Source organism: Gobio gobio, assembly GCF_949357685.1.
Source record: "Gobio gobio genome assembly, chromosome: 19".
NCBI lineage: Eukaryota > Metazoa > Chordata > Actinopteri > Cypriniformes > Gobionidae > Gobio > Gobio gobio.
In genome coordinates this window covers 48444094-48516182 of record NC_137112.1, presented here as the reverse complement: position 1 = coordinate 48516182, position 72089 = coordinate 48444094, and the positions used below count along the sequence as shown (strand labels likewise).

The 72089-nt window shown below is 40.1% G+C and overlaps 2 protein-coding genes across 3 annotated transcripts in view; both read left to right on the top strand.

The window, feature by feature from the left end:
• Nucleotides 1-7737, top strand: part of klhl26 (kelch-like family member 26) — a 48189-nt gene extending 40452 nt beyond the window's left edge. Inside the window, exons 4-5 of one of the 2 annotated variants that reach the window (XM_079844508.1) lie at nucleotides 3378-4800; nucleotides 7317-7737. In XM_079844508.1, the coding sequence (XP_079700634.1) occupies nucleotides 3378-4800; nucleotides 7317-7328 (1435 nt within the window). In that variant the 3' untranslated portion in view covers nucleotides 7329-7737. Of the gene's footprint in view, nucleotides 1-3377; nucleotides 5071-7316 lie in introns of those variants that run through there. The other variant, XM_079844507.1, reaches the window with a different exon arrangement.
• A 6813-nt stretch (nucleotides 7738-14550) lies between these two features.
• On the top strand, nucleotides 14551-65867 carry crtc1b (CREB regulated transcription coactivator 1b). The gene is made up of 12 exons (XM_079844888.1): nucleotides 14551-14706; nucleotides 20883-20999; nucleotides 28197-28345; nucleotides 28457-28510; nucleotides 31517-31620; nucleotides 31986-32091; nucleotides 43996-44332; nucleotides 51043-51255; nucleotides 51339-51425; nucleotides 54974-55054; nucleotides 58444-58618; nucleotides 65553-65867. The coding sequence occupies exons 1-12, from the start codon at nucleotides 14581-14583 to the stop codon at nucleotides 65762-65764; spliced, it is 1761 nt and encodes a 586-aa protein (XP_079701014.1). The 5' UTR covers nucleotides 14551-14580; the 3' UTR covers nucleotides 65765-65867.
• The last annotated feature ends 6222 nt before the right edge of the window (nucleotides 65868-72089 follow it).

Below are 72089 nucleotides of genomic sequence, written 5' to 3'. Positions count from 1 at the left end.
ATATAAATAATAATTAATATATGTGTGTGTACTCTGTTATGTAAACACAAACTTTTATTTTGGATGCGATTAATCGCGATTAATCTTTTGACAGCCCTAAAAAAAAAAATAACAATAGTTCACCCAAAAATGAAAATGTGATGTTTATCTGCTTACCCCAAGGGAATCCAAGATGTAGGTGTCTTTGTTTCTTCAGTAGAACACAAATGAAGATTTTTAACTCCAACCATTGCTGTGCCAGTCGTATAATTGATGTCAATGGTAGCAGATTCTATGAGAGTAAACAAAAACATGCACAGAGAACCTCAAATGAAACCCTGCGGCTCGTGGCGATACATGGATGTCTTAAGACACAAAACAATCAGTTTGTGTGAGAAACCGAACCGTATTTATATATTTTTTTCGCTCAAATACAACACTATGTACATCAGCTGTCCCTGCTCCATCACTTCCTGTAAGTGAGGTCAAATTACACGATATGGCATAATCGCGAGAGATCACTTCCGCCGCTTGTATTCCATTGAGATGGGTCGTATTGTGTACATTTGACTTCAGTGACGGCGCGTTCAAGACTGGTGGACATAGTGTTGTATTTGAGGTAAAAAAATTATATAAATACTGTTCGATTTCACGCACAAAACGATCGTTTCTCAAGATATCCATGTATCGTCACGAGCCGCAGGGTTTAATTTGAAATTCTCTGTGCATGTTTTTTTTTACTCTAATAGAATCTGCTAGCATTTACCATTTTACCATCTTTGATTCCTTTGGGGTAAGCAGATAAACATCAAATGTTCATTTTTGGGTGAACTATTCCTTTAAGGCCGGTTCACACCGGGACGATTTTCGCTTGCGTTTATCGCTGACGTTTAATGCCTTTTGACCAAACGAAGGGTGCCAATGTGAGCGTGCACACCACCAGGCGTAAAAGCGAAATAAAATAAAAAAACGCCTTGGGTTGTTTTTTTTTTGTTTTGACGCGACGTGTTAAAAACTGTCCGACCAATGAGATCGGCGCTTTTAGTTTACGTGCCTGGAGCTGCTGAAGTTACAGTAAAACACCACTTGGTGGCGCTCAAGCACAAAACGCTCTTGCCGAGCACACACTGATACGACGAAGAGGAAGTGAGTAGACAAAGAAGAAGATGAGCTGCTAATGCTGCTTGCCAGTTAGCAAATGTGTGTGAATGGTTTTGGCCATAGATATACGTAAAATAAAGGCTAGATGTCTCGTCCGCGCTGCTGGCCAATGGAGGTCGACGTCCGCACCTGGCGGCCATCTTGCCACAGTCAGCTCACTCACTCCTAACATTTGTGTTTTAATGGTGCTTAAACTTATACGATAATAACGTTTGTAAGAAACCAAACCATTTGTAAATCCGTCCAGATTTCAGTGAGATAAGAGTATTTGTGTTCAGATCACTCGCCTTACATCAGGAGTCCGCCAGAAAGCTTGCCTGTGACAAGATGGCCGCCGCTGATGACGTTAGAGACTCCGCCGTAAGACATCTAGGCTTTATTATGGATATCTATGAGCTAGGGATGAAACGATTCGTGGTTTCACGATTAACCACGATAAAATTTAGTGACGGTTAGTAATATCGTATAAAATTTAATTATCATTAAAACCGCGTGTGATTATCACGATTGTGAAAACTCGTGGTAAATCATGTCCAGTCAGCGTCAGTCTGGCGCAGCGCACTGCTGTCTTTTGAATGGGAATAAATGTCAGAAAGCAGTGACAGCGCCGGGAGATTTTTCAGATTTCTAAAAGGACCAAATCTGAGGTGTGGTCATATTTTGGCTTTTACAAAAGTCCTGAGGGAAACTTAATCGAAGTCACCCTGTCTGAAGAACATGCCAGACGAAAGTCGCTGTAATAGGGTAAACACTTCAAAACTACGAACGCAAGGCAAGTGGACTTTGACCTCAATACCAAAACTACGTCTGGGAAATAATAACGTGACGCAAACGAACACATTCAGACAAGACTAGGGGGACATTTAAGGGATAATCAGGGCTTGACATTAACAACCGCCATTTGCGGGTGTAACGTTATTTTGGCTGCACACTATTGCCACTCTGACTGTTGAACTTATTATAGTCTTCTCAAAAGCCATCTGTTATAATCGCGTTGCGCATTATAACCACTTAGCCTACACGTGTTTCTATTGAGTTTATGAAAGCGACGTCGTCTCATAATCAGAGGCGTTCAGATCAGCCGGAGTTTTTGTTAAGAGCGCGCGCAGCTCTCACTCGCTGAAATCTACTCAAAGCAGAGATAAACGTGCGATGTACGCAGGAGATTCATTCATCATACCGTGGTCGACTGTTTTTGTTCTATTTCAGCAGCGAAAATGGTTTAAAACAAACAGCAGAACCACAGCGCATCTGATGTGACTGGCATAACGCTGGTGAATTTAGGGACCGTCTCTAAAGTTACACACAACATTGGTAACGTTATACACGTTTCAAACTTCAATAGCATTTGAAGGGAATGACAGTCATAAAACTGACTGTAAGGTGTTCATCTAGGTGTCAGGTATGATACATACCTTTTGATATTTAATCAAATAAACTGTCAAATCATATGGAAATATGGATATGCATTATTTCACTAGGATACTGTTTGGGCTCTTACACAAAAATATGCTAGATTAAAATGCATCATTGCTGAACACTGATGAGAATATTGCTTGAATATATTTACAGAGATAATATTAGAGATTATATTTACGACAAATTATTATTATTTATGCGTTATGCGTTGCTATTGACGACGGCCATTATAAGGAAGGAAATCGTACAGAATAGAATCTAGCTTAAAAAAGTGCATAGAGCTGCTTGATTTATTTGTTGTTTGTTGATTTCAAATATAAAACTTGAAATGTTTTAAGTGTGTGCATCTGTTCTTTTTGAACACTTTCATCTCATTTGAACAAAACCGTGATAATATTGATAACCGTGATAATTTGGGTCACTATAATCGTGATGTTAAATTTCCATACCGTTTCATCCCTACTATGAGCACATAAATACTGTGTCTCTTCTTCTTCTGCGTGACAAGCGAGTGTCAGAAGCGTAAAGTGGCGCCACCTTGTGTACCAGGAGCGCCATCATCTACTGAATGTTGACTCGGCAAATCACCAGTGGAAATCACTTGGGTGTGAACACAAAGACACGCCGAAAAACGCTGGCGATAAGCGCGCGATAATCGTCCCGGTGTGCAAAGGCCTTAAATCAAGTTTAAAATGTTTTGATTCCAATTTTATCATCATTATTTTAATGCTTACATAGAAATTAATTGGAAAATATTTCCAGATTCCTCCTTCACATTTGAAGCGAGGTGTAAAATTTTTTCTTCTTGATCCACACAGAGCCATGTTTACTGGAGGAATGAAGGAGTCAAACCAAAACACCATAGAGCTCAAAGGCCTTTCAGCCAGAGGACTGAAGCACATTATTGATTTTGCCTACAGTTCTGAGGTCACTTTGGACTTGGACTGCATTCAGGATGTTCTCGGTGCCGCCGTCTTCCTGCAGATGGTGCCTGTGGTGGAGCTTTGCGAGGAGTTTCTGAAATCGGCCATGAGTGTTGAGACTTGTCTAAACATCGGCCAGATGGCCACCACGTTTAGCCTCGCGTCCCTCAAACAATCGGTCGACGCGTACACGTTTCGGCACTTCCTGCAGATCGCTCAGGAGGAGGACTTCCTTCACATCCCAATGGAGCGACTGGTTTTCTTCCTTCAGAGCAACAAGTTGAAGAACTGCAGTGAGATCGACTTGTTCCACGCGGCGATTCGGTGGCTTCAGCATGACCCGTCAAGACGAGCTTTTGCCTGCCAAGTGCTGTGCCATGTGCGATTCCCGCTAATGCGATCGACTGAGCTTGTGGACAATGTCCAAACTGTGGACATCATGGTGGAGGACGTGCAATGTCGACACTTTCTCCTAGAGGCCTTCAATTATCAGATCCTTCCATTCCGACAACACGAAATGCAATCGCCTCGAACTATCATTCGCTCGGACGTCACATCGCTAATCACTTTCGGTGGGACGCCCTACACCGACAACGATCGCACCGTAAGCGGGAAAGTTTACCATCTGCCCGACGTCACAATGCGGCATTTCAAAGAGTTGACCGAAATGGAGATGGGATGTAGCCATGCGTGCGTTTCTGTTCTCGATAATTTTGTGTATGTCGTGGGTGGGCAACATTTGCAGTATCGTAGTGGCGAGGGCGCGGTTGACATCTGCTTTCGCTACGACCCCCATCTAAACCAGTGGCTTCGAATCCAACCCATGCAGGAGAGCCGGATTCAGTTTCAACTCGACGTACTCCATGGACAACTTTACGCTACAGGGGGACGCAACCGATCCGGAAGCTTGTCCTCTGTGGAGTGCTATTGTCCGAAGAAAAATGAGTGGACTTACGTGGATTCCCTGAAGAGGAGAATCTGGGGTCACGCCGGAGCCGCGTGTGGAGAGAAACTCTACATCTCCGGAGGTTATGGAGTGTCTGTGGAGGATAAGAAGACTCTTCATTGCTACGATCCCGCCTCGGATCAGTGGGATTTTAAGTGTCCGATGAATGAGCCAAGAGTCCTGCATGCTATGATCAGCGTAAACCGCCGTATTTATGCTCTTGGGGGCAGGATGGACCACGTTGACCGCTGCTTTGACGTCCTAGCTGTAGAATATTACACTCCAGACACCGATCAATGGACGACCGTCAGTCCAATGCGAGCGGGTCAGTCGGAGGCAGGCTGCTGCTTGCTGGATCAAAAGATCTATATAGTTGGAGGATACAACTGGCACCTCAATAACGTCACGAGTATTGTGCAAGTTTATAATACAGAGACGGATGAGTGGGAAAGAGATCTTCATTTTCCAGAGTCTTTTGCAGGAATAGCTTGTACACCTATTATACTTCCCCAAACAACCACCCAGCGCTGAGCATATGAGGGTTCGTATCCTGTGTAGTTGGTTTATGTCTTCATTTCTCGAAAAACATGAACGATTCAAGGCTTGTTCGCATTGGTGTGAGTTGATGACATAAGCACAAACTTTCCCGATGAGCCTTTTGGCGCTGCTCAAGCTGTAACTTTGTCCTAGATTGCCTCATTTCATACTACTGAGGGTTTCTTACAAGTGCCTGTGGGATTCACAACAGACTTGAATGGACCAACAACACCGGGGCAATGTCATGGCCTTTTCGTTAAAGGGTTAGTTCACCCAAAAAGGAAAATTCTGTCATTAATGACTGACCCTTATGTCGTTCGACACCCGTAAGAACACAAATGAAGATATTTTAGTGTAAATCCGATCGCTCAGAAAGGCCTCCATTGGCTCAACTTTACACTCTCAAGACCTATAAAAGGCACTAAAGACGTCGTTACAAAGTCCATCTCACTACAGCGGCTCTACAATAACTTTATGAAGCGACGAGAATAGTTTCTGTGCGCAAAAAAAACAACTAAATAACAACTTATAGTGATGACCGATTTCAAAACACGGCATCATGAAGCTTCGAAGCGTTATGAAACAGTGAGTCGATTCAGCGGTTCAGAGCGTTATGAATCAGTGAGTCGATTCAGCGGTTCAGAGCGTTATGAATCAGTGAGTCGATTCAGCGGTTTGGATCGTTATGAATCAGTGAGTCGATTCAGCGGTTCGGAGCATTACGAATCAGTGAGTCGAATCAGTGGTTCAAATCGTTATGAATCAGTGAGTCGATTCAGTGATTTGAAGCGTTATGAATCAGTGAGTCGATTCAGCGTTTCGGAGCGTTACGAATCAGTGAGACGATTCAGTGGTTCGGAGCGTTACAAATCAGTGAGTCGATTCAGCGGTTTGGATCGTTATGAATCAGTGAGTCGATTCAGCGGTTCGGAGCATTACGAATCAGTGAGTCGAATCAGTGGTTCAAATCGTTATGAATTTGTGAGTCGATTCAGCGGTTTGGATCGCCAAAGTCACGTGATTTCAGCAGTTTGGCGGTTTGACGCGCGATCTGAATCATGAATCGACTCAGTGATTCATAACGCTTCGAAGCTTCATGATGCAGTGTTTTGAAATCGGTCATCACTATATAAGTCGTTATTTAGGGTTTTTTTGCGCACAAACCATTCTCGTCTCTTCATTAAGTTATTTTAGAACCACTGTAGTGAGATGGACTTTGTAACGACGTCTTTAGTGTCTTTTAAGGGTCTTGAGAGTGTAAAGTTGAGCCAATGGAGGCCTTTCAGAGCATCAGATTTACACTAAAATATCTTCATTTGTGTCTGAAGATGAACGGAGGTCTGACGGGTGTCCAACCACATGAGGGTCAGTCATTAATGACAGAATTTACATTTTTGGGTGAACTAACCCTTTGAGACGAACGTTAAAACGATTCACAAACTATATTTACAACAAAACGAATCAATCTGATTTGAATTTCAGTCATTTACTGAAAACAATTAAATGTTTGGCATACGAAAAATGTAAAAATACTTGTTTCTGGGAAAGTGTTGGCAGAACTTTGCTGTATGATATTTTGAATTTGGTCTGAAGTTCAAGCTAGCTTGTCCTCTTTGCCACCGCTTCCTACAGAGGGTCTAGGAATACAGAACCGGATTTCTGAATTGGCATGTTGAAAACATGAAGTATCTTACTACACCAGGGGTGGGCACTTCCAGTCCTGGGGGGGCATTTCCCCAAAGCAAAAAGTCCAAAGTTTTTTGTGTTGTAACGACAGAACTTGCGACAATAGTTGGCTTCGGGAGGGCCACTGTCCTGCAGAGTTTAGCTCCAACCCTGATCAAACTCACCTGTAGCCTTCTAGCCATAGATATACATAATAAAGGCTAGATGTCTAATAAAGGAGGTTGACGTCCGCACCTGGCGGCCATCTTGTCACAGTCAGCTCGCTCACTCCTAACATTGTGTTTTAATGGTGCTTGTACTTTTTAAATAACCATAACTTTCTCAATTTTCCACCGATTTTCAAATTGTTTGGTTTGTTATAAACGTCAGAGATGTAGTTATGACACTGCACACTTGTGAATAATTATTCATAATTTGTTCAAAAATCTAGAATTATAGCCACGTTAATAACGTTTGTAAGAAACCAAACCATTTGTAAATCCAGATTTCAGCGAGATAAGAGTATTTGTGTTCAGATCAGGAGCCAGAAAGCTTGCCTGTGACAAGATGGCCGCCGCTGATGACGTTAGAGACTCCGCCGTAAGACATCTAGCCTTTATTATGTATATCTATGCTTCTAGCAGTCCTAAAGTCATTGATTAGCTGGTTCGGGTGTGTTTGATTAGGGTTGGAGCTAAACTCTGCAGGACTCTGTACTACACACTTCTCTGGTTTCTCTTGTAGATTACCTCAGTGTGTGAATCACTTGGGTACAAATCAGGTCTTTGGATGCGGATGGACCCAAGCATTTGGTTTTGAGCCTAGCCATTTGGTCTTGTAGAATAAGCCTTCCTCTTAAATTAGACATGAGTTGATTGTTATATTTCACTGGTTAATGATGTTTTTAACCTACAGATTTGCTTTCTATCACAAACTTAAGCAAGCACATTTCATTAGGCACTTTAATGTTCAATATGGAATCAGTGATTTAATGACGGTTTATACTCTGAATGTGTTTTTACAAGGTATACACAGATCATGTACATGGAACTACAGCACAATATTTTTGTCCTGATATTATATTGGCATGTTGTAATTTGAACGTGTAAAAAAAAAAAAACACTACATTCTAGCAACTACCTATGGTGTTTTTTTTTGTGCATTTATAGTATGATGTGTTTGATTTACATTTCTGTTAATGTTTTTCCGTCTAAATTCCTGTTAGAAACTGTGGGTCTCATCCACTAATAATTGTGTGGATTATTTTGTATTTGTACGCACAGGATAACTTTTCACGAAACATCTATGCCTAGTTCACAACACGTGCAGACAGACATGAATTTGTTCTTAATGCCATTTATATGTTAGTGAATTTGGAGTATTTTAAATGAGTGGCCACTCAAGGTTGCCCAAACATTGCCTTTCCGCTCAACCTTTATCATTCTCGTCAAACATGTGCCGCTTTCAGCTAGGGTTGGGTACTGAACTCTGTACTTTTAAGGGCACTGACTGAATTACGTTTGTACCAACGAGTACCGATTCACATGAAATCAATTGGTACCTGAGGACACATCTGGTGATATAGACGAGTGTGTGAATTTTGAACAGCAAAAAGACTATTTAAAAACGAGTCCTGCGTGTCTCTGTGAATGAATGGTGTGCTGAGGCGAAGTTTAATTTACCCCACACACACACACACACACACAGAATCGCGTGTTTCCATCTCATATGAGGACATGAACTTCATCTCCAGAGCCGCTCTGAGAGTCACTTCATCAGCATTTGACCGTTTAATTTGAGAAAAACTACCGTCATAAACACAGAAACTCAAGATCTTCACGGCAACACGTCAAAATAAAAGTTCGGTTTAACTTGACAAATACATTACAGTAGAATTTAGATACGCCTCAGTGTAATAATTATACAATAAATAATAATAACACATTATCAAAATATTTTTAAAGTAATAAATCACAATTTTGGTTCCATATTTTAATTTGAACTGGTTAAAGCTAGGTTTGTTTGACAAAAAAGTTTGTTTAATTAATGTTTTATGGCTTCATTTGATTACCAGAAAATGCACAACACGGAATTTGTGGGCAATCTTTTTGTAGAAATTGAATTAAAAAGAGGATTTTTATTTTTATTTGTATGTATTCAATTAATTTAGTAGCTACTAGCCTACAATTTACTGGTCAATATTACAGTAAACAGACAGAGAGCAGGGCAGCTCTTGCATAATGTCAATAACACTTCTATACATGACTTACAGTTTCTACACAGTTATAGATGTATCCATAAAGTACTGAAAAAGGTACCGGTTAAAGTGTGAATGAGCAGAACCTCAAGCAATGCCCAGTGTGTCATGCTCAAAACAGACCCAGAGTACAGACCTTTCATCAGCAGCTGAAGCTAGAACACAGCTTTTCTTACTCTTTCACTGAATATGATGAAATGTATTTAAGATTAATTCTGTTTCACCATTGAATCGTAATTTTTATCACTGTAAAGCTGTAAATTAGATTGTATTATTTATTCATTTTGTTTTATATAAAAGTGTCAAGTCACCTTTACTTGTCAGATTGTGGATCGATAGCATCTAAAATATTTCATCCAGTTCCTTCTGCTTGAAGATCGGATTCTTCACACTGGTAGGAAGACAACGTTAGGTGGTCCGAAACTTGGTGACTTTATTGGTACTTGGGATATGAACACCCCCAAAAAATTGGGGACAGGATTTGAAAAGTCTAAGTGGTCGTAAAAAAAATATTCACAATCAGGACCAATCAGGAGGGGCGTGGGTAGTGAGCTTGTGCCAGGGGCATGGTGAGGGGCGTGGGTAGTGAGCTTGTGCCAGGGGCGTGGGAAGTGAGCTTGTGCCAGGGGCGTGGGAAGTGAGCTCGTGCCAGGGGCGTGGGAAGTGAGCTTGTGCCAGGGGCGTGGGAAGTGAGCTTGTGCCAGGGGCGTGGGAAGTGAGCTTGTGCCAGGGGCGTGGGAAGTGAGCTTGTGCCAGGGGCGTGGGAAGTGAGCTTGTGCCAGGGGCGTGGGAAGTGAGCTTGTGCCAGGGGCGTGGGAAGTGAGCTTGTGCCAGGGGCGTGGGAAGTGAGCTTGTGCCAGGGGCGTGGGAAGTGAGCTTGTGCCAGGGGCGTGGGAAGTGAGCTTGTGCCAGGGGCGTGGGAAGTGAGCTTGTGCCAGGGGCGTGGGAAGTGAGCTTGTGCCAGGGGCGTGGGAAGTGAGCTTGTGCCAGGGGCGTGGGAAGTGAGCTTATGCCAGGGGCGTGGGAAGTGAGCTTGTGCCAGGGGCGTGGGAAGTGAGCTTGTGCCAGGGGCGTGGGAAGTGAGCTTGTGCCAGGGGCGTGGGAAGTGAGCTTGTGCCAGGGGCGTGGGAAGTGAGCTTGTGCCAGGGGCGTGGGAAGTGAGCTTGTGCCAGGGGCATGGGAAGTGAGCTTGTGCCAGGGGCATGGGAAGTTAGCTTGTGCCAGGGGCGTGGGAAGTGAGCTTGTGCCAGGGGCGTGGGAAGTGAGCTTGTGCCAGGGGCATGGGAAGTGAGCTTGTGCCAGGGGCATGGGAAGTGAGCTTGTGCCAGGGGCGTGGTGAGGGGCGTGGGAAGTGAGCTCGTGCCAGGGGCGTGGGAAGTGAGCTTGTGCCAGGGGCGTGGGAAGTGAGCTTGTGCCAGGGGCGTGGGAAGTGAGCTTGTGCCAGGGGCATGGGAAGTGAGCTTGTGCCAGGGGCGTGGTGAGGGGCGTGGGAAGTGAGCTCGTGCCAGGGGCGTGGGAAGTGAGCTTGTGCCAGGGGCGTGGGAAGTGAGCTTGTGCCAGGGGCGTGGGAAGTGAGCTTGTGCCAGGGGCGTGGGAAGTGAGCTCGTGCCAGGGGCGTGGGAAGTGAGCTTGTGCCAGGGGCGTGGGAAGTGAGCTTGTGCCAGGGGCGTGGTGAGGGGCGTGGGAAGTGAGCTTGTGCCAGGGGCGTGGTGAGGGGCGTGGGTAGTGAGCTCGTGCCAGGGGCGTGGGAAGTGAGCTCGTGCCAGGGGCGTGGGAAGTGAGCTTGTGCCAGGGGCGTGGGAAGTGAGCTTGTGCCAGGGGCGTGGGAAGTGAGCTTGTGCCAGGGGCGTGGTGAGGGGCCTGGGTAGTGAGCTTGTGCCAGGGGCATGGTGAGGGGCGTGGTGAGCTTGTGCCGGGTGTCCTGGTGAGGTGCGCGGTGAGCTTGTGCCCGGGGGTGTGGTGAGGGGTGTGGGTAGTGAGCTTGTGCCAGGGGCGTGGTGAGCTTGTGCCAGGGGCGTGGGTAGTGAGCTTGTGCCAGGGGCGTGGTGAGCTTGTGCCAGGGGCGTGGGTAGTGAGCTTGTGCCAGGGGCGTGGTGAGGGGTGTGGGTAGTGAGCTTGTGCCAGGGGCATGGTGAGGGGCGTGGGTAGTGAGCTTGTGCTAGGGGCGTGGTGAGGGGCGTAGGTAGTGAGCTTGTGCTAGGGGCGTGGGAAGTGAGCTTGTGCCAGGGGCGTGGTGAGGGGCGTGGGTAGTGAGCTTGTGCTAGGGGCGTGGGAAGTGAGCTTGTGCCAGGGGCGTGGTGAGGGGTGTGGTGAGGGTTGTGGGTAGTGAGCTTGTGCCAGGGGCGTGGTGAGGGGCGTAGGTAGTGAGCTTGTGCTAGGGGCGTGGGAAGTGAGCTTGTGCCAGGGGCGTGGTGAGGGGCGTGGGTAGTGAGCTTGTGCTAGGGGCGTGGTGAGGGGCGTGGGTAGTGAGCTCGTGCCAGGGGCGTGGGAAGTGAGCTTGTGCCAGGGGCGTGGGAAGTGAGCTTGTGCCAGGGGCGTGGGAAGTGAGCTTGTGCCAGGGGCGTGGGAAGTGAGCTTGTGCCAGGGGCGTGGGAAGTGAGCTTGTGCCAGGGGCGTGGGAAGTGAGCTTGTGCCAGGGGCATGGTGAGGGGCGTGGTGAGCTTGTGCCCGGGGGTGTGGTGAGGGGCGTGGGTAGTGAGCTTGTGCCAGGGGCGTGGGAAGTGAGCTTGTGCCAGGGGCGTGGTGAGCTTGTGCCAGGGGCGTGGGTAGTGAGCTTGTGCCAGGGGCGTGGTGAGCTTGTGCCAGGGGCGTGGGTAGTGAGCTTGTGCCAGGGGCGTGGGTAGTGAGCTTGTGCCAGGGGCGTGGTGAGGGGTGTGGGTAGTGAGCTTGTGCCAGGGGCATGGTGAGGGGCGTGGGTAGTGAGCTTGTGCTAGGGGCGTGGTGAGGGGCATGGTGAGGGGCGTGGGTAGTGAGCTTGTGCTAGGGGCGTGGTGAGGGGTGTGGTGAGGGTTGTGGGTAGTGAGCTTGTGCCAGGGGCGTGGTGAGGGGCGTGGGTAGTGAGCTTGTGCCAGGGGCATGGTGAGGGGCGTGGGTAGTGAGCTTGTGCCAGGGGCATGGTGAGGGGCGTGGGTAGTGAGCTTGTGCTTGGGGCATGGTGAGGGGCGTGGGTAGTGAGCTTGTGCCAGGGGCATGGTGAGGGGCGTGGGTAGTGAGCTTGTGCTAGGGGCGTGGGTAGTGAGCTTGTGCCAGGGGCATGGTGAGGGGCGTGGGTAGTGAGCTTGTGCCAGGGGCGTGGTGAGCTTGTGCCAGGGGCGTGGTGAGGGGCGTGGGTAGTGAGCTTGTGCCAGGGGCATGGTGAGGGGCGTGGGTAGTGAGCTTGTGCCAGGGGCATGGTGAGGGGCGTGGGTAGTGAGCTTGTGCCAGGGGCATGGTGAGGAGCGTGGGTAGTGAGCTTGTGCCAGGGGCATGGTGAGGGGCGTGGGTAGTGAGCTTGTGCTAGGGGCGTGGTGAGGGGCGTGGGTAGTGAGCTTGTGCTAGGGGCGTGGTGAGGGGCGTGGGTAGTGAGCTTGTGCCAGGGGCGTGGGTAGTGAGCTTGTGCCAGGGGCGTGGGAAGTGAGCTTGTGCCAGGGGCATGGTGAGGGGCGTGGGTAGTGAGCTTGTGCCAGGGGCATGGTGAGGGGCGTGGGTAGTGAGCTTGTGCCAGGGGCGTGGTGAGGGGCGTGGGTAGTGAGCTTGTGCTAGGGGCGTGGTGAGGGGCGTGGGTAGTGAGCTTGTGCCAGGGGCATGGTGAGGGGCGTGGGTAGTGAGCTTGTGCCAGGGGCATGGTGAGGAGCGTGGGTAGTGAGCTTGTGCCAGGGGCATGGTGAGGGGCGTGGGTAGTGAGCTTGTGCTAGGGGCGTGGTGAGGGGCGTGGGTAGTGAGCTTGTGCTAGGGGCGTGGTGAGGGGCGTGGGTAGTGAGCTTGTGCCAGGGGCGTGGGTAGTGAGCTTGTGCCAGGGGCGTGGGAAGTGAGCTTGTGCCAGGGGCATGGTGAGGGGCGTGGGTAGTGAGCTTGTGCCAGGGGCATGGTGAGGGGCGTGGGTAGTGAGCTTGTGCCAGGGGCATGGTGAGGGGCGTGGGTAGTGAGCTTGTGCCAGGGGCGTGGTGAGGGGCGTGGGTAGTGAGCTTGTGCTAGGGGCGTGGTGAGGGGCGTGGGTAGTGAGCTTGTGCCAGGGGCATGGTGAGGGGCGTGGGTAGTGAGCTTGTGCCAGGGGCATGGTGAGGGGCGTGGGTAGTGAGCCATTGGAAGAGCCAGCATACGTCACATTGACCAACAACGTCCAATAGAAAAATGACACTGCAGTCGCCACCGTTGAACCTTAAGAGGGCAGCACTCAGACGTTTTCACGCCATATATTGTAGAATTAAAACACTTTATACCCGAATGTTAAAACATTTACTCAAATCAATGAACAGCATTAATAAAGCCACAGTCTTGCAGATCAGTAACTAAAAAAATGTTTGAAAAAATTGTTTTAGGGTTTAGTTACCCTTTAATGAGCAGATTTCTGCTATAGCCTACCGTACACATGCTTGGTTAATGAGACCCATTGTTCTTTCCAACAACACACACCCTTCGCTCTGGACCTGCAAGATGCAATATGGACAGGATCTGGAAATACTTTTGAGGAAGTCAGCCGGGTCTTAAAACGGGAATAAATGACCTTTAATCTTGTCCTGGACGTATGCCACAGATCAGCCTTAATCAACCTGTAAACACAACCCTTTCCTGGAGCTTTTACGATCTAAAAAAACGAGTTGTTTTTTTTGTTGTTGACAAATTCCATTCTAATTTTAATTTATACTTGTAACATTTGTATTTATATATATATAGTACATAAACTGAATGTATTTATATTGGTGGCACTTTTGCATTTGTCCTTTTACACATTATCTTCCGTGTGAAATGTGTTTTTCTATCCATCTGCTGTCTAAATAAAAATACACATATGTTCTCAGTTTTTCAGTAATGTTACAAAAATTATGTTTTTCCTAGCATCACCCACATGAAAAAATACCATAGTATATTATAGTAAAATTACACTCTAAAAAATGCCTGGTTAAAAATAACCCAAGTTGGGTTGAATATGGACTAACCCAGCAATTCGGTTGTTTTGACCCAGCGGTTGGGTTAAATGTTTGCTTAAAACAACCCAATTGCTGGGTTAGTCCATTTTCAACCCAACTTGGGTTATTTTTAACCAGGCATTTTTTAGAGTGTACTCTAGTAAATACTATAGTGTTTTTGAACCGTACTATATTTAAGTGTAGTAAATACTATAATATCCTACAATTTACTCTAGTATCTTTACTATAGTATGGTTCAAAAACACTATAGTATTTTTACTGTAATATACTATAGTATTTTTTCATGTTGACTGATTATGTGCTAAACAGAAAGGCTCATATGTAAAACAAATTTATATTTTAAGACATCTCAATATAAATGCACATTATATTTCTAATGTGAAAAACACCGGACTCAGCCAGTGAAGCTCGCGGTGTGTCGGTGTGTGTGTGTGTGTGTGTTTTATCAGTCGGTGGACCGGCGCTGGACTCCAATGCCCACAACTCTTCCCGTGATGATGATGACGCCGCCGCGGCAGCGCGCAACGCGTCTCACGCAACGCTTTGTGTTTTGGAGAAGAACGGAAGATGGCGACCTCAAACAATCCGCGAAAATTTAGCGAGAAAATCGCCCTGCACAACCAGAAGCAGGCCGAGGAGACCGCGGCGTTTGAGGAGGTCATGAAAGACCTGAGCATCACGCGAGCTGCACGGGTACGTGTGTCTGAAACGGAAACGTGTGTCGCTTAGCACAGCTGCTATGTAGATATGATATAGCCTGTATATGATTTATAAACACTTCTAATGCAGTGTTTGAGCGTAACGCGAGGCCGATCGGGTGCATGAGCTCAGAGATGCTGAGGATGCAGCTGGAGACAGATGTCATGCACATCTGCACTGGACCTGTTTTGGCCTTTAATGGATTGGGATTGCTTGTGTTTCTCGTTGTGTGTATCAGGCCACAGTGTAGGCTACTTATTAAATAATTAAATATCATCTTGTGCAGTGCTATAGCTGTCACATGGGCACGTTGTCTCAACGCATGTAAGTTAAGCAGTTACTAGAGGTTTTGAGTTCAGTCTAATCACATGTGCATTCTGTGGCAGTTTTTGTATTCTTGATTAAATCCAACTAGGATTTCAATTTTATCATGTTTTTGTTAAATGCTGTAAAACCACACTGGGATGCACAAAGGCAATGATAACGAAGAAATAATCAGGGTTATTATTGTTAAATACAACTAAAACCGTAAAAAAAATCATTTCATTACTAACTAAATAAACACTCATTTTTGTTTAGTTTAACTGTAATGAATAAAAACTATAGAGATTATAGACATACAGTATGTTTCATTTTTTTTTAAACAATTTGTTTATTATAATTTGACCAAAATAATGTTTTTTTTTGTATGGCACTTTTTTCCATTTTTATTATTGTTCCGTTATGATTATTGTTATTCTATTTAAATTACCGATTCCCTTACCTGTTTAAGTTGTTGAACGTGCCGTTTTACGTTTATTACATAAAAAGCTATTCTTCTTAAATCAGTGTCAATAAACAGACAACGTGCCCTGCTATTGGTCAACATATGTTTCATAAACTGTATGTTTTGTTGTTTTTTTCCTGTGAAATGTTCTACTTTTTTATTACTCATTCTACAACTTTTTTTAAGTCATGACTTCAAGTTTGACTTTTGAAAATATTCACTGGAGGTGAAAATGTATGGCAATTAGCTCCGGCCTTAATTTAAAGGGAGAGTTCACCCAAAAATGAAAATTAGCCCATGATTTACTCTCCCTCAACTCATCCGAGGTGTGTATGACATTCTTCTTTCAGACAAATAAAATCTGAGATATATAATCTATATCTGAGACTCTTCCAAGCTTTATAATGGCATTGAATTAGTGCAGAAAAGTGCATCTATCCATCATAAAAGTGCATAAATCAGATCCATCATAAAAGTGCATCTATCCATCATAAAAGTGCATAAATCAGATCCATCATAAAAGTGCATCTGTCCATCATAAAAGTGCATAAATCAGATCCATAATAATATTGCATCTACCCATCATAAAAGTGCATCTATCCATAATAAAATTGCATCTGCCCATCATAAAAGTGCATCTATCCATCATAAAAGTGCATAAATCAGATCCATCATAAAAGTGCATCTATCCATCATAAAAGTGCATCTATCATCATAAAAGTGCATCTATCCATCATAAGTGCCATCATAAAAGTGCATCTATCCATAATAAAATTGCATCTACCCATCATAAAAGTGCATTTATCCATCATAAAAGTGCATCCATCCATCATAAAAGTGCATCTGTCCATCATAAAAGTGCATCCATCCATCATAAAAGTGCATCTGTCCATCATAAAAGTGCATCTATCCATCATAAAAGTGCATCCATCCATCATAAAAGTGCATCTGTCCATCATAAAAGTGCATCCATCCATCATAAAAGTGCATCTATCCATCATAAAAGTGCATCTATCCATCATAAAAGTGCATCTGTCCATCATAAAAGTGCATCCATCCATCATAAAAGTGCATCCATCCATCATAAAAGTGCATCTGTCCATCATAAAAGTGCATCCATCCATCATAAAAGTGCATCTATCCATCATAAAAGTGCATCTGTCCATCATAAAAGTGCATCTGTCCATCATAAAAGTGGATAAATCCATCATAAAAGTGCATCTATCCATCATAAAAGTGCATCTATCCATCATAAAAGTTCATCCATCCATCATAAAAGTGCATCCATCCATCATAAAAGTGCATCTATCCATCATAAAAGTGCATCTATCCATCATAAAAGTGCATCTCTCCATCTTAAAAGTGCATCCGTCCATCATAAAAGTGCATCTGTCCATCATAAAAGTGCATCTGTCCATCATAAAAGTGCATCCATCCATCCATCATAAAAGTGCATCTATCCATCATAAAAGTGCATAAATCAGATCCATCATAAAAGTGCATCTATCCATCATAAGTGCCATCATAAAAGTGCATCTATCCATAATAAAATTGCATCTGTCCATCATAAAAGTGCATCTATCCATCATAAAAGTGCATCTATCCATCATAAAAGTGCATCTATCCATCATAAAAGTGCATCTATCCATCATAAAAGTGCATTTATCCATCATAAAAGTGCATCCATCCATCATAAAAGTGCATCTGTCCATCATAAAAGTGCATCTATCCATCATAAAAGTGCATCCATCCATCATAAAAGTGCATCTGTCCATCATAAAAGTGCATCCATCCATCATAAAAGTGCATCTGTCCATCATAAAAGTGCATCTATCCATCATAAAAGTGCATCTATCCATCATAAAAGTGCATCTGTCCATCATAAAAGTGCATCTGTCCATCATAAAAGTGCATCCGTCCATCATAAAAGTGCATCTGTCCATCATAAAAGTGCATCCGTCCATCATAAAAGTGCATCTGTCCATCATAAAAGTGCATCTATCCATCATAAAAGTGCATCTATCCATCATAAAAGTGCATCTATCCATCATAAAAGTGCATCTGTCCATCATAAAAGTGCATCTGTCCATCATAAAAGTGCATCCGTCCATCATAAAAGTGCATCTGTCCATCATAAAAGTGCATCCGTCCATCATAAAAGTGCATTTATCCATCATAAAAGTGCATCCATCCATCATAAAAGTGCATCTGTCCATCATAAAAGTGCATCTATCCATCATAAAAGTGCATCCATCCATCATAAAAGTGCATCTGTCCATCATAAAAGTGCATCCGTCCATCATAAAAGTGCATCTGTCCATCATAAAAGTGCATCTATCCATCATAAAAGTGCATCTATCCATCATAAAAGTGCATCTATCCATCATAAAAGTGCATCTGTCCATCATAAAAGTGGATAAATCCATCATAAAAGTGCATCTATCCATCATAAAAGTGCATCTATCCATCATAAAAGTGCATCTGTCCATCATAAAAGTGGATAAATCCATCATAAAAGTGCATCTGTCCATCATAAAAGTGCATCTGTCCATCATAAAAGTGCATCTGTCCATCATAAAAGTGCATCTGTCCATCATAAAAGTGCATCTGTCCATCATAAAAGTGCATCCGTCCATCATAAAAGTGCATTTATCCATCATAAAAGTGCATCCATCCATCATAAAAGTGCATCTGTCCATCATAAAAGTGCATCTATCCATCATAAAAGTGCATCCATCCATCATAAAAGTGCATCTGTCCATCATAAAAGTGCATCCGTCCATCATAAAAGTGCATCTGTCCATCATAAAAGTGCATCTATCCATCATAAAAGTGCATCTATCCATCATAAAAGTGCATCTATCCATCATAAAAGTGCATCTGTCCATCATAAAAGTGGATAAATCCATCATAAAAGTGCATCTATCCATCATAAAAGTGCATCTGTCCATCATAAAAGTGGATAAATCCATCATAAAAGTGCATCTATCCATCATAAAAGTGCATCTATCCATCATAAAAGTGCATCTGTCCATCATAAAAGTGGATAAATCCATCATAAAAGTGCATCTGTCCATCATAAAAGTGCATCTGTCCATCATAAAAGTGCATCCGTCCATCATAAAAGTGCATCTGTCCATCATAAAAGTGCATCCGTCCATCATAAAAGTGCATCTATCCATCATAAAAGTGCATCTATCCATCATAAAAGTGCATCTGTCCATCATAAAAGTGCATCTGTCCATCATAAAAGTGCATCCGTCCATCATAAAAGTGCATCTGTCCATCATAAAAGTGCATCTATCCATCATAAAAGTGCATCTATCCATCATAAAAGTGCATCTATCCATCATAAAAGTGCATCTGTCCATCATAAAAGTGGATAAATCCATCATAAAAGTGCATCTATCCATCATAAAAGTGCATCTATCCATCATAAAAGTTCATCCATCCATCATAAAAGTGCATCCATCCATCATAAAAGTGCATCTATCCATCATAAAAGTGCATCTATCCATCATAAAAGTGCATCTATCCATCATAAAAGTGCATCTGTCCATCTTAAAAGTGCATCTCTCCATCTTAAAAGTGCATCTGTCCATCATAAAAGTGCATCTCTCCATCTTAAAAGTGCATCTCTCCATCTTAAAAGTGCATCTGTCCATCATAAAAGTGCATCTCTCCATCTTAAAAGTGCATCTCTCCATCTTAAAAGTGCATCTGTCCATCATAAAAGTGCATCTATCCATCATAAAAGTGCATCTGTCCATCATAAAAGTGGATAAATCCATCATAAAAGTGCATCTATCCATCATAAAAGTGCATCTATCCATCATAAAAGTTCATCCATCCATCATAAAAGTGCATCCATCCATCATAAAAGTGCATCTATCCATCATAAAAGTGCATCTATCCATCATAAAAGTGCATCTATCCATCATAAAAGTGCATCATAAAAGTGCAAAAGTGCATTGTAAAATGTGTACCTTGAATGCAATGTAAGTCGCTTTGGATAAATGCATAAATGTAAATGTAAATGTAAATGTAAATGCATCCATCCATCATAAAAAGGCATCTATCATAAAACTGCATCCATCCATGCACTTTTATGATGGACGGATGCACTTTTATGATGGATAGATGCACTTTTATGATGGACGGATGCACTTTTATGATGGACAGATGCACTTATGATGGATAGATGCACTTTTATGACGGACAGATGCACTTTTATGATGGACAGATGCACTTTTATGATGGATAGATGCACTTTTATGATGGATAGATGCACTTTTATGATGGATAGATGCACTTTTATGATGGATAGATGCACTTTTATGATGGACAGATGCACTTTTATGATGGACGGATGCACTTTTATGATGGATAGATGCACTTTTATGACGGACAGATGCACTTTTATGATGGATAGATGCACTTATGATGGATAGATGCACTTTTATGATGGACAGATGCACTTTTATGATGGACGGATGCACTTTTATGATGGATAGATGCACTTTTATGATGGACAGATGCACTTTTATGATGGATAGATGCACTTTTATGATGGACAGATGCACTTTTATGATGGACAGATGCACTTTTATGATGGACAGATGCACTTTTATGATGGACGGATGCACTTTTATGATGGACAGATGCACTTTTATGATGGACAGATGCACTTTTATGATGGATAGATGCACTTTTATGATGGACAGATGCACTTTTATGATGGACAGATGCACTTTTATGATGGACAGATGCACTTTTATGATGGACAGATGCACTTTTATGATGGATAGATGCACTTTTATGATGGACAGATGCACTTTTATGATGGACAGATGCACTTTTATGATGGATAGATGCACTTTTATGATGGATAGATGCACTTTTATGATGGACAGATGCACTTTTATGATGGATAGATGCACTTTTATGATGGACAGATGCACTTTTATGATGGACGGATGCACTTTTATGATGGATAGATGCACTTTTATGATGGACAGATGCACTTTTATGCACTTATTCACTGCCATTATAAAGCTTGGAAGAGTCAGGACTTTTTTGAATAACTCCGATTTTATTCGTCTGAAAGAAGAATGTCACACACACCTAGGATGACTTGAGTAAATCATGGGCTAATTTTAATTTTGGGTGAACTATCCCTTTAAATACAGCCTATTAGTATGTCCCTTGGTGTTGGACTTATGACATATGTGCATCACGTAAGTTAATACCCATATTCTGCTACTTTTTATTAACTCTCACTGGTCTGCTTTTCTCATTCTTCACTTTATGACGTGTTTTTACTCCACGGTATCTTGTTTACGTTTCATTCATGCGTTCATTTCGTCCTTCACTGCTGCTTTTCACGCACTGTTATTTTGCACAGCTGCAGTTACAGAAGACCCAGTATTTGCAACTGGGCCAGAACCGAGCTCAGTGCTATGGAGGGTCACTGCCCAATGTCAATCAGATTGGAAATAGCAACACTGACCTCCCTTTTCAGGTGAGACCTTAGAAACTTCATAAGTTTGTAAACACACACTATGCTGTCACTTTATGATTGAATTTCCCTTCAGATGATCTAATCAATTTCATAAACATCCTAACTGGATAAAACTCAGTGTATTAGATGGGTCATTCCTCTTATGCGTTACCTTTTCAACTGTGTAACTTAAAAAAAAAAAATGCTTGTGATCTGGTCAAGCTTCGACGCTTTGAGACACTTTAACTCTAGTAATTATAGCTTGATTATAGACACAAAGGTCCCATGGCATGGATTTTTTGTATTATTTTTTGTTTCCTGAGGTGTACTTATATTGTTAGTATGATTTTTACATCAATAAATTTCATAATTTAGAAATAAAAGGCATTTTTCTAATCATATATTAGCCCTCTGTTTCAGGGGGCGTGTCTGCTGTGAGACTTCAGTGAAAACGCCCACTGCTGTGATTGGCTGACATCTTTGCATTTGAACCGAAAGATTTGCATAATCCGTACCGAACCGTCAGTTTTGTGTCAGAGGTGGACAGTAACTAAGTACATTTACTTGAGTACTGTACTGAAGTACACTTTTTGAGTATCTGTACTTTACTGAAGTATTATTTTTTAGGGAAACTTTTACTTCACTACATTTGAAAGACAAATATCGTACTTTTTACTCCACTACATTTCTATCAAGATCCTCGAAGTCAAAAGTTGTTTCTGTAGCAGCTTTAAAAGTCAGTGGATGATTTTTTTTCTTCTTTAAAAGTGTTTTTTTTTTTTTGCAAAATGTAAATGTCTGGGAGAAAGAGAAGCGCAGACATATGGATGAATCTGAAAAAGCCTGATGAAGGAGCTCAGTTCAGTCTGTTTTTTTGTGGCTCTGAGATGCCAGAGCACGAGTATTGAATAGAGCTTTCTTTTGTGTTTTTTTCGCACTTAAACAGACGAATACACACAAAATGTAAATTTTCATTTTGGAAAGTATTCACGTAAACAAAGTTGATTATGTCTTAAGTGAACGTAAACAGTTGGGGGAATATCGGATGTGTATCAGTGTGTAGGATTTGTGCATTCTGCCTTAAAGTGACAGCAGCTTTGTAAGGAGCTTTGTAACTTTTAAGTATTTAAATTAGTTTAAGGTGGTCGTATGCTAGCATGTCGGATGGAGCATCACTGAAGGGCTTAAACCACCGTGCATTTATACGACAATGCAACAATAATAAAATAACGCATTGACAAAAAAAGGAAATTTACTTTTGATACTTAAGTACTTTTAAAAGCAAGTACTTCTGTACTTTTACTTAAGTAAAAATAGTTTTTAACAACTTTCACTTGTAACAGAGTAATATTTGACCAGTAGCACTTTTACTTTCACTCGAGTAATGGAGTTGTGTACTTTGTCCACCTCTGGTATTGTTACACCCCTACTAATGAACTACTGTGCAATATATCGAAATATCGCAAATGTACATATCGCAATATGCAAATCGTAAGGGCCCACAATTTCTGAATGATTTTAATAGGCTACTTCAACATTGTGAAAAGTGTATGTTTTAGGTCGATGTATATATCAGAGAATAGACTGAGCACACGACTGTTACTTATGAGACTTGCTTGACGTTAAAAAGAGTTATTAAACGCAATAACTTACGAAAAACAACTCCTTGCAGTCTCGCGCTGACACACACACCGAAACGTGCGCACAAGCTGTTCTTTTTCCGTGTCTTGTTACGCACTCGAACTGTCAAATACACACACATTTGTGTCAAAATGGCCGTCTTGATGAGTATTCATGTAAACACTGTCTCTTAATCTTTAAGTGAAAGATATCAGTTGGAGAAAGAAATAGATTTTACACACTTAAAGCAATATCGTATTGCATATCGCATTATTTAACAAGGATATCGCATTTTTTCTTCAATATCGCACAGCCCTACTACTAACCCAGATTATACACTGCCCAGCTAAATAAACCTCACTGTTTGGATTTAAATTGCCGAGTATGTGATTGGATCATTATTGCAGTGATTATTATGTTTCTAGCACGTTAAAAGCTCTTCTAACTGATGGAGCGTGTAGCTTTTCATTTCTTAAACAACCATGTAGGAAGACACATTATGGGATGACAAGATTCATCAGGATCAAACTGTGAAAGAATGGTTGGGAGGGAGCATGAAGGATCATTTCCACTCATGAATCCAGTGGGTTACACCGCTGGACTGATATGCAGAAGGTTGCTGGTTCACACCACCAGTGTGTCATACTCAATAATTGTCCCTGTAATAAGTGTATATCATCTGTCATTTACATAATTGTCAATGAATTGGCATATGCGTCTTTGGGATGTGCTGGAGTTGACTTTACAGAATTTCGATTAAAGGGTTAGTTCACCCAAAAATGTAAATTCTGTCATTAATGACTGACCCTCATGTGGTTGGACACCCGTCAGACCTCCGTTCATCTTCAGACACAAATGAAGATATTTTAGTGTAAATCTGATGCTCTTAAAGGCCTCCATTGGCTCAACTTTACACTCTCAAGACCCTTAAAAGACACTAAAGACATCGATACGAAGTTCATCTCACTACAGTGGCTCTACAATAACTTTATGAATCGGCGACAATAGTTTTTGTGCGCAAAAAAACCCTAAATAACGACTTATATAGTGATGACGATTTCAAAACACGGCATCATGAAGCTTCGAAACGTTATGAATCAGTGAGTCGATTCATGATTTGGATCGCGTGTCAAACCGCCAAAATGCTGAAATTTGGCGATTCAAACCACTGAATCGACTCACTGATTCATAACGCTTCGAAGCTTCATGATGCCGTGTTTTGAAATCGTCATCACTATAAGTCGTTATTTAGGGTTTTTTTGCGCACAAATACTATTCTCGTCGCTTCATAAAGTTATTGTAGAGCCACTGTAGTGAGATGGACTTTGTATCGATGTCTTTAGTGTCTTTTAAGGGTCTTGAGAGTGTAAAGTTGAGCCAATGGAGGCCTTTCAGAGCATCAGATTTACACTAAAATATCTTCATTTGTGTCTGAAGATGAACGGAGGTCTGACGGGTGTCCAACCACATGAGGGTCAGTCATTAATGACAGAATTTTCATTTTTGGGTGAACTAACCCTTTAAATGTCCAAATACTCTTTGAGGACATTACTGCAGAGGTGGACAAAGTACACAACTCCATTACTCAAGTAAAAAGTACCACTGGTCAAATATTACTCCGTTACAAGTGAAAGTTGTAAAAAATTATTTTTACTTAAGTAAAACAGGGTTCCCACTCGTCCTGGAAAACCTGGAAAATTGGTGACAAGTTCTCCAGTCCTGGAAAACACATGGAAAATGAGAGAAAATGTAAAATGTCCTGGAAAATCTGGTTGTTGTCTGGGAAAATTCTTTAAAAAAAGTTATTTCTTTAGCCGAGTTTAAAGAGTTTATCGCTGGCCCAAACAATTAGCGCTAGTTGCAGAAAGCACATGTTCAGGAATGCTGAGTTTGATACATGTGAGTATTATTTTGAATAATAATGTTTATCAGCCGTTAGCTAATGCTATAACTGCTCAGTGAATGTTAACTCGTAAGCTGCTCCCTAATCACATCATTTTGATATAAAGTCACATTTTTGTGTTATAAAGTCAGAATTGCAAGATATAGTCAGAATTGCGTGATATAAACTTGCAAGTCTTTTCTTCACAGTTGACTTTTTTGCGCAGTTGCGAGTTTATATCTTGCAATTTTGACTTTTTTTTCAGAATTTTGAGATCTAAACTGCAATTGCAAGTTATAAAGTCCAATTCTGAGGAAAAAAGAATTGCGACAATTTTCGCGTTTATATCACAAATATGTAAACTCGCAATTGCAGGTCAGAATATCGAGATAAAAAGTCTCAATTACCTTTTCTTTCTATTCTGTGGTGTAAAGAAGCTTCCATAGTCATAATGTATGATTAAGAGCTCATATTGAAAAATGCTGGATTGTTAAGTAATGGCAATAAACTGTACGGCTTTTAAAGACTTAGAAAGCAATATTTGGCATGATCCTTGTCTTTTATTCCCGCCATAGTAAAATTTAAAATGTCCTGGAAAAGTACTGGAAAATGGTTTCTGAAAAAGAGCGGGAACCCTGTAAAAGTACAGAAGCACTTGTTTATAAAAGTACTTAAGTATCAAAAGTAAATTTCCTTTTTTTTGTCAATGCATTATTTTATTATCGTTGCATTGTTGTATGAATGCACGCTATAGCCATCACGGTGGTTTAAGCCAGTCAGTGATGCTCCATCCGACATGCTAGCATACAACTATCTTGAACTAATTTAAATACTTGTATAAAAGTTACAAAGCTGCTGTCACTTTAAGGCAGAATGCACAAATCCTATACACTGATACACATCCGATATTCCCCCAACTGTTTACGTTCACTTATGACATAATCAACTTTGTTTACGTGAATACTTTCCAAAATGAAAATTGACATTTTGTGTGTATTGGTCTGTTTAAAGGGTTAGTTCACCCAAAAATGAAAATTCTGTCATTAATGACTGACCCTCATGTGGTTGGACACCCGTCAGACCTCCGTTCATCTTCAGACACAAATGAAGATATTTTAGTGTAAATCTGATGCTGAGAAAGGCTTCAGAAAGGCCTCCATTGGCTCAACTTTACACTCTCAAGACCCTTAAAAGACACTAAAGACGTCGTTACAAAGTCCATCTCACTACAGTGGTTCTACAATAACTTTATGAATCGGCGACAATAGTTTTTGTGTGCAAAAAAACCCTAAATAACGACTTATATAGTGATGATGATTTCAAAACAAAGCATCATGAAGCTTCGAAGCGTTATGAATCAGTGAGTCGAATCATGATTCGGATCGCGTGTCAAACCGCCAAAATGCTGAAATTTGGCGATCCAAACCGCTGAATCGACTCACTGATTCATAATGGTCCAAACCGCTGAATCGACTCACTGATTCATAACGCTCTGAACTGCTGAATCGACTCACTGATTCATAACGCTCTGAACCGCTGAATCGACTCACTGATTCATAACGCTCTGAACCGCTGAATCGACTCACTGATTCATAACGCTCTGAACCGCTGAATCGCCTCACTGATTCATAACGCTCTGAACCGCTGAATCGACTCACTGATTCATAACGCTCTGAAGCTTCATGATGCCGTGTTTTGAAATCGTCTTCACTATATTAGTCGTTATTTAGGGGTTTTTTTGCGCACAGAAACTTTTCTCGTCGCTTCATAAAGTTATTTTAGAAGCACTGTAGTGAGATGGACTTTGTATCGACGTCTTTAGTGTCTTTTAAGGGTCTTGAGAGTGTAAAGTTGAGCCAATGGAGGCCTTTCAGAGCATCAGATTTACACTAAAATATCTTCATTTGTGTCTGAAGATGAACGGAGGTCTGACGGGTGTCCAACCACATGAGGGTCAGTCATTAATGACAGAATTTTCATTTTTGGGTGAACTAATCTTTAATCTTTTCAGAAAACTGAAACTTACTTTCTAATATGGCCATGGGTGCACACACTGTGCCGAGCAACTTCCTCCATTTTGCTATAAACTGATCAGTGTTCAAAACATTTTGGGAAATTATGACCCTACAAAAGTGATTACTTATAGGTTGTCTGCAAAACAAAAAACAAACAAATTAATCCACTGACTTGCAAAGCTGCTACAGAAACGACTTTCGACTTTGAGGATCTTGATAGAAATGTAGTGGAGTAAAAAGTACGATATTTGTCTTTCAAATGTAGTGAAGTAAAAGTAAAAGTTTCCCTAAAAAATAATACTTCAGTAAAGTACAGATACTCAAAAAGTGTACTTCAGTACAGTACTCAAGTAAATGTATGTGATGAGGACGTGTAAGGATAGCCCAGAACACCCACACAGAAAGTATTTGGTTGTCCTAATGCTGCGTTCACACCAAACGCGAATTGAGCGTCAAAATCGCGTCTACCGCGTGTAATTTCACGTGCGAACATTTTGAATGCATTCGCGCGTCCGCAGAGAATTGGACGCGCGTAGAAATCGAGCGTTTGAAGCGAAATTGACGCGCGTTCAAGGCACTCCAGGAGAAATATGTCATAAAACACTCTGCCTCTTTTCATTTTCATTAAAAATATATATTAAGCATTAATAGCCACACAAATGTGGTCCAGGCAACTCCTACATTATCTTCACTGCATGTATGTTTAAATATCCTTAAAATATAAAGTTATTAAACTCCTCTGTGCCCTCAGTCAAAACGATTTGGCAGACAACAAATTATAGATTCATGAGAGCAAAGCTCGGCCGTTAGATCTACACAAAACGAACCACTACAGGACATCAGAGCCAGCGGCAGACGCCAGAAGGACTGGCCGAGGAAAGGCTGCCTTCGCCGGGGTTATGAGCAGTGATTGCCCGGTGATCGCCTGGATCTCACAACTCCAAAAACACAAGATTATTTTTTTTAAATAGGCGCTCTCTTTATAAATAAACCACAGATTTGAGCTTTAAACAACTACATCCACCTGAAAAAGTATTAAAACTAAATTTTTTGACACAATAGTACTATTTTTAATTTATGCAGGGTTTCTCATACACGTCACTTTACCACGTGACAGCAGCAAGCAGGCTCCTGATTGGTTGACGCGGCGCGAATTGACGCCAAAGTTCAAATTTTTCAACTTGGGCGTCAGACGCGAATTTGCTTCAAACGCGTGAATGCACAAAAGCACCATTCGCGTGTAGCGAGCGTATCGCGCAAGACGCTCAATTCGCCATTCGTGCGAACTGGACGCGAATTGAGCGTCTTGCGCGATTGAGGCGGATTCGCGTCCTTCGCGCCGCGCGAAACGCGCCTTCCGCGCCGCGGGACCTCCAGACGCGCGTCAACGCGCCTTTCCATTGACTTAACATTGAAATCACTCGCGCCAGACGCTCAATTCGCGTTTGGTGTGAACGCAGCATAAGGAGTGTATATCTTAAATAATTAATTAAACGTAACAAAGCCGATGGAAACACGCATTTGCACGGGTGTCATTTCAAGTATCATTTTATCATTGCTCTTCATTTATGAGACAAAATGTACAGGACGCTTTCATACTGCTAGTCCATCTTCTGTGTGGAGCCTGTTTAGTGCTTTAATTTGCCCTGCCGTAAACATTTACTTTACAAGAGCAATTAAACAAATCCGATTGTTTTACAGACGACGGTTCTAGACACCAGTCGGACATCTCGGCATCATGGCCTGGTGGACCGTGTGTATCGGGATAGGAATCGCATCGCTTCTCCGCATCGCAGACCTCTCTCTGTGGACAAGCACGGACGTCAGATATCCTTTCTTAAACACAGCTAGTTTTGCCCGACTGATGTGTGTGTGTGTGTGTGTGTGTGTGTGTGTGTGTGTGTATGTGTGTGTGTGTGTGTGTGTGTGAGACATTGTCCTTAGCCCAATTACATTGACAGCTGCCCCTACAGCTCTGTATATCTGTCCCCACCTCCTGACACAAGCTGGAGGAGGTAAAGCACTTCTCCTCATAAACTATTGCTGCGTCCCAGTTCGCCTACTTATTCTACGACCTAAAAGTATGTACTTTTGAGTGTGTAGCAGAAGAGTATGCAAGCTTTGGGATATACTACTTCTTCATCTTTAATGGACTCTGTTGCTTAGTTACGTGCATCCCATAACCGTTTAAACTGCCCTGTCAATCATCGTCACTGTTCAAATCCTCCACATTCAGTTTAATCTCCTACCGTATCAGAGAGAAGTTGATCTGCGTGGGTCTTTAATGCAGACACTCCCCTCATGTGTTTGCGGTTTAAATATAACGATGATTTAAAAGTTAATGGCCAAAAGTATCATTACAAAAGTTCCCAATGCTGCTGGAGGTGAAATATAATGTGGATAATATTGAATAAATATATTTTTGTCAGGTTAAATACTGATAATTGCTCACTCAAACCCCTTTATCTCTACTTAACCGTCGGACTCACATAACCGTCATGTTTGTAGTTTTTAACACTTTTTATTCGTGTTCGTAGTTCTAATCGAATCCTTGTCCATTTCGCAATGGATTGTGGGCAATATCGTTATAGTGCGCATCGATCTGCACTTCGGATTCTGACCGGAAATAGTCGACCATCCGGGAATCTTTGGAATACTCTTTTCAACATACTAAGATTTGGGACATACTAATTCTTTTTTCGAATACTATTTAGTACGGATAGTATGCGAATTGGGACGCAGCATATGAAATAAAACATGTTTAAAGGGTTAGTCACCAAAAAATGACAATTCTGTCATGTGGTTGGACACCCGTCAGACCTCCGTTCATCTTCAGACACAAATGAAGATATTTTAGTGTAAATCTGATGCTCTGAAAGGCCTCCATTGGCTCAACTTTACACTCTCAAGACCCTTAAAAGACACTAAAGACTAAAGTTACAAAATCCATCTCACTACAGCGGCTCTAAAATAACTTTATGAAGACGAGAATAGTTTTTGTGCGCAAAAAAACCCTAAATAACGACTTATATAGCGATGACCGATTTCAAAACACGGCATCATGAAGCTTCGAAGCGTTATGAATCAGTGAGTCGATTCAGCGGTTCAGAGTGTTATGAATCAGTGAGTCGATTCAGCGGTTCAGAGCGTTATGAATCAGTGAGTCGATTCAGCGGTTCAGAGCATTATGAATCAGTGAGTCGATTCAGCGGTTCGAAGCGTTACGAATCAGTGAGTCGATTCAGTGGTTCGAAGCGTTACGAATCAGTGAGTCGATTCAGCGGTTCAAAGCGTTATGAATCAGTGAGTCGATTCAGCGGTTCAAAGCGTTATGAATCAGTGAGTCGATTCAGAGTGTTTTGAATCAGTGAGTCGATTCAGCGGTTCGAAGCGTTATAAATCAGTGAGTAGATTCAGCGGTTGGAAACGTTATGAATCTGTGAGTCGATTCAGCGGTTCAGAGGATTATAAATCAGTGAGTCACTGATTCAGCGGTTCGAAGCGTTATGAATCAGTGAGTCGATTCAACGGTTCAGAGCGTTATGAATCAGTGAGTCGATTCAGCGGTTCAGAGCGTTATGAATCAGTGAGTCGATTCAGCGGTTCAGAGCGTTATGAATCAGTGAGTCGATTCAGCGGTTCGAAGCGTTAGGAATCAGTGAGTCGATTCAGCGGTTCAAAGCATTATGAATCAGTGAGTCGATTCAGCGGTTCAAAGCGTTATGAATCAGTGAGTCGATTCAGAGTGTTATGAATAAGTGAGTCGATTCAGAGTGTTATGAATCAGTGAGTCGATTCAGCGGTTTGGAGCGCTATGAATCAGTGAGTCGATTCAGCGGTTTGGAGCGTTATGAATCAGTGAGTCGATTCAGCGGTTTGGAGCAATTATGAATCAATTAGTCGATTCAGCGGTTCGGAGCGTTATGAATCAGTGAGTCGATTCAGCGGTTCAGAGCATTATGAATCAGTGAGTAGATTCAGCGGTTGGAAACGTTATGAATCTGTGAGTCGATTCAGCGGTTCGGAGTATTATGAATCAGTGAGTCACTGATTCAGCGGTTCGGAGCGTTATGAATCAGTGAGTTGATTCAGCTGTTCGGAGCGTTATGAATCAGTGAGTCGATTCAGCGGTTCAAAACGTTATGAATCAGTGAGTCGATTCAGCGGTTTGGAGCGCTATGAATCAGTGAGTCGATTCAGCGGTTTGGAGCGTTATGAATCAGTGAGTCGATTCAGCGGTTTGGAGCAATTATGAATCAATTAGTCGATTCAGCGGTTCGGAGCGTTATGAATCAGTGAGTCGATTCAGCGGTTCAGAGCATTATGAATCAGTGAGTCGATTCAGCGGTTCGGAGCATTATGAATCAGGGAGTCGATTCAGCGGTTCAGAGTGTTATGAATCAGTGAGTCGGTTCAGCGGTTCAGAGTGTTATGAATCAGTGAGTCGATTCAGCGGTTCGAATTGTTATGAATCTGTGAGTCGATTCAGCGGTTCGAAGCGTTATGAATTTGTGAGTCGATTCAGCGGTTCGAAGCGTTATGAATCAGTGAGTCAATTTAGCGGTCCGAAGCGTTATGAATCAGTGAGTCGATTCAGCGGTTTGGATCGCCAAAGTCACGTGATTTCAGCAGTTTGGCGGATCATGGTTCGACTCACTGATTCATAACGCTTCGAAGCTTCATGATGCCGTGTTATGAAATCGGTCATCACTATATAAGTCGTTATTTGGTTTTTTTTTCATAAAGTTATTGTAGAGCCGCTGTAGTGAGATGGACTTTGTAACTTTAGTCTTTAGTGTCTTTTAAGGGTCTTGAGAGTGTAAAGTTGAGCCAATAGAGGCCTTTCAGAGCATCAGATTTACACTAAAATATCTTCATTTGTGTCTGAAGATGAACGGAGGTCTGACGGGTGTCCAACCACATGAGGCTCAGTCATTAATGACAGAATTTACATTTTTGGCGAACTAACCCTTTAAATGTCATAAATCAGAGTGTTTCTTCTGTTTCCACCTCTACTGCAGGACCAACTCTGACTCGGCTCTACACCAGAGCGCTGGGAATCCAGCTCCACAGGACACTTTTGTTGGTGGATCTCAAGAATTGCAGTCAAAAGGAGTGAAAACATGTAAGGATATCTCCCTAAACCCCTCCTTTCTGAGAGCGTACTCTGCTCTGGGGCCGGTTGCATAAACCGTTAAGACTAGTCTTACAAGTTAGACATACATTTTTTTTTTCTTTAAGACTGTTCATAATTTTTTTAAATCAGTTACATAAAAACATAGACTGGCCTAATTTGATACGAAAAGTAAGACTGAATGCCACTTGCCTAACTGCTAGTGGCTCATACTAGATCTTAAGACACTGTCTTAACATAATGGCTTAGTTTATGCAACTGGCCCCTGATTGGTCAGATGGCCCAGCCTGTTGTGATTGGTGTTTGTGAATGACTGTTTGGAGTTCATCCTTCTCTCCATCTCCCTCTTTCTTCAGTGCTGTTGCTCACTCCTCCAGATACAGAGGACACCGAGTTAGAGATGGAGAAAGACGAGCCCAAAGCATCTCTGCACACAGAGTCATGTGATGTTCCTGGGATCAAGTGAGTTTATCAGGGTTTTTATTTATTTATATTAGTGCTGGGCATCGATAAATTTTTTTTTTTTTTTAAATCAGTAATTAATCGCGATTAATCGCAAGTTTTTAATATTTTGATATTGTAATAATTTCAGTTACTCTCCAAATTAATGTATAAACAATTTAAAGACAGCATATTTTAAATATGTGTTGTATTGTCATGTTTTTCTGAATGAAGGCCAGAATCACTGATACTAAAGTGTCTATGAAACATTAATGACGTCACATTACAGTATAACTGAAAGCTCCCAATTTAAACAGTTATTAGGCTTTAAAAAACAATTTTTAATTTAAGTGAACTTAAAACAATCTTTACATAAACCCAAAATAATAAATGTTATTTTACCCATGGCCTTCCCTGTTATACAGAAATGTAATAGTTATCAAACAGCTTTCTTAACTGCATAAATAATAAGTGAAATATAGATTAATCATCATTAAAGCTACACTTTTCTCTGTTTCCGTTGTTCTGTGATGAACATTAATGACAGACATCATCAGTGCTACTGTCACTTTAAGATCAGCCGCTGATGAACATGACGCTGATCTCATTTCCTCACAACTCTTTAAGTTCATTTAAGACGTTATTTAACAAATTTAAGACTCATAATATGAGAATACTCAAAATAATCTGTGTTGTTGTTATTGTTTGTTCAAGAGCAAAAGAGAACTCAATGTGAGCAGGAGACTGTGTGTGTGTGTGTGTGTGTGTGTGTGTGTGTGTGTGTGTGTGTGTGTGTGTGTGTGTGTGTGTGTGTGTGTGTGTGTGTGTGTGAGATTGTCTCTCGATTAGCTGACAGGACACACACACACACACACACACACAGGACACTGACACACACACACACACACACACACAGGACATTGACATACAGCACGTTCTTCTCATGTCTTGTCGTGCTTGGAAGCATTTACATGAATAAGAGCATGATGATCATGTAACACTAAGCAAAAATGTATATAAAAACGGACGCGGTGTTATTTGCGTTAATATTTTTAATGCGTTAAGCTGAAAAAATTAATCAGCCGCGTTAACGCGTTAATTTGCCCCAGCCCTAGTTTATATTCTTCTACCTGTGTGCGGGACAAAAATGTAACTCTTATAATGATCTTTGATTTAACGTCAGTCGAGGAAAGAGATGTGGGGTAAAAAAAAATGTAAATTAAACATTTAAAAATAAATGTAAATGAGTAACTTACTAGGTACTGCAACATTGCATTTTAATTGAACTGATAGTATAATTCTCTGTGATATGACAGATTTCAGACATACTGTAAAGGCCTGTTCACACCGGGACGGTTTTTACGCGCGTTTATCGCAGACGTTTAACGCCTCGTGACTAAACAAAGGGCGCCAATGTGAGTGCGCGCACCGACATGCAAAACGCCAGTAATAAAAAAAAAAAACGCTTTGGGTTGGTGTTTTTGTTTTGACGCGGCGCGTTAAAGCTACACTGTGTAACTTTTTTAGTTTATTCTTAGCTAAAAACACTTAGTTCTTTCAAAATATATGTGCTCATTAATGTATATTTACTTCTTTCAAGTAATAAAGTATTCTCGTAAGTTTATAATATGCCATTGTAAATACATACGGGTGAGGGTTCGAATGCGGGTCGCCATGTTGCCCCTCCATCTTGAAAGTACATTAGCCAAAGCAATCTTGGACTAAATCAGCCACCGTAGGAGTTAAAACGAAATCGGAATTGAGAGGAAGAGAAATTAATATTCACTGGATGGTCATATACCTTTTCACCACTAGATGGGGGAAAATATCACACAGTGTAGCTTTAAAAACTGTCCGACCAATGAGATCGGTGCTTTAGTTGACGTGCCTGGAGCTGCTGAAGTTACTATAAAACACCACTTGGTGGCGCTCAAGCACAAAACAATCTTGCGACGAAGAGGAAGTGAGTAGACGAAGATGAAGATGAGCTGCTAATGCTGCTTGCCAGTTAGCAAAAGTGTGTGATGTGTTGGTGGGATGTTGGCAAGCTCCTCCCCTTTTTTGAAACAGCCAATAGCGTTTCGTTAAGGTCAGTTTGACTAGAGCCTTTCTGTTTGGTAAAGCCAGAGTTTCCTCCTAATCTCGCACCATTTCTCATCATAATCTCCTCCATATCGCTTTGAAATACAGCATTGCATATTTGCATATTTGCGTTCCCTCGCGATATTTGCTAATAATGTCCCGCAGCTCAGTATGTCAACAATGAAGCGGTTAGAGTTTTATTTTGAACTTGGGCTTAAGTATACATAAATGCAGTCAGTGCTTAGTGCAGAGTTCAGTAGTTGGCAATGTATTCACAGATTTGAACTTCCCGGATTAATAACTCGTGAGCTAAAAACGTTGTTAAAACACAAATGACACCTCTTTAACGTAGACAACGAGCTGCAACATAATTTCCCTCAATACGAGCCTTATAATATGAGAGACAAGTAAAAAAGGGACCGTCTGCAAAGTGCAAAACCCGAAAGGCGTTACTAAAAAAAATAGGCAATTACAATATAGTTTACACATCAATGCTCTCTTACTACAATATACTAATACAGTATACAGTGTAATGCCATCAAAATCAGTAAGCAATTATCATACAAAAGCTATGGTTGCAACTTCTGTATTTTAGCTGGGTACCAACATCATTTGTGTAAAAAACAGGCCTATGGCTATGTGCTATTACTTTTATTATTTTTATGTGCTATTACTTGCCAAACTAAGCATCGTAGGAGTTGTGAGCTCCAGTGGATCAGCGGTGCTCATGAATCATCATTTGTTGTCTGGCAAATCGTTTTGACTGAGGGCAAAGAGAAGTTCCGTAACTTTATTTTTTTAGGATATTTAAATACACATGCAGTGAAGATAATGTAGGCGTTGCCTGGACCACATTTGTGTGGCTATTAATGTTTCATATATATTTTTAATGTAAATGAAAAGAGGCAGAGTGGTGTTTTATGACATATTTCTCCTGGAGCGCCTTGAACGCGCGTCAATTTCTCTTCAAACACTCGATTTATACACGCGTCCAATTCACTGTGGACGCGCGAATGGATTAAAAATATTCAAGTGTCAAACTAGACACGATTTTGACGCTCTATTCACGTTTGCTGTGAACGCAGCATAAGGCTAACATAGACATACTAAAAGCTAAAAAAACTTCCATTTTGATTTCAGGTGGCCTTTAAGGATTTTTGGCCCATATGTGAACACACACACGATCCCAGACTCCTTTAAAATGAACCAAGACCATCTCTTGGGTACGGTTCGATCTCATCTTATGATACGGTTTGCTAAAAACACACAATCTGGACTGTCCAATGTAGTGTGGTCATCAGATGCCTCTGTACAAATCAGCAAATCACGGCTGCTTCTTCTGGCAAATCTCTACAAATGATTTGTTGATAATTTACACTTGTTTATGGCAGGCCGCTTCCGAACTGTGTAAAGGCTGATTTATACTTCTGCGTCAGACCTACGCCGCAAGTTACGCGTTGGTTTTCATTTAGGGGAGAGTGGGGTGATTTGAGCCAGGGGGGGGGGGTAGTTCCACCCATTGTTTTTGGAAAACCATAGAAAAAATTGGTCATGTGACCACATCATTTTGAAAAGTCATCCATTTTACTCTAAAGAAGAGACACATGGCATCAAAGGTTAGCACATTTTAGCTAAAAAAAACTGTTTTTTTCCTTTCAAAGTAAAATGTCTATGATCAAGGTTTTTTGATTGTAGTGTGTGTACAATTATAGACAAGTTTGAAAACATTTCACATGTTTTAGTGCTTTATCAGGCTACACAATGAGTCTATACAGTTAACATGATGTTAGCTCTTAACTGCTGCATCATGCTAGTTTTTCAAACTTGTGGGTCTGGGGTGAATTGTGCCAAAGTTGAAAGAAGTCTGTGGATGGAAAGCCCATCTTTACATTTAAAGAAAACGATGAAGGAGTCATCCCTAGAGGTGATTAAAAACTTGGTGGTACAGCCAGAAGTGAGCAGAAGTGTATAGATGCCCCAGCAGTGTTGACAAGTGGGATGTTAAGTAGTAGGCCAGATCCAGATCCAGATCCAGACCACCTAGCTCTACATACCCACAGGGGATAATCTGGAGAAGTGAGGAGATGGGCATGCCTCATCAGTGTTTGACTCACCTGCCATTTGTTTAATTTAGCTAACACTGATTTCAGTTTTGTTAATAAAGATACATTTTATTCTGTTTTTAAGAGGCCTAAGTCACAATTAGGCATCGACCGATATGGATTTTTTAGTTCCGATACCGATTTTTTTTCATCAGCCTTAGCCGATGACGATACGGGCTGCCGATTTTCTTGAGCTGATATTTGAAGCCGATACTGCTTTTGCTCCCTCAATTTACATCATAAAAAATGACACAATGATCATGATGATAACAATTTAAAATTTAAAAAAGAAACATTTATTGAACTAAAAAAACTATATTTAACAAATAGTAAAAACAGGTGAGGTAGAACAAGAAAAAAAAGAGTTCAGTGGTGAAAATAAATATTTAAGCATAAATAAAATAATTACACTATTGCACACAGTATCAACAAGTGAGCATCATAATAAAGTACACACTGACTGTACTATACTTCATTTTACAACTATTTACAACCTAGTCATTTAATGGTTACATTTAAAAAAATGTTGGGTTAAAAATAACCCAAGTTGGGTTGAATATGGACTAACCCAGCAATTGGGTTGTTTTGACCCAGCGGTTGGGTTAAATGTTTGCTTAAAACAACCCAATTGATGGGTTAGTCCATTTTCAATCCAACTTTTTTAGAGTGTAGGTGCACTTCACTGAATCTCTTGTAGAGCAACACCAGCGGTAATTCAGGAAAAAATCTCCCAATGCTCCACGTGAAACTTCAGTCTTTCCACCTTTTACCATCGTGTCAATTCTCAATTGATTTTAATATGCGGGAGGGAGAGCGAGACAGTTTGAAGACGGTGAGAGCTGCCCTGTGGACGCCTGTCTGTAAATAATGCAGAGGAAAAAATATCGGCGAACGCAGCAGCCTTGGATCAGCCGATGCCAATACACTTAAAAATCGCAAATATCGGCCCGATATATCGGTCTAACACTAGCCACAATAGGATGTTTAGAAATGAGCCTCACTTTATTATTATATGTTACATAATTGAGAGGCAGCTTTCTATGTATGTCAACAGGCATCTATTGCCAAAGGCTTTTTGCCTGAAATGATTCCAATACAAGTTTTTTGTGTTTTCCAAAAACGACAAAATATGACTTATTCCAACAGTTTAATAGGGTGACAATATCTAAATAAACCTCAAAGGGTTAGTTCACCCAAATATTAAAATTCTGTCATTAATTACTTCCCCTCTTGTCATTGGACACCCGTCAGACCTCCGTTCATCTTCAGACACAAATGAAGATATTTTAGTTGAAATCCATTGGCTCAATGCACTTTACACTCTCAAGACCCATAAAAGGCACTAAAGACGTCGTTACAAAGTCCATCTCACTACAGTGGTTCTATAATAACTTTATGGAGTGACAAGAATAGTTTTTGTGCGCAAAAAAACCCTAAATAACGACTTCTATAGCGATGACCGATTTCAAAACACGGCCTCATGAAGCTTTGAAGCGTTATGAATCAGTGAGTCGATTCAGCGGTTCAGAGTGTTATGGATCACTGAGTCGATTCAGCGGTTCAGAGTGTTATGGATCACTGAGTCGATTCAGCGGTTTTGAATCGCCAAATTTCAGCAGTTTGGCGGTTTGACACGCGATCCGAATCATGAATCGACTCAGTGATTCATAACGCTTCGAAGCTTCATGAGGCCTTTGTTTTGAAATCGTCATCACTATATAAGTCGTTATTTAGGGTTTTTTTGCGCACAAAAACTATTCTCGTCTCTTCATAAAGTTATTGTAGAGCCGCTGTAGTGAGATGGACTTTGTAACTTTAGTCTTAAGTGCCTTTTAAGGGTCTTGAGAGTGTAAAGTTGAGCCAATGGAGGCCTTTCAGAGCATCAGATTTACACTAAAATATCTTCATTTGTGTCTGAAGATGAACGGAGGTCTGACGGGTGTCCAACCACATGAGGGTCAGTCATTAATGACAGAATTTACATTTTTGGGTGAACTAACCCTTTAAATGAGTAATTTTGTATTGAATTTGTCTTGCTTTCATATAGCATTACAGTTCATAACATTAAAATGTTCTGTTTTACTTCAGAAATCACTGGCACAATTTTTACCCCAACGTATTCTCCCCAAAGGCACAGCTCACCCCTCACCAGGGGCAAGTTGTGCAAAGAGACCACTTTTCCACCCAAAAGCTATATTTCTGAAACTATTAATTTCAGATCCAAAGTTATTGTTCTCAGGGATGCACCACATCCTGAAATAGATGTACATTCTTAAGTTGAAGACATTACTGTCATGGCGTCACTTTAAAATCAAAATCAGCCAAATCTTAAAAAGCAACATGGTATTACTGGTAGCCTATTAATTTTAATCCTCATTAACAAATACATACACACATACCATTTTGGAACTGTAATCCTTATTAACAAATATATACAAATACAATTTTGAAACTACGTATAAAAGCTTGACCAGTCACATGAAAGTAAAAAGAATAAATATTGATTCAATGTGGTTTTTGTTTCTCATTGACGCTTGAACTTCCCCTTTAAATAACGCAACGCTATGCCCTCTGAATGAATCGATTCGGCATTCAACACCATCCGTAAAGATGCATTCAATTCAACAAAGTGGTTTAATAAAGGATGTATTTAAAGCAGCACTAGGTAGGTTTTTGCTCTCGGGTCCCCCTACAGTTGAGAAACAGTATTGTCCTCTACTACTGTCGTAAACTCTTGTCATCTTACATCAGTGGATGCATCGCACGTGCATTTGTTGACATTACAACTATGATATTCCTGAACACTGCAGGAGTTCACATTCAGGTGTTCTGCTTGCGTCGCGTGTGAAATGTCTTCATCCCAGGTACAGTGGCATATGTTTCAGCATGTCGTATGAATATCATTTCATGGGTTTTATTTTTTTCAAACGCCAAATGATCGCGATGCTCACGTTTACAAGCCAGCGTCATTATAGTAGCCTAGTCTATTGGTTCCCGTTTTACGGAATCTATATGATACTTCAGTTCAATGTTTGAGTGGTAGGTAAAAACCATATATCGTCAATATTATAATATCAAGCTACCCTAGATGAAATCGATTTTTCAAATTTGCAGATTGCATTATAGCTTGAGGTAAGACAAATAAACCAATATCACAGACATGTTAGGTATCCTAAAATATGATTTTGTACGTCTTATGTATTTACTTGCAAAAATGTAGCCCCTCCTCCTTCAGCTCACGCCAACGAGCAAACGCTGGCCAATGTTGATCCTCGTCCTGCCTTTAATCCCATCACTTTCTCGTTTCCTCTTTTTGGTTTCCTCCGACAAAACCTTTGCTTTCTTATTTTTCTGTGCTGCTTCGGCCATGACTATAACATTCGGCAAACAAACGATAGTTGGGCTCGCACGTCCGAATTTAAGGAAGTGGGGGTAGTGGTGGAAGTGACGTATATGCCGTAAAGCAGTCGAATTTTTTAGTTCTTTTTTTTCTTGGGTCACTACCCGAAACCCGAAGTTTAAAAGTCTGATTAAAAAAACGATACAGACCCCGTCAGGCTATGGCAGACGTGTCATTCAACCTATTGTAAGTCGATGTATCATCACAAGAGTCTTGAAAATATATTATAACGGTTGAAAAGTTACCTAGTGCTGCTTTAATATTGTGAATTTTTAAATTGGCCGTTAAAGTTTTATATGGGACAATTACACACTGATCCTTTAACAATGCATTGGCACAAAAAGTACACATTTTGGAGGTTCAAGTAAGAGAAGAAAGCTTCATAGAGTCAATATATAATAAGATCATCAAATGCTTAAGTGAGTGTGGTTAGCCTATATCTCGCCTCTAAAATACACACCGAGCAATATTACACTATCTGCCCATTTCACAGCGTGATTTCTCGACTGCCACAAATACGGCCCTAACAAAATACAGATTTGTGCACTTTTTATTGTACCGTTTTTTTTAATTGGCCTTTGAATTTAGCTTTACGGTGTGGTTAAAAAAAACGTTACCTTGCCAAAGCTTTGACCGAGCTCTTTGATCTAATGGTGTTGAGCGCTCCAAATGCAAACTTTACATGCAACAACAGTAATTCTGATCCAATATAGGAATCGTGTGATTGACAGTCCTCTATCCCAATAGTGTTAGGGGAACCAGTGGGGTTTTTACCCACAGTATCAACGCAAAAGCAGAAGAAGCAGCAGCTTGTTGTGTATATTGTCGGAGTAGCAGCAGCGACTTTTCTTGGAGCTTGAGTTGTTTTATCTAATACAAATTAAGCATCTCTAGTCGATTAGTAGAGTTACATAAGAGGCGATCTTTGATATACAATCACTGATTGACATCTTTGGTTTTAATGAGAAAATAAATAAACTACACATAAAATAAGAGACAAAATAACGCCAACATTTTCCTATTTACATGTTGTGATGTGTATAGTTCGATAGTTCGTGTATAGACCGACGGAAAATGAGAAGTTGTGATTTTGATTATTACCAGTTGTGGAACGAGTACTGAAAAAGCATACTCAAGCAAAAGTACTGTTACTTGTCAAAAAATGTAGTGCTAGAAGAGTAAAAGTACTTGTCCTTAAATGCTACTCAAAGTAGGAGTAAAAGTATCCCTTTTAACATCACTCAAGAGTAGTGAGTATTGTGCTATTAATGTTATTCCACCTTATACCCTGCAAATTAAAAATTTAGCTCAATCTTTTATGGACGATTCTCAGTAAGAACCAAAAAACATGAGATCAACAGTATTTCAATATTTCTCCCAGTTTTATTTTTGACTGCTAGCACTAAAAACACAGCCATGTGATATTTGAGAAAGCAACCAATAATCTGGTTACATTTATGACAATGCGGTTAATTAAAAAAGGTTGCAAAGCGTTGTACATTAACAACTTTACGTTAAAAAAGTCCTTTCTTTTCAAGACGCATGAACTGCTTTAATTTCAGTGGATGTTTTCTCTGTAAGAAGAGACACCTCAGAAATCAGAATCCAGTAACTCACAACTTTCACCACTGATTATTTTCACTTGCAATTAAAAAAATAACCCTGATTTAAATATAAATCTGATGTTTTATGAAAGTTATTTGCTATATACTTGGACAAGAAATGTAAATCGCCATGTGAGAACACATTATATTAAAATATGCACTTGGATAAGCCAACAGAAAGCAGGTTTAATGCGTTCACATGCGGAGTGAAATCGGTGTAAGGGACACAGATCTCGCAGTGACGATCGGCTAATGTCTAATGCACTGAAGACCGGCTTCAATCACGCTAAAGTCAGTGTGTCCAGCAGACGCTAACAGAATACAGACCATTTGTGCGTGTATTAGAAAATATAATATTCTGCAGTCAATTTTTAGTAATTGTTTAACACTCTGGGGCTCTTCGATCATTTCTGACCCCAAAGTTTTTCAAATATATAGTTTTTTTAATCGTAGCTTCATCGGAATGGTCTGAAACTTGGTGACTTTATTGGTACTTGGGATATGAACATCCATAAAAATTGGGGACAGGATTAGAAAAGTCTAAGTGGTCGTAAAAAAAAAAAAAGTCACACTCAGGACCGTCGGGTCAAAAATGACCCCCATAGGAAATTAACGGGAAATTGGCAAAAATATGAAAATACAGAGTTTTTTGTGCGTACAATCTACAAATCAGCCAGGATGCAGAAAAAAGGACTCAGCAGTGAAGATCTCTAAAACATCAAGAGTGCAAAACAGACAAAAAAAACACACAATTAGCTTTTGGAATGGCACGCGTTAATTTGTGTGTGCGTGTGTTTTTGTATGTACAACTGTGTGTATAAGTGTGTGAGTTTTTTTTGTCTGTTTTGCACTCTTGATGTTTTAGAGATCTTCACTGTGGAGTCCTTTTTTTCTGCATCCTGGCTGATTTGTAGATTGTATGCACAAAAAAAACAATTTCCCATTCATTTCTTATGGGGGTCATTTTTGACCCGAAGGTCCTGAGTGTGACTTTTTTTTTTACAACCACTTAGACTTTTCAAATCCTGTCCCCAATTTTTTTGGGTGTTCATATACCAAGTACCAATAAAGTCATCAAGTTTCGGACCATTCCGATGAAGCTACAATTTTTTTTTAAAAAATGTATAAAACGCAAGATCCACTATAGTGGTAAAAATGTGCTATTGCGTGATAAAAATGCTCAATGTGTCCACCAGATGGCACTGATCTCACTTAAAAAATTGCTTTCATGAGGCCTAGGCTTGACTCTAATGAAATACAGCTTTAATAAAAAATGTTAAAAAATATATATATTATATATATATATATAGGCCTCATGAAAGCAATTTTTTAAGTGAGATCAGTGCCATCCGGTGGACACATTGAGCATTTTTATCACGCAATAGCACATATATATATATATATATATATATATACATTTTTTATTATATTCAATGGGAAAAAATGGGTCATAATTATTGCATAAAATTAATTACAAATCATAAAATTATCTCAAAACACCCAAAAGAGAAAAGAAAAAATATTATTGAACAAAAATATATTTAATTGATTTTACTCAAATCATTTTTATTTTAATCCCGCCCTCCGGGTCCTGAGTGTGACCCATAAATGAAGAACCCCAGAGGGTTAAAGGTGAACTATGTAGGATTTTTGCAGTAAAATATCCAGAAACCACTAGGCCAGTGTTATATATTTTGTTCAGTTGAGTACTTAGAATATCCCAAATGTTTTAAACTATTTGTAAATCGTGAGAAATTGCTATTTTAACCGAGGAACGGGACGTGTGAGCTATGCGTGTGAGGGAGTCGCCTGTCGATTGCGTCATATCTGCGTCACCCTCGGTTTTATTCAGTGAAACACTTTACTCTCACTGCAGTGTGAACAAGTGTCATAGCAGCCGCCGAGCGAACGTCATAACTTCCTTTTCAACACACTCAGATATATCTAATACGATAAACAGAGCTGCGTTACCTCACACTCAGCACTGGAGAAGAGGAAGTGCCGCCGGCAACCGTGTCATAATAAAAGTCCCACCAGCGACTATGCCATAATAACAGTCCCGCTCTTCAATCGCTCCTGCGGCCTTGCTCAGCTCCACAACACTCGCTCCTGCTCTGCTTCACTACAGTAATGTTAATAATCGCATCCATCAACATGATTTCTGCCCGAGTCCTATCCTGACTGTTTTCCACCGGCTGTGAGGTGAAGACCACATGTCCCGAGATTCTGCGCTCAAACGTGGCGTCATCAAACTACGCCTTTGTTTTGAACAGGCGACCTCTAGTGGACGGAAAAGTTACATAGTGTAGCTTTAAGGCAATTTCACGATTTCAGTCATATAGTAAACAGCAACAACTCCTTTTCATAAAGCGCGCGTGCCTCTCACTTTTGACGGGATTCACACACGCATGCAGTCACAGGACTGATTATTGATCAGTGATCTGATTATTCGTCTTAGCCAATCACGTTGACAGGAAAAAAATAAACATATAATTTATTGACGGCAGGTTTAGGGAAAATAGCGCAGTAAAAGTACCGATACAGCACTTAATGTACTCAAGTAAAAGTACACTGATTTTAAACTACTTAATAAAGTACAATTCCTGAGAAAGCTACTAAATTACAGTAACGAGAGTATTTGTAATTCGTTACTTTACACAGCATCAATATGAATCTATACATTTTCATGAGATTATGTTGCATTGCGTATACAACATATTCTGTTTAATTCTTCCAGCATATTCCCATCTCCTGATGAAGAAATGAATAGCTCTTTGATGCCAGCCGCTCACAGCACAGGTGGCTCCTTACCGGATCTGACAAACATCCAGTTCCCTCCTCCTCTCCCCACTCCTCTGGATCCAGAGGACCAGATTACCTTTCCTACATCCAGCTCCAGTAGCACCAGCAACCTGACCACCAACCTCACACACCTGGGCATCAGTGCCGCCAGTCACGTCCCTCCCTCTCCACCTGTCCATCACACTGGCCCCGCCCCCTCACCCAACATCAGCCAACAGCAGCCAGCTCCCACGCTACCACCTGCGGGCTTACCTCAGATACCCATTGCTCAGGTAAGCCAGCCTCCCTTAACAGCGCGGTCTGTGGTTTAATTTGGAATATGTGTAATTAAAGGTGGGGTAAGTGTTATTTTAGTAAAGTGTCTTGGGCCGAGTACCAAAACAAACTGATAGCCAATCAGGAGTAAGGGGCGTGTCCACTAGGGCTGTGCTCAGAATATCGATACAACGATACATCGTCATGAACTCAGCAGTGCAAGACATTCAAAATGGAGAAGAGGTCTTCAGTTAATGAATGAACGGAGCATTGCGCCGCCTCACATCCATTAAATAGCAATACTGTTAATACTGTTAATTAAATCAGTACAATTTACCGAAATCCGTATTTGTACAACTTACCGAGATCCGTATATCAGTACAACTTACCGAGATCTGTATATCAGTACAACTTACCGAGATCCGTATATCAGTACAACTTACCGAAATCCGTATCAGTGCAACTTACCGAAATCCGTATCGGTACAACTTACCGAAATCCGTATGAGTGCAACTTACCGAAATCCGTACAACTTACCGAAATCCGTATCAGTGCAACTTACCGAAAGCCGTATCAGTACAACTTACCGAAATCCGTATCAGTGCAACTTACCGAAATCCGTATCGGTACAACTTACCGAAATTCGTATCAGTGCAACTTACCGAAATCCGTATCGGTACAACTTACCGAAATCCGTATCAGTGCGACTTACCGAAATCCGTATCAGTACAACTTACCGAAATCCGTATCAGTACAACTTACCGAAATCCGTTTCAGTACAACTTACCAAAATCCGTATCAGTACAACTTACCGAAATCCGTTTCAGTACAACTTACCAAAATCCGTATCGGTACAACTTACCGAAATCCGTATCGGTACAACTTACCGAAATCCGTATCAGTGCAACTTACCGAAATCCATATCGGTACAACTTACCGAAATCCGTATCGGTACAACTTACCGAAATCCGTATCAGTGCAACTTACCGAAATCCGTATCGGTAAAACTTACCGAAATCCGTATCAGTGCAACTTACCGAAATCCGTATCGGTACAACTTACCGAAATCCGTATCAGTGCAACTTACCGAAATCCGTATCAGTGCAACTTACCGAAATCTGTATCAGTGCAACTTACCGAAATCCGTATCAGTGCAACTTACCGAAATCTGTATCAGTGCAACTTACCGAAATCTGTATCAGTGCAACTTACCGAAATCCATATCAGTGCAACTTACCGAAATCTGTATCAGTGCAACTTACCGAAATCCGTATCAGTGCAACTTACCGAAATCTGTATCAGTGCAACTTACCGAAATCTGTATCAGTGCAACTTACCGAAATCCGTATCAGTGCAACTTACCGAAATCCGTATCAGTACAACTTACCGAAAGCCGTATCAGTACAACTTACCGAAATCCGTATCAGTACAACTTACCGAAATTCACATCAGTACAACTTACCGAAATCCGTATCAGTACAACTTACCGAAATCCGTATCAGTACAACTTACCGAAATCCGTATCATGTCACATGGAATCACTCAATCAGTGTTTCAAACGCAGAAAGGCGTCAGTAAAACGGCTTGTAAACAATGTAACGTCACATTTACCTCAGAAAAAAAAACATACCCAGTGTTCATATTCGTTAGTCAGCAAGAAAAATTGACTAAATATATGCACAATATTCCATATTCATTATAATATTTAATGTATGTTTGAATTAATCTGGCAAGTTTTTTATGACAGTCACCATTTAAATGTTTATATTTTAAAAAATATGTATATGATTTTATGATTATGTAATTTGTAAAGTTAATAATATAACTTTATTATTATAAAAAACATCGTAATTTAGTGTAAGTGTTTGTACAAATCCGTTCATTTTTACCTTTAATATTATAGTACAACTGACTCCCATAGTTTAGTTTTCCCAAATTTGTTTTAGATTTTCGATTTATCGCGAGATTTGTTTGACATTCCAAAATTTGCCATGTGTTGTACCTTATATATATCCAAAATAATCAATATTGAACCAAGTGTTTTTGTGACAATTTATTTAATTTAACTCATTGTTTTTTTAATGACAAAAACAAAATAGTTTTTCAGTTATCATAACTGTTCTAACACTGGTTATTCAATAAACAGATATTACTGTTACGAAACTCTGCTCAAAAGAAATTTAATTCCAAATTGATCCATATCGTGATGTGTATCGTATCGTGACATTGTTGGAGATACACAGGCCTAGTGTCTACTAATGACGGGGAGAAGAGAGCGCTCAGCTCAGGTCATTATTCAGAAAACACTGGATGGACATGAGAGAAAAGAGAGAGACGTGACACATGTGGAAGATGAGGAGCAAGAGAAGGCTTATGATCAGCTTTCCAGCGCTGGAGAGAACTCAAGGAGCGAGCGGTGCTTTATTTCTTCTTCTTAGGCGAGTGACATCGGTTTAGTTTAGTTTCACAGAACTAATATATGCTGGCTTCTGCTGGAATATGCCCGTGATCGTATCGTCGTTCAGTTCAGCGATGATAAAGACCCGTTCATTTCCACACTGAATAACGTTAAACCATTGTCTGTGTCAAGCGTCAGCTCGCAGTGTGTCTGAACAGTACGATAATAAACTCCTAAAATATGTTTGTTTCCTTTCGTGATCGATATAACCCTCTAATCTGGTCATAATTGTAATATGTTTGTTAAGCCCTATTCGCACGGGATTAGTATTATCTGGGGACATCTGGTGATTTGTAATAATTGCAGAGAATGTCTGTGATCTTAATCCCGTGCGAATCGGCCATGTCTGTAATATGTAAAGTAAAAATTCCCCCGCAAATGACCTACCATATTTCACCAAACACCGAGGTCCTGTGATAATATTATTCCCGTGCAAATCGGCATCTGTGATTTGGCCAGGATTAGGCGGATCGTATGTCATTTTTGCAAGGTTGTTGTTTCCTGTGCGCATTTTTATCTTTATCTTTCACGAAGAATGGAGCTAGGCCGCATGTAAACAAAATTCCATTCTTGTTCATCCTCAATTTCACCATTTATATCCCCCAAGAAGCCTTTTATAACATTTTAAATGTTTTCTTTAAACGTTTGTAATTCTTTACATAATACAAACTAGTGTTAGACCAATCTATCGGTCGGCCGATATATCGGGCCGATATTTGCAATTTTTACGTGTATCGGCATCGGCTGATATAATGCTGCTGCGTTCGCCGATATTTTTTCCTCTGCATTATTTACAGACAGGCGTCCACAGGGCAGCTCTCACCGTCTTCAAACTGTCTGGCTCTCCCTCGCGCATATTAAAATCAATTGAGAATTGACACGATGGTAAAAGGTCGAAAGACTGAAGTTTCACGTGGAGCATTGGGAGATTTTTTCCTGAATTACCGCTGGTGTTGCTCTACAAGAGGGTGCTGGGTTAAAAATAACCCAAGTTGGGTTGAAAATTGACTAATCCAGCAATTGGGTTGTTTTAAGCAAACATTTAACCCAACCGCTGGGTCAAAAGAACCCAATTGCTGGGTTAGTCCATATTCAACCCAACTTGGGTTATTTTCAACCCAGCATTTTTTAGAGTGAAACCATTAAATGACTAGGTTGTAAATAGTTTTAAAATTAAGTATAGTACAGTCAGTGTGCACTTTATTTTCAGAATTTATTTTCACAACTGAACTCTTTTTTCTTGTTCTACCTCACCTGTTTTTACTATTGGTTAAATATTGTTTTTTTTTAGTTCAATAAATGTTCCTTTTTTAAATTGTAAATTTTAAATTATCATCATGATCATTGTGTCGTTTTTATGTTGTAAATTGAGGGAGCAAAAGCAGTATCGGCTTCAAATATCGGCAGCCCATATTGGTCATCGGCTAAGGCTGATGAAAAAAAAAAAAATCCGTATCGGTCGATCCCTAATACAAACACACTTCGTTACACACTTAACACAATGAATCCTCAGCTTTTCCTATTTTGTGCAACTTTGTCCTAGTAAAAATTATATTGTGTCTTATCTTAAAGGGGTGGTTGCATGCGATTTCACTTTTTTAACTTTAGTTAGTGTGTAATGTTGCTGCTTGAGCATGAACAGTATCTGCAAAGTGACAGCGCTGAAAGTTCAATGCAAACGGAGATATTGTCTTTTAAAGTTATGGCAGTTTATTGCCTACAAAAACGGCCGGTTTGGACTCCAACAAGCTTCTTCCCGGGTTGGTGAAATCATAAACACCTGCTATTAACAAGCACTGCCCCCGCGAACACGCAACAAAGTGTGTGAGGCCACATCGCCGTCATTACGAAAGAGAGAGAGCTGTTGCAGAACCACAAACTACATCTGGCCATCTGACCAATCTAAGACCATTGTGTTTTTCGGAGGGATGGGCTTCACAGAAGCAGGAAGCAAACCAGCCGTTCAAAGGACAGTGGAGACAGCGGTGTGGAATAAAGGTCAAATAGAAGAAAAATATGGCGTTTAAAAAAAAAAAAAAAGTATTAAGACATGTTATACTGCGCCCCATAAACACAACCAAGCCTAGAAAAAAAACACGGAACCACCCCTTTAAAGTCCAGAATTTCCATTTTAACATCCATATACCATTTGGTCAAAAGATTCATCGCGATTAATCGCATCCAAAATAAAAGTTTGTGTTTACATAATATATGTGTGTGTACTCTGTGTGTTAATTATTATTTATATATAAATACACATTCATGTATATATTTAAGAATATATAGATATATATGTATATACATTTATATAATCTATAATATATATATATAAATATAAATGTTTTATATATAAAAATTATATTTTTTTCTTAAATATATACATGCTTGTGTGTGTATTTATATATAAATAATAATTATTTATACACACACATATATTATGTAAACACAAACTTTTATTTTGGATGCGATTAATCGCTTGACAGCCCTAATAAAAACACTTTTCCAAAACTGATTAGCTATTGGTTCTTTAAACACCCTTTTTCTTAAAGGTCCTGTTTTTCGTGTTTTTTTGAAGCTTTGATTGTGTTTACAGTGTGCAATATAACATGTGTTCATGTTTCGCGTGTAAAAAAAAAAAACAGTATTTTTCACACAATTTACTGATCTGTATACCGCTGTTTTCACGGTCCTCAAAACGGCTTGAGGATTTCCCTGTTCTATGAAGTCCCTCCTTTAGAAATACGTAACGAGTTCTGATTGGGCCAGCGGTTCCCGTGTTGTGATTGGACAGCAGCTTAGCATACGTTGCCCGGGAAGGTCACGCCTCTTACCATAACGGGGAGATGAACGCGCTCAAACTACAGCCCCTGAAGGCCAAACAAAGGTGACTTGACTCCGAGATGAAAATAACAGCGTCTGAACGACATGGCGACAAACGCAACAGAACCGAACGCAACACTTCCTCTTCTCCACGTGGGAGAGCAACAAGCCCACGCCCCCTTTTTTGCGTATTCTTGTGGGCGGAGTTTAGTCAACAAACTGTTCTACTGACGTCATTAAAGCAGGAAGTGCAGGGATGTAGAACGAACCGGCCGTTCGCTGTAGGCTTTGGAAGGGAACTTCTGTCAAATAAAATATCTCGCTTGGCATTGAACTTTGAGCTTTATAATTTTACAGGTATTATTTATGCTCTAACAGCAACATTACACACTAACTAAAGTTTGAAAAATGGGATCACGAAGAACAGGACCTTTAAACATATACAAAAATTCTGTCATTAATGGCCAACCCGGAAGTTAGCGGCGCATGGGTTCCCTCGATCGAAAAGCCATGCATTTTCCCCATAGACTTTTGGAAAATCGCAAAAAATAAGATCTGTGTTCAACAAAGAGTTATGAGCCTTACACGTTTTGTCTATCAAGATAATCTTTACAAATTAATCCAAAATGTATAAATTTTGAAGCTTAAAGGGTTAGTTCACCCAAAAATGAAAATTCTGTCATTAATGACTGAGCCTCATGTGGTTGGACACCCGTCAGACCTCCGTTCATCTTCAGACACAAATGAAGATATTTTAGTGTAAATCTGATGCTCTGAAAGGCCTCCATTGGCACAACTTTACACTCTCAAGACCCTTAAAAGACACTAAAGACGTCGATACAAAGTCAATCTCACTACAGTGGCTCTACAATAACTTTATGAATCGGCGAGAATAGTTTTTGTGCGCAAAAAAACCCTAAATAACGACTTACATAGTGATGACGATTTCAAAACAAAGCATCATGAAGCTTCGAAGCGTTATGAATCAGTGAGTCGAATGATGATTCGGATCGCGTGTCAAACTGCTGAAATTTGGCGATTCAAACCACTGAATCGACTCACTGATTCATAACGCTTCGAAGCTTCATGATGCTTTGTTTTGAAATCGTCATCACTATGTAAGTCGTTATTTAGGGGTTTTTTGCGCACAAAAACTATTCTCGCCGATTCATAAAGTTATTGTAGAGCCACTGTAGTGAGATGGACTTTGTAACTTTAGTCTTTAGTGTCTTTTAAGGGTCTTGAGAGTGTAAAGTTGAGCCAATGGAGGCCTTTCAGAGCATCAGATTTACACTAAAATATCTTCATTTGTGTCTGAAGATGAACGGAGGTCTGACGGGTGTCCAACCACATGAGGGTCAGTCATTAATGACAGAATTTACATTTTTGGGTGAACTAACCCTTTAACATCACATTTATCTGTTTTCTGATGGTGTGTTGTCATCACAGCCGATCTCAATGGACAGTCTGTCCCTGGAGCAGCAGTTGTCTCAGTATTCGCTGCTGAGTTTACTGAACGACCTGCAGAAACAGCCACACACTCTTCCTCAGAACATCCGTCTCATTCGGCTCCCTCCGCTCACCGTAAGCTCCGCCCCCAGCACCATCCAGACCACTCTCGCTAGCCAATCACAGACAGCCACAAGTGGATCTGCCGACTCGGTAAGTTTTTCCTCTAGTTGATATTTCAGTAATGTCAAATTCAACACATATCACGTGATTCTAACGCCCTTTCCTCCCAACAGTACCGCAGTCAGACCGGCTCTTCGACCAATCAGTCACCAACATCTCCAGTGTCCAATCAGGGCTTCTCACCCGGCGGTTCACCACAAGTAAACATGACACCTCTTCATTTGATTAATTTTTGTAATTTTGTGCTTATTGGCATCTCAGAGTTTACTTCTCTATAATGCCATCACTTTCAGTACACACACTTTCACACTGTTACATCTTTAGATATGATATTTGTGTGTGTGTGTGTGTGTGTGTGTGTGTGTGTGTGTGTGTGTGGACTGGTAATCCCTACTTTACAAAATGTCCCCACAAAGATGGCGATATCCGAAATCCTCGTCCTTGTGGAGACATTTTTAGGTCCCCATGAGGAAAACATCTTATAAATCAGACTAAGTGATGTTTTTTGAAAATGTAAAAATGCAGAATGTCTCCTGTGTTGGGTAGGTTTAGGGGCAGCATGTGTGTGTGTGTGTGTGTGTGTGTGTGTGTGTGTGTGTGTGTGTGTGTGTGATGGGTAGGTTTAGGGGCAGGGGCAGTGTGTGTGTGTGTGTGTGTGTGTGTGTGTGTGTGTGATGGGTAGGTTTAGGGGCAGGGGCAGTGTGTGTGTGTGTGTGTGTGTGTGTGTGTGTGTGTGTGTTGGGTAGGTTTAGGGGCAGGGGCAGTGTGTGTGTGTGTGTGTGTGTGTGTGTTGGGTAGGTTTAGGGGCAGTGTGTGTGTGTGTGTGTTGGGTAGGTTTAGGGGCAGTGTGTGTGTGTGTGTGTGTGTTGGGTAGGTTTAGGGGCAGTGTGTGTGTGTGTGTGTGTGTGTTGGGTAGGTTTAGGGGCAGTGTGTGTGTGTGTGTGTGTGTTGGGTAGGTTTAGGGGCAGTGTGTGTGTGTGTGTGTGTGTGTGTGTGTAGGTTTAGGGGCAGTGTGTGTGTGTGTGTGTGTGTGTGTGTGTAGGTTTAGGGGCAGTGTGTGTGTGTGTGTGTGTGTGTGTGTAGGTTTAGGGGCAGTGTGTGTGTGTGTGTGTGTGTGTGTGTGTGTGTGATGGGTAGGTTTAGGGGCAGGGGCAGTGTGTGTGTGTGTGTGTGATGGGTAGGTTTAGGTTTAGGGGCAGGGGCAGTGTGTGTGTGTGTGTGTGTGTGTGTGTGTGTGTGTGTGTGTGTGTGTGTGTGTGTGTGTGTGTGTGTGTGTGTGTGTGTGTGTGTGTGTGTGTGTGTGTGATGGGTAGGTTTAGGGGCAGGGGCAGTGTGTGTTTGTGTGTGTGTGATGGGTAGGTTTAGGTTTAGGGGCAGGGGCAGTGTGTGTGTGTGTGTGTGTGTGTGTGTGTGTGTGTGTGTGTGTGTGTGTGTGTGTGTGTGATGGGTAGGTTTAGGGGCAGGGGTAGTGTAGGGGGATAGAATATACGGTTTATACAGTATAAAAACCATTACGCATATGGAAAGTCCCCATAAAACATGAAAACCCCACATGTGTGTGTGTGTGTGTGTGTGTGTGTGTGTGTGTGTGTGTGTGTGTGTGTGTGTGTGTGTGTGTGTTGTCGCTTATGATTACAGTTATGGTTAGGGACTCTTATTTTAATGTTCTGTTTCCTTTAGTTCCTGTTTCCCTGTCCTCTTTAGTTTTGGTTTCTTTGGTTAATGAATATGTCCTCATTTGTTTCTATGCATGGCCGTCATTAGGCCCTTTTTAGGGGGGCTGGACAGAAGTTTAGGGGGGGCTGAAACCCTTACAAAATGTGTGATTGACCTTTCAAACATATGAACAAATGTGTGTGTTGATCTGAGCTCTCATTGGTCTGTCGCCGCTCCTCAATGTCAACATATTTGAGAAAACCAATCAAATCAGAGTAGGCGGGCTTTATGTTCATCAGCGACTCGACGTCAAGTGAGAGAAATGAAGATAAACTAAACGTTTCATATTTGACAGAAGCTTCTGTAAGGCAGAAATGTTAAACAAATGACAAAAATATTCAGGCAAATGAATAAACTTGTGTCTAATTTCACCATTTTGAATTGAAATAGGCCTATGTAATGTCATTTATAATATAATTAACAAACAAGAAATATTAACAAAGTAATAAATGTGTGCATATTGTAAATTAATTTTATAAATTTAGTTACCCAGCTTTCCTGTTAGCCTTCAGTAAATGAACATGTCTATGAAAATGATTCATAAAACATATAAATATCAGTTAAACATGTTTACTGTCTTCACTGACAAAACTTCAGTCATATCTGCCACTGACATGGTTTTTGAAGTTATTGTTATCTCATTTTTTGGCGTTCAGAACATCTTAAAATGCACATATGTAGATCATAGAAATCAAAATGTTCTCGAGGGGCCAAACCCCCCAAACCTCACATTTGGGATCTCAGAGATTATAAACCCGCCTACATTGTATGATTAAGGGAGGTACAATATGGTCATGCAGAATGAGGCATTAATATTTGCTTTATAAGTAATAATAAACAGCCAATATCCTAATATGCATACTAATAAGCTACTAGTTAATAGTGAGAATTGGACCCTAAACTAAAGTCTTACCGATTTTTTTTCCCCATATCCTCACTGGGGCTGAGCCGCCCTACAATGAAAATCCCAGAAAACGCCCCTGTTTCTATGGTTACTTATGATTTGCACGGCCTCTCTTTATGTTCTCCTGGTATTTATACTCCCATGTTCAGTCCCTCGTCGGTTCTTGTTTATGATTTATGTGGTTAAAGGATTAGTTCACTTTTAAATAAACTTTTGCTGGTCATTTACTCACCCCCATGTCATCCAAGATGTCCATGTCTTTCTTTCTGCAGTCGAAAAGAAATGAAGGTTTTGGATGAAAACATTCCAGGATTGTTCTCCATATAATGGACTTCAATGGGCTCCAAACGGTTCAAGGTTCAAATGACAGTTTCAGTGCAGCTTCAAAGGGCTTTAAACGACACCAGATGATGAATAAGGGTCTGATCTAGACAAACCATCAGTTTCTGAGAGAAACCCAGCAGTATTTATGCTATTATTTTACCTCTTATCAGACGAACGTGATCATCTCTGAGCTCCGCCATAACTTCCGCTAAGTGAGGTCAAAATACGAGCATGGTAATAGATATATTGATCGTAGATGCCTCATTAGCACTTGTATGGATCAATAGAATGAGGCATCTATGATCGATATATCCATGACCACGCTCGTATTTTGACCTCACCTAGCGGAAGTTATGGCGGAGCTCAGAGATGATCACGTTTGTCTGATAAGAGGTAAAATAATAGCATAAATACTGCTGGGTTTCTCTCAGAAACTGATGGTTTGTCTAGATAAGACCCTTATTCATCATCTGGTGTCGTTTAAAGCTGCACTGAAACGGTCATTTGGACCTTGAACCGTTTGGGGCCCATTGAAGTCCATTATATGGAGAACAATCCTGGAATGTTTTCATCCAAAACCTTAATTTCTTTTCGACTGCAGAAAGAAAGACATGGACAGCTTGAATGACATGGGGGTGAGTAAATGACCAGCAAAAGTTTATTTAAAAGTTAACTAATCCTTTAATGTTAATCCCTGCGTGAAACCCTTCCTGTGTTTCTCCTCAGTATTTTGGAGCATCATAAAGACTGTCTGCTTCATCTCACCACAGCGTTACATGTTCTTAATGGATCTTTTTTTCATAGCATATTCAGGTGGTTGGGAGCATCTTTGGAGATTCATTCTATGACCTTCCGTCCAGACAGACCAATGCCCTATCCAACCAGGTACGTACATGTGAGGCATTTAAAATCACACTATTTTTATTAAGACATACCATTTTGTAAACAAAACAACAAACTCCAATTGAGAATCAAGGCTAACTTCAGTTTAAGAGCGATTCATAGCTGATTCAGAGAGGAAGTGCCTGATTGGTGTTTGCAGCAAGTTTTGGTAAACAGTACAGCATAGTGTGCATTGATTATTACGTCAACCATATTTACAGGATCATTATATTAGGGAGTGTGGTGGAGATGCAACATTGTTTACAATAATGTTAATGTTTTTATTGTATTGAGCCCTCAGGTATTCCTTACTCATTGGTCACACTTATACTCATAGGTGATCAAATGTGACCATACACCTTAACTATTTTTTAAAATAAATAGCCTATATTTTAGTTCAATAATATTTATTGAATATTTTGAGGAGATCTTTTGGTACTAAATACTATTTGTGCAATAAGTATGGTCCATTAATGACCACTTAAAACATTTGTCTTTTAATTTTTGTATTATAATATTTATATTACAATTAGTGTAGTAATTCAAATAAAGAATTCCACTGCAAAGAGGCAAATTAGAGCCATTTTGTGGCTAGAAAAATAAAATGTTCATTTGTAATGCCATTACCCACTATAGGTGTCTGGTTGGCTCTTTAATAAATATACATGTTGTCTAGTTGCTCAAAAAAGTATTGCAGATCATAACTCATAATTATTAAAATGTTAATAATAGTGGATAGTAATGAATGCAAGCAAATATAATTTAACCCCCCCAAAAAGTTTAAAATAGTGCTAAAAGGCAAACTTATTTTTCCTTATGTACAGTAGGCTATATACATATGAATTCATACTGAATCAAGATGGAAATCGATATTTGTGCCCATTGTCTCATAAGCTAATGCTGATTTTAGGCATCTATGCTGTAAATCCACCAGTTAGCTGTGGTGTTGTGGCATATATATATATATATATAACTTATTTTGCCACACAATATATTGAGTTTTCCTTTGACTAAAACTAGACTAAAAGGACGAGACCTTTAGTCGACTAAAACTTGACTAACAAAAAAAAAAGTATGTGGATGACTAAATATGACTAAAACTAACAAGGACATTTGGCACAAGACCAAGACTAAATTAAAAATAGGTGACAAAATGAACACTAGTTTTTTGTGACGAACCAATCAACCGATTTGTTCACAAGTTGGACATTACGTCACAGTGCGGTGCATGTAAAGTAGAAACTTTGAGAGGAAAAAAAATCAATGTTATCAGTCAAATTCATTTTGTGTTTTGCTTTCTTTTTTAGCCAATGAATCACACCATTGCAACAATTGAGGCTTTCTCTGACTTCTTTGACTGCCAAAGAAATAACCAGGGCCCTCATTTATCAACAGTGCGTAGAAAAGCTTCTATATTTTGTCCTACTAATGAAATTTAGAATACGCCAAAGTACAAGAAAAATACATATTTATCAAACGTGTGCACACAGTTCTTACGCACATGAGTAAGCAATCATTGTTGATAAATCCCACATGCTCGTTCATGGTCACTTTTCTATTTACATCTTTAACCCTCTGGTGCTCTTCTGTCATTTCTGACCGGAAAATCGGTTTTGAAATGTTAAAAATCACTGCTTCATCTGAATAATATGAAACTTGGTGACTTTTCTTGCATTAGGTATGTTTTCTTGCATCATGATTCGAGCATGCTAATTGGTCGTAAAAAGAAAAGTAGCATTCATGGTCTTCGGTCATAAATGACCGACCATAGGAAATTAATGGAGAATCGGCAAAAACACAAATTCTCTGAATATTTGTGTGTACAATCTACAAATCAGCCACGATGCTGAAAAAAAGTACACAGCAGTGAAGGGGTGACACTCTAAAACATCAAGAGTGTGATATTGACACATCCACACACACACACACACACACACACCTATGAAAAACTGAGCCTATGAACCACATTTTGAATTTTTAAAAATCACTGCTTCATCAGAATGATATAAAACTGGTGACTTTTCTAGCAAGAGGTATGTAAACACACACAAAAATTGAGGGCATGATTCGAGCATGTTAAGTGGTCGTAAAAAAAACTCCCACTTGTGCTTTTAGTTTAAAAATGACCCCCATAGGAAATGAATGGGAAATCTGCAAAAACACAAATTCACAGAACAAAAAAAAAAAAAAAAAAATAATAATAATAATCGGACCCACTTTATATTAGGTGGCCTTAACTACTATGTATTAAAATTTTAATTAATAATTTGATACAATGCACTTACTGTGTACATACATGTCTTTACATTGTACTTACATTTTTAAATATACCTGTATGTAATTACAAATGTAACTACATAAATTAATTACAGATGTAATTACACTGTTGACCCTTCCCTTACACTTAAACTTACCCACACCACCACACCAGTCCCTAACCTTACCAGTATCCCACCTCAATATCAGCAAAAGTGTTTTGCAATACAATATAAACACAGTAAGTACATTGTACTTATTTTTCGATGTAACTACATAGTAGTTAAGGCCACCTAATATAAAGTGAGGCCAAAAAAATCTATATTTCTAACAAACAAACAAATATCTAAAACTTTATAATAAATAGTCTTTGAGATTTTTTAAATATATATTCAAATCCATAAAAAAAAAAAAAATCATTAAATGTGTTCAAAACAGAACTAGTGAATTCTCAAGCCTCTCCATAGAGACCTCTAGTGGTTACACACATGGTTGCAGGATTTCTTAAATAATTCCAAAAGAGGGGCTAATCTGCCTTAAAAAAATTTTTTTTTGAAGGCCTAGTCTCTATTTTAACCAGAAATACTGCAATAATAATTGTTTTTTTTAATTATATAATTTTCAATGGCAAAAATAGACCATAATTATTGCATAAATATTAAAAAATACCATAAAATCATCTCAAAATACAAAATAAAAGATATTATTGAAGAAAAATAAATTGCATTGGTTTACTAGGGTGGAGGAAGTTTAATTTTTAGGTGTCCGGTCACTTATGATCGGGAAGACGACCCTAAACGAAGAGCACCAGAGGTTAAATTCGCTGGTTGATGGTGCTTTTATGGCGATGTGGGTGCAGTCTATGTTTGGGAATCTGGCGATAAAAGCATAAAAGCCCCATTTTATTTGGGCTTGTTGAGGATTCCGGCAAGGGAAATGGATGTAGGTTGGGTCCAATGTCACATCTGTCTTTAATAGGGTTTGACACCAATTACACAGTGTTTAAAACTACAAAAATGATCAATTGAGTGTTTTTTAAAGGAAACATATGTGGATTGCTCAGCTTATATTTACACACATTTATTTTATTTTGTTGTTCAAATGGTGTTAAAAACGTTGTAATGCTGATTGTGTAGCTGGAGCAGTTCAACATGAACATGATGGAGAATGCAGGCGACTCCAGCCACTGTTCAACGCTGAACTACACACAGGCGGCCATGATGGGTCTGACCGGAAGCCACAGCGGTCAGCAGGAGGCACAGCAGCTGAGCTACAGTAGCCATGGCAACATTCCCAACATCATTCTCACAGGTAATGTGTCTTTCCATTCATTATGCATTTACATTTATTCATTTAGCAGACGCTTTTATCCAGAGCCAATAGAGTGCCGAAGTTATGACGTCACTTTGTAGGCCAACCCGGAAGTTAGCGGCGCATGGGTTCCCTCGATCGAAAAGCCATGCATTTTCCCCATAGACTTTTGAAAAAAAAAATAATAATAATAAGATCTGTGTTCAACAAAGAGTTATGACCCTTACACGTTTTGTCTATCAAGATAATCTTTACAAATTAATCCAAAATGTATAAATTTTGAAGCTTAAAGGGTTAGTTCACCCAAAAAAATGAAAATTCTGTCATTAATTCCTCACCCTCATGTCGTTGGACACCCGTCAGACCTCCGTTCATCTTCAGAACAGAAATGAAGATATTTTAGTGTAAATCTGATGCTCTGAAAGGCCTCCATTGGCTCAACTTTACACTCTCAAGACCCTTAAAAGACACTAAAGACGTCGTTACAAAGTCCATCTCACTACAGTGGCTCTACAATAACTTTATGAAGAGGCGAGAATAGTTTTTGTGAATAAAAAAACCCTAAATAACGACTTATATAGTGATGACGATTTCAAAACAAAGCATCATGAAGCTTCGAAGCGTTATGAATCACTGAGTCGATTCAGCGGTTTGAATCGCCAAATTTCAGCAGTTTGACACGCGATCCGAATCATGAATCGACTCGCTGATTCATAACGCTTCGAAGCTTCATGAGGCTGTGTTTTGAAATCGTCATCACTATATAAGTCGTTATTTAGGGTTTTTTTGCGCACAAAAACTATTCTCGCCGATTCATAAAGTTATTGTAGAACCACTGTAAAGACGTCGTTACAAAGTCCATCTCACTAGTGTCTTTTAAGGGTCTTGAGAGTGTAAAGTTGAGCCAATGGAGGCCTTTCAGAGCATCAGATTTACACTAAAATATCTTCATTTGTGTCTGAAGATGAACGGAGGTCTGACGGGTGTCCAACGACATGAGGGTAAGTAATTAATGACAGAATTTTCATTTTTGGGTGAACTAACCCTTTAAATAAAGCCGTCAGATATAAAATGCTAACGGTAGGCTATAAACGGACTACAGCGCACCATGGTCGTGGATCAACGTCATCATCAAGCTTCCTCAAACTTTATTTAAAAAACCCGCTCGCTCATTATGATCTGCGCTGTGTATGAACACTTATCCACTTTTTCATGAGAAATATTGCCCATTCGTTTTTTCCAAAAATGTTAGAAACTAATTTTGTTTATGCGTGCCTCTCTGAGATTTATCTTTTGTTAATGTTTTTTCAGACAATATGATTATCACTGTGATAACATTAAATGACATGAAACACAACCCAGTCTCTTTTTGTTAAATGCAAGTTTATGTGTGATCAATAATACAAAAGTATAAGTAAAAGGTATAAGAAGCTATAAATTAAATAAAGGAAACAATTCAGTCAAACATTCAAAGTGAGTTCTAGTCGGCTACAACGCTAACGTAAAGTTATAGCCTAAAAATAAACAAGTAATGAAACTTCACTGTGCCCTCAGCCTAAACGATCTGCCAGGGAACAAATTATAGATAAAATGATAGAAAAGATGTTAAAATAGGCACTCTTCTTATAAATAAACCACAGATTTGAGCTTTAAACAACTACATTATCGACTGAAAAAGTCTTAAAATCTACTGTTAATGTGTGACAAAACGTAGTTTTAACACAAAAAGACGTGTAAACACAGCCCATGTCAGCCATTTCTCAACGAGACGAACATGTGAAGCGCGTAAACTCCAAATGTTGAAGCATCCAACTTTGCGCGAATAGCGCGATTTATTCACGCCACATAAGTTCTTCATAAGGCTGAAGCGCGGGCTAGTGAGAGATTGCCCGTTTGTCATGATGACGTCTAAAGTCCCCGCCAAAGGATGCATTCCCTTTTAGCAACCACCGTTTTTAAAGACACAATAAAGTAAAAAAAATAAATAAATAAAAAATCACAAGCAGGTTTTAACTAATGTGTTTTATGTCATAGATCAAAACGTAAAAATATTTAGAGGCTTTGTTAAGGGAAAAATTTAGTTTTTTTTTGTTATTTATGCATTTATGTCTTTTGAAGAGATGTCTCAGAGATACAATAAATTCATTTGAGGCTCTTTAGTACAAGTTTTGGGGAGAACAGAGTGTTTGCATAAAGTTACTCATTTTTACTTCTGTAATCCGTATTTTGTTCATTTTTGAGTCAGAATATTAAGCAAGAAAATGTAGGACGGGACTTGATTTGAAGAAGGGAAATATTTTGATTTCATGATTAATTTAAAGAGTAAACAACCAGTCTTGTGTGTAAAATTAGTTTCTGTCTGGCTGTGAAGGAATTAAACAAGACGTTTTTCTTGTTGTATGAGCTTCCCCATTGAGAGAAATTGTTGGGATGCTCAGAAGAATGTGACTAATACACTGTCAAAAAAAAATATATATATATATAAAGCACAAAATTGGCTGGTGTGGGACCATTAAGGGTACATTTCTGTAGCTCTAAGTCAGGGGTCGGCAAGTTTGGTCCTAGAGAGCTGAAGTCCTGCAGAGTTTAGCTCCAGCCCTACTAAACCACCACAGTATAAAACTCATGGTTCCCAGCATGCATTGCAGCATTAAGTATGACACTATTGTTGAGATTCATATGCTGATTCTTGATATCTGTGTGCGTCGAAACTTTTTTTCCCGCTATAATGTGTTTAAAATTCAGAATTTCTGATCTGTGGCAAGAAAGTATTGTTGGTGAATATTATTTATTCATATTTTTAGTCAGTGATGAGTTTGAGATATGTGCATCCAGAGATGGGCACTCGAGTTAGTGACTCGGACTCAAGTCACATTTTATGATACTTCAGACTTGACTCATCAAAAAAGACTCGTGAAATTTTAAAAACAACTCAAGTCTTTAATCCTTATCTATCGTAAATTAAAAAATATATGTTTATTTTGAATGTTATAATATCTGCTTCACATGTACGTGAATCAGATCCGGCGTTCGGACACATGACCCAGAAGAGATTTGTTTACGAGCAGAGGAAGACACGCGTATCTCAGCTGTTGAATTCTACATTGATCGTGCTTTAGGTCTCGTAGTTCTCAAAATGGGGTTAAAGTGGCATTTCATGGATTCCCGAACGCCGGATCTGCGTCATATTCTCGCGCATGCGTCGTGGAGACACACACGGAAGACAAGAACAAGTTGGATAAAGGTGTTATTTTGATTTTTTTTGCGCAAAAAAAACTATTGTCGTCGCATCGTATAATTATTGTAGAGTCACTGTGGTGAGATGGACTTTGTAACGGCGTTTTAAGAGCCTTTTCTGGGTCTTGTGAGTGTAAATGTACTGAATGCCAATGGAGGCCTATCTGAAGCCTTTCTCAGCATCAGCTTTACACTAAAATATCTTCATTTGTGTCTGAAGATGAACGGAGGTCTGACGGGTGTCCAACCACATGAGGGTGAGGAATTAATGACAGAATTTACATTTTTGGGTGAACTAACCCTTTAACTCACACAGCTCGCTGCTTTACTGTGGTGTAGCCGAGTGGCTCTTTTGGGTTGCCAGCCTGTTAAAACATGAAGAAAATCTAACCTTTAAACCTAGCACTACGTTTTACTTTTATAAATCTTTTCGTAGCTTTTCTCTCTTAATGTAGACACGAGAGAGATGGAAAGATGTTAATCCATTTATTGCTTAAAGCGCATATTTTAACGTATCGCAATCAGCATACGGACAGTTTTATATTGACTAGAAACTAGAAACGTTCGGTTTGATTTTCTGATAATGTCTGTCGTCAGTAACAACGCTGTGTAACAAACGTGAATGGCGCCATCTTGTGTCCACTTAGCAACTGTATTGAAAATGACTACTTGTTTTGTTGCCAGGACAATAGTTTTTTTTATTTTGCATTATAATTTATAACGGAAGGCTGGATGTATCCCTTACATCTTAGGACTTTTATTACAAACAAAACAGATAATAGAAAGGTCATATTTTGTCTATATATATATATATTTATTTTAAAAAAAGGATTTTTGAATATGATATCTTTTTTTTTGTAAGACATAAAATGACTTGACTCGACTCGGACTCGTGGATAAAGACTCCAGACTTGACTCGGACTCCAGATGAAAGACTTGTGAACATATCTGTGTGCATCTATCATCATAAAAGCGCATCTGTCCATCATAAAAGCGCATCTGTCCATCATAAAAGCGCATCTATCCATCATAAAAGCGCATCTGTCCATCATAAAAGCGCATCTGTCCATCATAAAAGCGCATCTGTCCATCATAAAAGTGCATCTATCATCATAAAAGTGCATCTATCATCATAAAAGTGCATCTGTCCATCATAAAAGTGCATCTATCATCATAAAAGTGCATCTATCCATCATAAAAGCGCATCTGTCCATCATAAAAGTGCATCTATCCATCATAAAAGTGCATCTATCATCATAAAAGTGCATCTGTCCATCATAAAAGCGCATCTGTCCATCATAAAAGCACATCTGTCCATCATAAAAGCGCATCTGTCCATCATAAAAGCGCATCTGTCCATCATAAAAGTGCATCTATCCATCATAAAAGCGCATCTGTCCATCATAAAAGTGCATCTGTCCATCATAAAAGAGCATCTGTCCATCATAAAAGTGCATCTGTCCATCATAAGTGCATCTATCATCATAAAAGTGCATCTGTCCATCATAAGTGCATCTATCATCATAAAAGTGCATCTATCATCATAAAAGTGCATCTATCCATCATAAAAGTGCATCTGTCCATCATAAAAGTGCATCTGTCCATCATAAAAGTGCATCTATCATCATAAAAGTGCATCTATCATCATAAAAGTGCATCTGTCCATCATAAAAGTGCATCTGTCCATCATAAAAGTGCATCTATCATCATAAAAGTGCATCTGTCCATCATAAAAGTGCATCTGTCCATCATAAAAGTGCATCTATCATCATAAAAGTGCATCTGTCCATCATAAAAGTGCATCTATCATCATAAAAGTGCATCTGTCCATCATAAAAGTGCATCTGTCCATTCTGAAAACAGGATGACTAATCGATTCTTGGGATTTAAGAATCAATATTGTTTTGTAAAAGTGAGAATCGTTTAAAATCGAGAAATCGATTTTTTTTTACCCAGCCCTAATGCTAAGCTATGCTAAAAGTGCTAGCGCCAGACCCGGAGATCGGCTGAATGGATTCGAAAACGGTCAAACTCAACTGTTTAACTCTAGGGGAGACGGAGAATGAGCCTATTTTCAAAAAAGTGGCGTGTTCCTTTAACCCTCTGGTGCTCTTCGTCATTTCTGACTGGAAAATCTTCTGTTTTGACATTTTAAAAATCACAGCTTCATCGGAATGATATGAAACTTGGTGACTTTTCAAGCATTAGGTATGTAAAAAAAAAAATTGGGGTCATGATTCGAGCATGCTAATTGGTCGTAAAAAAAAAAAAAAAAAAAAAAAGCGTATATTGTCTTCGGTCATAAATGACCAACCATAGGAAATCGACAAAAACACAAGAATTCTCTGGATATTTGTGTGTACAATCTACACATCAGCCAACGATGCTGAAAAAAAGTACACAGCAGTGAAGGAGTGACACTCTAAAACATCAAGAGTGTGATATTGACACATCCACACACACACACACACACACACGAAAAACTGAACCTATGAACCACATTTTGAATTTTTTAAAATCACAGCTTCATCAGAATGATATGAAACTTGGTGACTTTTCTAGCATTAGGACTGTAAACACACAAAAAATGAGGGCATGATTCGAGCATGCTAATTGGTCGTAAAAAAAAAAAAAAATACTCCCACTTGTGCTCTTCGGTCAAAAATGACACTATAGGAAATGAATGGGAAATCTGCAAAAACACATTCACAGAAAAAAAATCTAGATTTCTAACAAAAAAAAAATATCTAAAACTTTATAATAAATAGTCTTTGAGATTCTCAATATATATTCAAATCCATCAACAACAAAAAAAAAAAAAATCATTAAATGTGTTCAAAACAGAAGTAGTGAATTCTCAAGCCTCTCCATAGAGACCTCTAGTGGTTACACACATGGTTGCAGGATTTCTTAAATCATTCTAAAAGAGGCGCTAATCTGCCTTCAACATTTTTTGAAGGCCTAGTCTCTATTTTAACCTGAAATACTGCAATAATAAATAAAAAAAGACCATAATTATTGCATAAATATAAAAAAATTCCATCAATTCATCTCAAAATACAAAATTAAAAAGTAAAACAATTACTGAAGAAAAATAAATTGCATTGGTTTTAATGGGGTGGAGGAAGTTTAATTTTTAGGTGTCCGGTCACTTATGACGGGGAAGACGACCAATGCAAACGAAGAGCACCAGAGGGTTAAATAAATGTAAACTTACACCAGAAAGTCACTGATGTCATGGAAAATCTCCGACATCTGGTCACCTTGTTGTCACTGTATATGTGAACACCCATTTACACTGCAAAAAATGCTCTTCTTACTTAGTATTTTTGTCTTGTTTTCAGTCCAAATATCTAAAAAAATCTTACATTAAGAAGCATTTACTAGACAAGCTAAAGTTTGTGTCCTATTTTGGGGGAAAATAACTCAAAATTAAGGGAGTTTTTGCTTAAAATAATGGGGTTTTCTGTTTGAATTAAGATTTTGCTTACCCCATTGGCAGATTATTTTGCTTATTTTAAGTAAAAACTCCCTTAATTGAGTTATTTTCCCCCAAAATAAGACTTGTCTAGTAAATGCTTCTTAATGTAAGATTTTTTAGATATTTGGACTGAAAACAAGACAAAAATACTAAGAAAAGCATTTTTTGCAGTGTAATAGTTGCTAACTGGCATTTTTTTGTTGTTGCGCTCACTAGTGACTGGGGAATCTCCACCCAGTCTCTCCAAAGACCTCACCAGCTCATTGGCCGGCGTTGGTGACGTCAGCTTTGACGCAGACTCTCAGTTCCCATTGGACGAGTTGAAGATCGACCCCTTGACACTGGATGGACTGCACATGCTCAATGACCCGGACATGGTTCTCGCCGACCCGGCCACTGAGGACACATTCCGCATGGATCGACTGTGAACCTGTGAATGCAATTTCTAGCGAGACATTTCCGCTGCATGGCCTCTGTTCACCATATGGTCAGTGGCAGACCTCGTCCTCCAAACCACCCACACAACAGCATGCTGCCAAACCGCTCATGGCCAGGGGGTGGTGGTTAGGGTGGAGGTGGCGAGGGTGGAGGTGGAAGAGCTGTATCCACACTGGATGGTTTCCAATGCGCAATACCATCCACCATCCACTCTCTTCATGTTTTTTGTGCGTTTTGTTATCTTGGTTGGTCGCCAATGTGCACTTTCTGATTTTTTTTTTATTCCATAGGCATATAGATCACCATTATTCATTCATACTTACAGTGCGTTTAATTATAAAGTGATTTGCCAACTGTCGTCCATTTTAAAACGTTTACATAATTACGCCATACGTCCATGAAGAATTATCTGTCTGTGTAATTGTGTGTGTGTGAAATCGATTTATTTATAATATGTATTTATTATAATTATTTTTTTAATTATAGATATATATATATATTATTATTTACTCATATTTCTGTAAGGAGCACTACTCCCCCAGATTGTGTATTAAGGGGTTTAAGGGAGCATTGCTCGTTTGTGCACTGGAAGGCATAAAGTTGGCATTTACAAAATGGCTTCCATGGCGTTTCCATTTGCAACATCTCGAGATTGGTGTTACCATGCTCGTTTTTTAATACTTGCCAGAAATTCATGACATTTTCTAGCAAAGTGACAGCAGTCTCGATATTTTGGTGTTTTTTGTGGACGGTCGCGTGACTTTCTGTACGTTTTGCATATGTTATTGAAGATTGGATTACTGTTATCGCTGTAATGTCCGCTTCAACAGTGGTCAGTAAACGTGACCCAAGAGCTGCTGCAGAAACCTGCTGAACACTTCACTGTGAGAGGACCTGATTTTGCCTTATATGAACAAAATGCTGTTTTTAACTGTCGGTGTGATTTTCTAATCGTCTCCCAGGTGTTTTCCTCTCGATATTCTTGTTGTTTTACCGATGCCATTTTGTTTAGTGTTGAATTCTTGTACTTGTACTGCCAAACATAACTCTGTGTGAAGATGATGTCGTTCATCTGGCATGGGGAGAGTAATGCTCCTTATTCTGTGCTGTTTACTGGAGTTTGTGTTTTTTATTCCCACATGTATGTTTGAGCCCCGTCGCGCCTTGATTAAAGGGATAGTTCACCCAAAAATGAAAATTAGCCCATGATTTACTCACCCTCAAGTCATCCGAGGTGTGTATGACATTCTTCTTTCAGATGAATAAAATCTGAGTTATATTACAAAAGTCCTCTAGGCTAATCCAAGCTTTAGAATTTGATTCATAGTTGCTCTGTTTTTGAAGTCCATAAAAAGTGCATCTGTCCGTCATATAACTGCTCCACGCGGCTCTGGGGTGTTAATAAAGGCCTTCTGAAGCGAATCAACGCGTTTGTGTAAGAAAAATATCCATATTTAAAACTTTATCAAGTAAACTTTCGGCCGACCATCTTCTGTGGAAAAGTGTTGAATGTTGAAAGTGAAACTCAAGATGTGTTCGTGACGTCATGACGTTACGTTAGTCTTTCAATCGGCAGGTTGCAAACTATTTTTCCATGAATTAAACACGGAAGGCGGTCGGCCGAAAGTTTACTTGATAAAGTTTTAAATATGGATATTTTTCTTACACAAACGCATCGATTCGCTTCAGAAGGCCTTTATTAACACCCCAGAGCCGCGTGGAGCAGTTATATGACGGACAGATGCACTTTTTATGGACTTCAAAAACAGAGAAACTATGAATCCAATTCTAATGCTTGGATTAGCCTGGACTTTTGTAATATAACTAATATAACTTTTATAAAAAAAATAATGATTTTATTCGTCTGAAAGAAGAATGTCATACACACCTGGGATGACTTGAGGGAGAGTAAATTATGGGCGAATTTTCATTTTTGGGTGAACTATCCCTTTAAGTGAAATTCAATAGGTGAAATGTGCAATAGCAGAGGTCTTGAACCCTGCTTCTGGGAACCCACTGTCCTGCAGAGTTAACTAGGGATGCACCGAATCCAGATTTTTGGGGTTTGGCCGAATACCGAATCCACTGGTTAAGATTCTACCGAATCCTACTTCCATCCTCAGTCCATTTTCACAGTAAACAGACTGTCCTTCCTTTGCCGTACCTGAAGTTACTGCATTTTGCACAACTCGTGTTCTTTTGGATGTTTTATACGCATATGTTTTAACAGTGGCTATTGTTAAGGGTCCTTGTCACAACGAGACAAATCGAAATTGAACATGTGGCTCAGTGGCTTCATGTAGGTTGTCTACAAACCGGAAGGTTGGTGGTTCGATCCCCGGTTGTTGAGATGTCCATGAGACTGACACCGCCATCGGTGTATGAATGGGGGAATGTGAGGCGATGTGTAAAGCGCTTTGGATGACCATTGGTCTGTTGGAAGTGGTCCTTTTGCCATTTAGCTCTAGCCTGATCCTACCAGACTCTCGTACATATCATGTCTGGCCGCCCTCCATTGACAAGTGTTTACTTCCTTGAGGGCGGGTTCTCTAATGAAGTTTAAAACTATTGGATCTGCCCAGAGCCGCTCTGGATCTGCCACAACCAATCGCTAATGTTTGGTCGTAACGTTAGTCATGCGCCGTTCTGCTTTTTTTTTCACATGGAAATCCGTAAAAATAAACCTCAGTGATAACCTGAGCATGCACCTCGTGCATTCGGATTGTGATTTATTCACAGTGGAGAGTTTTGTGTTCGGGAACGTGGTCCATAACATACTGTAAATAAAATATCATATGCTTCTGGTATGATAAAAATAAATGCTGCTGTAAATAACGGTCCAATTCAAATTCTTAAGTGCTTTTCTTCCTTTTATTTTTTGAGCGGTGATGAAATCTATTGCTCTTGAAAATACTCGCCAGCATTTAAAGAAATACAAGTCTAGAAATGCATCCAAATTACAGCGAAGCGCAACCGTACGGTGCTCTGCAGGGGTCAAAAAGGATATAAACAGTGAATTTTGAAGTGATATATTTTTGAAAACTTAGAAATGTGGATTCGGACAGCAATTACACGACCTTGGTGTTTGTCTAAAACAGTCGGTAATTCAGCCGGGGAATTTATGCTGGTGGTGGGAGACGGACGGCAATCACTGACTAGCCCCTGTAAATTATGACAATGCCTTCCGACCGCACGAGAAACAATTAACTTACCGGGGCTTCAGCAACTCCTTCACCACTAACGGAGCGAGCTGAAAAATCCAACTTTTCCCGGGGCACAACATTATGGCCTCCAAAAAAACTCAGCAAAGATTGTTATAACTTCTGGATACTCGGCGGCGGTGCCACAACGGAATGAATGGCTTCGCTCGCATATTTTCTCCGCCGCCATTACTGAACTACAACTCAAACTAGCGCACGACATCGTCATCGCTCTCAGACACGTCCTCTGTTCGCTGATTGGACCGGTAAAAATTTGTTCGGAGAAAACCTAAGACTATACAGCAGTCCCAGACACAGTACTGAAGGAAAATTAAAATTGAGCGCAAGTACGCTGGAGGGCGGAGCCAAGGTAAATTTAGCTCAACTTGAATCATCAAAAAGTACACAGCCTGCATTCGAACGGTCCACTTAAGCCGATTTTTTCATCAGCCTTAGCCGATGACTGATACGGGCTGCTGATTTTCTTGAGCCGATACTGCTTTTGCTCCCTCAATTTACATCATAAAAACGACACAATGATCATGATAACAATTTACAATTTAAAAAAGGAACATTTATTGAACAAAAAAAAAACAATATTTAACAAATAGTAAAAACAGGTGAGGTAGAACAAGAAAAAAAAGTTTAGTGGTGAAAATAAGTTCTGAAAATAAATATTTAAGCATAAATAAAATACACTATTGCACACAGTATCAATAAGCAAGCAGCATAATAAAGTGTACACTGACTGTACTATACTTAATTTTAAAACTATTTACAACCTAGTCATTTAATGGTTACACTTTAAAAAATGCTGGGTTAGAATTAGCAATTGGGTTGTTTTGACCCAGCGGTTGGGTTAAATGTTTGCTTAAAACAACCCAATCGCTGGATTAAAACAACCCAATCGATGGGTTAAAACAACCCAATTGCTGGATTAGTCAATTTTCAACCCAACTTGGGTTATTTTTAACCCAGCATTTTTTATAGTGTAGGTGCACTTCACTTAATCTCTTGTAGAGCAACACCAGCGGTAATTCAGGAAAAAATCTCCCAATGCTCCACGTGAAACTTCAGTCTTTCGACCTTTTACCATCGTGTCAATTCTCAATTGATTTTGATTAATATGCGCGAGGGAGAGCCAGACAGTTTGAAGACGGTGAGAGCTGCCCTGTGGACGCCTGTCTGGAAATAATGCAGGGGGAAAAAATTTCGGCCGATGCAGATACACGTAAAAATCGCAAATATCGGCCCGGTATATCGACCGGTCGATATGTCGGTCTAACACTGGTGTGTTTCCACCGCAGGAACCAGGGTCTAAATGAAGTTCCGGGTATATATTTCCCCCTCCGAAAGTCCCTACTCGCGAGGTAAACACCTTCCCGTAATCTACGCTGGCATCATTACGTCAACCAGGCAGAAACCGAACCCAGTCAAAAAGCCCAATATTCATCTGAATCCCTAGTTTCAACCCAAATCAAACACACCCGCATCAGCTAACCAAGCTCTTCGGGATCGCTTGAGCTCACAGGGAGGTTGGAAATAAACTTTTTGACTGGACAGTGGGTCTCCAGAGGCAAGGTTGAAGACCTCTGTGCTATAAGAAAGGAATTAAGGAATCACTCATTAACAGTGATACAGTTATGATATCTATATGCAGTGGGGTCTAAAAAAAAAAAAACATTTTTTTTTATTAAAACCTGGAAAGTTGTAGGATTTTTTACAAATTTAAAACATTGTCTGAGCTAACAAACTAATAATGACCAGTTGTATTTTTCTATGAACTATCATTAACAAAGATGATTAAATACTATGACAATTGTTGGTAAATGCATTAACAAGTGTTAATGTAATGTCTAGTGTGTTGGTTCTGTTTCATGTTCTTGTCTTGTTTTCCTGGTTTGTCATGGGATTCCATTGTGCCCTCATGTGATCATGTCATGTGCTTCCCTTGTCTCTTGTGTCATTGGTTCATTTAGTCATGTGGGTTCTTAGATCAGTTCTGTCATTGGTTCATTGTCTTGATTGTTCACAGGTGTGTCTTGTTAGTCGTTAGTCTTTGTGTATTTAAGCCCTCATGTTTGCCTTGTCGGGTATTCTGTAACATTTATCCACTGGAGGCGAGTTTACATGATGAATCAAAGTGCAGTTTTTTAAAGGAACAGGGCGACTTTTTGGGACTTTATCTTATTCCCCATGTCCCCCAGGGTTGGAGAAGTCCATAAACACACCATTCTCATCTCTGTGCCATAACTCTGTCCGACGCACCCACCGCTAGCCTAGCTTAGCACAAAGACTGGAGGTAAACGGCTCCAGCTAGCCTAGCTTAGCACAAAGACTGTAGGTAAACGGCTCCAGCTAGCCTAGCTTAGCACAAAGACTGGAGGTAAACGGCTCCAGCTAGCCTACTGCTCAATAAGTGACAAAATAACGCCAACATTTTCCTATTTACATGTGATGTACAGCGCCTGAAAATAGGCTGACTTCTGTCAACATAACCAACGTGACAACCTGCTTACACAGAGAGCGCTGGGGACTATTTTCAGGCGCTGTGTAATATCATTGCGCCGCTGCACTCATGGGACGGCTCAAAGTTCCTTGATTATTACACAGGAATGAGAGTATAGTTCTTGTCATATCGGTCAAGAAAATTCTCATTTTCTGACGGTCTTAGTCCACGATGTAACTATACACATCACAGCATGTAAATAGGAAAATGTTGGCTTTATTTTGTCACTTATTGAACAGAAGGCTATCTGGAGCCGTTTACCTCCAGTCTTTGTGCTAAGCTAGGCTATCTGGAGCCGTTTACCTCCAGTCTTTGTGCTAAGCTAGGCTATCTGGAGCCGTTTACCTCCAGTCTTTGTGCTAAGCTAGGCTATCTGGAGCCGTTTACCTCCAGTCTTTGTGCTAAGCTATCTGGTGCCGTTTACCTCCAGTCTTTGTGCTAAGCTAGGCTATCTGGAGCCGTTTACCTCCAGTCTTTGTGCTAAGCTAGGCTAGCGGTGGGTGCGTCAGACAGAGTTGTGGCACGGAGATGAGAATGGTGTGTATGGACTTCTCTAACTCTGGGGGATACGGTGAATAAGATTAAGTCAACAAAAAGTTGGAATGT

What these genes read in the sequence shown, in the direction of transcription:
- crtc1b (XM_079844888.1), top strand. Translation starts at nt 14,581, where the DNA reads ATGGCGACCTCAAACAATCCGCGAAAATTTAGCGAGAAAATCGCCCTG. An exon ending in GCATCACGCGAGCTGCACGG is followed by an intron (nt 14,707 to 20,882) that starts GTACGTGTGTCT and finishes TATTTTGCACAG; the next exon opens with CTGCAGTTACAGAAGACCCA. An exon ending in CTCAGATACCCATTGCTCAG is followed by an intron (nt 44,333 to 51,042) that starts GTAAGCCAGCCT and finishes TTGTCATCACAG; the next exon opens with CCGATCTCAATGGACAGTCT.